This window comes from Pteropus medius, unplaced genomic scaffold (assembly GCF_902729225.1).
Source record: "Pteropus medius unplaced genomic scaffold, Ma_sr-lr_union100, whole genome shotgun sequence".
NCBI classification, from domain to species: domain Eukaryota; kingdom Metazoa; phylum Chordata; class Mammalia; order Chiroptera; family Pteropodidae; genus Pteropus; species Pteropus medius.
Genome location: NW_024347791.1, coordinates 13886932 through 13959020, shown reverse-complemented (window position 1 = coordinate 13959020; position 72089 = coordinate 13886932). Strand labels below are relative to the sequence as shown.

The 72089-nt window shown below is 34.7% G+C and overlaps 2 pseudogenes; both read left to right on the top strand.

The window, feature by feature from the left end:
• The first annotated feature begins 43340 nt into the window (after positions 1-43340).
• Positions 43341-43464, top strand: LOC120615168 (uncharacterized; annotated as a pseudogene).
• Positions 43465-52656: 9192 nt separating this feature from the next.
• Positions 52657-52775, top strand: LOC120615350 (uncharacterized; annotated as a pseudogene).
• The last annotated feature ends 19314 nt before the right edge of the window (positions 52776-72089 follow it).

Here is a 72089-nt window from a genome sequence, read left to right as displayed (position 1 = left end):
ATCCAAGGGGGAAATGTGAAAAAAAGTAGGTAGCAGGCTCATTACATTGTGTTGGAAGGAAAGATGGGTCTGACTGCCAGTAACGATCTTAAAAACAAAGTAATTGAACAAGTGAGACTGAGGAAGTGGCCTCCTCGCATTAGCTCAGACCTGTTAGACAACATGGGATGAGTTAGCTAATGATGATTATGAGGATGTCAGAAGCTATTATTAAATGCTTATTACATGTCAGGCACTACTAAGTCATGTCATCCTGAAAATAACTCTATAAGTTAGTACTCTGTTAGTGTGTGTTATTGTGTGTGTGTGTGTGTGTGTGTGTGTGTGTGTGTTTTATCATCTCTATTTAACCAATGCAGAAATTAAGATATGTAGAGCTGATTCAGGACACTTGGAGCTAGTATTTGAAATAGTAATTCTAACTTGCAAGCCCAAATTCATAAATACTTTGATATAATGCTTCTGTAGAAAGAAATTAAGAGTAACAGAAACAAGCAAATTTTTTTTAACTATATGAGCAAAGCAGGCACACCATTTTTCTAATTAAAAGTGGTATTCTTGACCTTGATCAGCCACTTCATTCTGAATAGTTTTTAGATATTTCCAAAATCCAGACTCAATTCGTCACCATTATGCACAATCTGAAAGAAATCTTGTAACTGGTAGAGAAAATTCCAAAGAAGCTCCAAATGTATTTTAAGTGCCTATAGACATGAGAGGCACTCCCCAAGATGACAGCTTTGGAGACAAATGTGCCCATTTGCTTGTTTACCTTTAGTACATTGGTCTAAAAAAATCATCATGTTCTATCGACATGACTTTTAGAGAAACTACACATACAAACACCAAGGAAAAAGTACACGATGTACTTAAGAGTAAACTTTAAATGTGAAAAAGAAAAGCTTAAAAATGTAAAAAATAAAATCTAAAAGAAAAAATATAGTTAATGCTAATAGACTAAAATCTTTGAGGTTTTGGTTTACAGAATCATTGCTTTAAAAAGTTTAAATTAAACACACACACACACACACACACGCACGCACACACGCACACGCACACCCTGTATGGAGATTGGTAACTGATAAGTTGAATTGCATTAATATCAATTAAATGTCCCATGGTAACCCTAGATAAGTTAACAGACAGGTGACAGACTAGTAAAAGGTATTTTCAATGTCAAAAACTTACAAGGATTTCATATCTACAGTATGTGAGGAATTTCTGCAAATCTGCTAGTAAAAACAACCCAATAAAAATAAACAAAGGACATAAATAGACACTTGAAAGGAGAAATCCAGGTAGTTAATAGATATATGAAGAGATTTCTAAACTCTTAACAGAAATTCAAAATGTAATGATTTACCCTTTTATGATAATCACATTAAGAAAAACTTAGGAAATTTGATACCATGAGCAATGATTTAGTCAAGGACATGAGGAACCAGGGATCCTTATCTAACCCTGTTGGAAGAATAAACCAGCACAGCCATTTGGGAAGCAATTCAGACGTGCTTCTCTCCATCGATCAGCCCTTGCTGCATTGTAATCCACTACAAAACCTCAGGGCCTACATTTTTATTCCTTATATGATGGAGTTTCTGCTGGAGCAGCTCTGCTGATCTCCACTGGGCTTTTCATGAATCTGCCACTATGAGTCAACTCACAACAGGGCTAGGGCTCTGTTTGAAGCTTCAGGTTTGTTTAGTCTGGGTTCTCATTGTGGGTAGAGCCGAAGTCTTTCCCATCCTCCTCAGATCATCAGAGCAGCTGGGGCATGTTCTTATCATGGCAATGGCAGAGACACAAGAGGGTAGTAGAAACATGAAAAACGTCTTCATGCTCAAGCTTGGAACTGACACACTGTCACTTCTGCCCATACTCTCTTGGCCAAAGCAGTTATGTAGTAGGAAGTACACTCTATTTTAAGTGAGAGGAACTGTCAAGTTACAAGAAAAGTGGTGTGGACACAGGGAAGAGCAAAGAATTGGAACTGATAATTCCTTTTACCACCATGACTTGTGATTTAGCCATCCTATTTCTTGATATATATTTCAGAGCAACTTCCCCTTATATCTATAAGGAAATAAGTAAAACAGAATTTAAAGCATTGTTTCTGATAGTAAAGGTGGGCAGTTAGGAAACCCTTACCAGTAGAGTGAATAACTAAAATATGGTATATGCCATTGGTTAAATACAATGCGGCATCCATAAATAATTAATTAGATTTAAATACAGAAGCATAGACAAATTTCAATAACTTAATGTTAATTTTTAAAAGCAATAAACAATATGAAATTCATTGTGCAACCTTAGTTATATAAATCCCATCTACATAACAGTGGATATATTTTAAAGGTACAACTATATCTGCCAAAAGACATTCATTAAATAAATAAGAGTGGGTGCCAAAGAGGAAGCAAAGAATAGGACTGAGTATAAGAATTTAAGGGAGAAGGAAAAAATAATAAAATAAAACAAAACTGGGGGCTCTGCAGTAGACAGAATTTAATCAAATCAATTCGTAGCCCAGTGATTTTTAAAAGTAAAAAAATTATAACAAAAGACTCTAAAGAAGGGATTAAAATGAGCCTAGTACATTCGGAAGACTTTGCAAAGAAACAAAATATTTAAGAGTTTTGGAGTTACAGAGGTTCTGGTTTGAGAAAGGATGTTCCAGGGAAGAACATGTCACGGTCAAGGCAGGGACAGGAGAAGGATGTGTGAAAATTGTATGGGGCTTGTGGCAGAAATTTAATGAAAGCTTGACAGGGTGTGACAATAGATGAAAGCATAAGGCAGAGTTTCTTGTAATCTGTCATTGGGGCTTTTATTTTGATTTTTCCACAGTTTTGGAGGCCTTGGGGAGCTCCTGCAGATAATTAAACAGAACCTGATAAAGACAAGCCCCCTGGAAGAGGGATTCTTGCACACTCATGTGCCATTCCACAACCCTTCAGAAGCCGCAGCTATCAGACGTTCTCTGACACTTTATTAGCCTGAGACACTGATAATAAGAGAAGTTTTCCAAGAGTATTAGGAATTATTCTCACTCTTGGAATATAAAACACAAACAAAAAATAAAAACAGAACAAAACAAAATCTTTGTTGGTGTTGCAGGGAACAATATCAGCTATTTATTCAACCACATCAGAAGAAATTATTGAGAGAAAACAGATCCTACATGGTTCCCTATTTTATTATCTCAGGGTCACCTAGTACCGCCCCTGACATTATTAACACTTTTTTTTTTAAATTAAAACCTTTCTCCATCAGAGAAATATTCTGTTTTTAAAAACTGTATACTGATTGTCTTTGTTGAAGAAACTGTAAATTGGCGGGGAAAATTATGAAGGGTAATTTGACAGTGTATATTGTTTTAGAAAGTTTATATTTTTTCACTCAATTTTCACTCAATAACTTAACCTTCAGGAATTTTCTAATTCTGATTTCTAAAGAAATAATTAAATATGCACAAAAATGTGTGCATTAAAAATATTCCTCATAATGTGATTGTAATAGCAAAAATGAAAAATTAAAAAAAATTAGGCACTTTTGTTTGATGGACTGCTATTAAGTTGTAAAAAAAATCTTTAAAAATATTTAATAACATGGGAGAAACACTCCAAATATATTGGTATGTGGAAAAGTAGGTTATAAATATGTACCAAATTGAGAAAAAAACATACTAAAATATTAACAGTGTTTATCTTTGAGTCTGAGACTACGTGCCAAATAATTTATTTCTTTCTTTTTCAAATTCTCTTGTGATCATTTGCTGCTTTTATAAAACAAAATAAATAACACGTTATTTAAAACTATAAAACTGTATTGAATAAGTAAGTTAAATATTGTTGAATCTGGTAATTTAAATAATTCATAATCATGCTTTTTATTTGTTAAAATATGTGTTTGAATTCCTCCAGAAAATCTTTAAGAATGGAAAATTAGATACGCCTTCAGCCATATTTTGGAAACTGTACAGGAATATTCAAGGTACATATGCTACCCAGATATAAAGGATTTAATTAAAAGGAAATGGCCGAATTAAAAGTGAATTGTACCTCCTCAAAGAATTAAAGAAAATTGAAAAGGCAACAAAAATATGTTTTTGCAAAGCATACTCAAGAACATTTTTCATAAGGGTATTTATTCTAGCTTACACATTAAGCCTCAGGATGCTTTCACATTCTAATTCACTCCTCACTAGGGCACTTCTCCAGAACCAGGTGTGTGTTGTGGTGTTTTTTAATAATACATAGTGAAATGAAGAAGAAGCTCACTCTGGAAGTTAAGAGGGGAATTTAAAGAAATAAATAAAAGCTACAAAGTTGATGACCATAGCCTATTAAATGCTGACCACCTCCTGTTTTCTTTTCTTATCTCTTCCCCAGTTTTTTTATTTTTTTTTTTAACAAAGTGTCCACCACAACAGGTAATATTACATTCAGCCGCATAACAACCTGCAGAATTTCTGATAGCAGGGATCAGGATATTTTTCATTTGCAGGAGCCAATCCTTTAATTCTCAAAGTAGAAAAATGAGCCACCAAGTATGACAGACCCAAAACACAGAGTGTCGACTTTTCTTGCTTACGTAATAAATGGCAGAAATCATCTGGCTTGATTTCAAGAGATAGCCCTGTGAGCTCAAAACTGCAGTTGGATCACCGAGGTGCTCGCAAAGGAATGAACATCAGTCCTGCACATTCTGTTCCTTGCATTCAGAGTGTTTCTGAGGCCAAGTGTGTGTATTCCTGGGTTCCTAAGAGTAAAAGAGAGTGAAAGAGTACATATTCCCATGATTTGCTCCATCAACATTGCACACCAGCTGCCTCTGAGATTGAAAATGCACACTCTGCCCCTTCTTAAGAAAAGAGAAGGGAGGAGGAACTTCTGTTAAATGTCTGTAACAACACAGTGTGAGCTGAGTTTATTTAAAAGCTGACATTTTCTGCCTTTTATCTGGATATCCTGCATGTTGAATGCAAATTACTTATTCTACTGGCAAACGGAAGATTTAACGTAGACATCTTGAAGATCTTTATAGGTTCACCAACTACTAAAAATCACTACCTTTTAATGAGAGCTAAATGCTTCAGATGTATCATAGGTATTAATTTCAATATCACAAATTTGAGCATGCAGAAAATGTGATTTTCTTTATTGCCATAATTGTCAGATCTTTGATCTGAGCTCTCAGCCTGACTCATTTTTAACATTTTTTTCTCTTTTCAGTACGGTTATTTTATTTTATTTTTTTTCTCTTTTGGGTCCATTCATACCTAGACAGTCAGAAACCCAACAGTTAAATCTTCCTTCCAGGTTTTCTCTGTCTCCTGTCATCCAAAAGGCTACAGGCACAAGACAGGATGAAAACTGGCACGCTTGGCACCCTTCTTTTGATCCAAACAACTGCTCTCCTTTCCTCTCCTTGGCTTGGTCTTTAGCCTCCCAGGATTTCTCCCAGTCCTGACCCAGCTCTCTGCTTCACAGCCTATCTGCAATGCTACCCGACTCAGAAAACTGAGCTGAAACAGTCAGTTGGCCCGGGAGCCGTCCCTGAACTCTTCTGAATTCATACCTTCTTTATTTCAAGCCATTTCCTATAATCCTCAAAGCCCCAAATATTTCTCCCTGATGCAGAAAGGAATTGTCTTTTCTGAATTCCCTCTCCTACGCCCTTTGTCCCCTTCTGTTGGCACATTCACCCGACACACACTGTACAGGTGGAACCCCTTTTGGCTGCTGGCGTCTGTATGATTGGGGTGATGTCCATTCTGATTAACTCTTGTCTATGTCCGTCCTCCTGGTTGTTTTGCATTTTTAATACCACCTCTGCCATCTCCCCAATAAATTATATCCATGCTTTCTCCTATGTAAACTCCTTGAGGAAATATAAATGTTTCCATTTAGTAGCCCATTCAATGCTTTGCCATAGTAGCCAATCAAAAATATTTCTTAAATGAATCCTCGGGTAAAACTAGACTAGGCCACAACATTTTCCATGGTGCAAGAATGAAAAAGGTGGGAGGTATCATTCATCATCAATTTATTTGCCAGAATTACTCTCTTTTGTCTACTCTCTAAAACCTACTCAAAGTCTCATAATTTTTAATTTGAGGAAAGAACCAGCAGTATACTTTGGCTTTAATTTGTGAAATAAAAGTAAAATTATTCAAACTTTGCTTTTCTACCACCAATGGTTAATATCACTGTCATCGTACAGAGCATATTTAAAAGACATTTGAGAAATTCATCTTCTCTCTGATTTAACGCTATGTTTTAATTTCAATTCCCTCTCAGGAGGATTAAAACTCAGTAGCTACTTTGTCACTTTTGTGCTCCTCCATTACACCGATATAAAATCAGTAACAGTAAAGTGTAAGAATACTTACAATTCACAAGGACCAGATCCTGAGACCTCCATAAAATCTTAGATTATTATGTAGCAGCATTGCACACAGAATTGGCTTTTATTTCACGATCATTATGTAAAAACAAAACAAAATAAAAACAAGTCACTCCCACCCTATTGTAGATTCTGAAAAAAAATTTTTTTAATCACTTTAGAACACTCAGTTTTTGAGAACAGAGAATAGCAAAAAGCTGTCGAGATATAGATGTTGATTAGAGGGCTTTATTCACCTCGTGGCTAAGAGATTGGTGTTTACGTCAACTTTCCAGAACATGGATTCGATTTCCTATCTTCACAAAATTTCAGGTGAATGTTTGAGGTACCCATGAAATCATTACAAACTGCTGAAATTGTGAATGTTAATTCCACAAATGCCAGAGGCCTGCTGGTCAGGCAGTCACCAACTTAACACTAATTTAGGAGTTCTCCTTGTGTAAGTGGTTATTGCTGCTACAACCGCTCCCAGCCCTACATGGCTCTCGAAACCCCCGAAGCAGCTGTCAACCCCATGTCATCCTCAGTCTCCTAGAGCCTCACGCTCAAAGGAGCTCAGAACTTAGAGTTTAAGATTTGATAAGGTTCAGAGAGCTCTTTGGCTAGAAGGGGCTAGGTTCCGGATTCAAGTTCACAGTCATGATTCTCAGAGCATAGACCACACCACAGTCCAATGCAGATTCTTGTGCCCAACACTTGAATCACTGAACTAGACTCTATAGTGCATCAGTCTGGGAATCCTTCTATGATTTTTTAAATTTAAAAAAAAAAATTGCCATGTTAGTGATCCCATGTGAATTCTAGATAGCCTACAGTCCAAGAAAAGTCAGCTCCCAACATAAATAGGTTTACTGACAATTTCAGTCAAGAAACCAAGGTTGTCTTCTCAAGTAATGCCTCAACCTAAGTAAAAGCTCATGACATCGAAAACCTGCACATAGAGCAAAATTTGATTTTTAGTAACTTCAATACAATTCACCAACAATTAAGGAAATAGTTAAATGATTTCTTTGTTTCCCCAAAATCCCAAGCAAAAAAGCCTGCTTGGCTATTGTTAAACTAGAAATATCTGAATCAGATTGACCCAGGTGACCATGCAATCACGATGAGACCGGAAAAGGGATTGCCTTGCTCGACCCTGTCATACCAAAATTATTCAGGTAACTTCTCTACAAATAGCACCTTTGTAGTGAACATTTATGCTTTATTCACTGTCAGCTGCCTTGAATGATAATTGCAATAAAAACATGTACTCACATCCAAAACCAAATAGAAGTTTTTCACTTAGAAATGATTCTATTTTAGAAAGAAATTGAAATCTTTTATTTTTCAAATAGCATATTATAAACGTCATTTAGAGCATTTCCTTATTCACTTTTATGCAACTAATAGCTTCTTCAAGTTAGGTGATTGCTAGCAATTAATTAGTAAGGTTAACAGTGTTTTTATTGATCAGCTTGGCAGCAGTAATTGACAACATTAATATAATTGCTTTATTTCTCAGAAAAACTTGGTGTAAGAACCTAATCGTACTGAGAAACAGTTGGGAGATTAAAAAAAAAAAAATAGATTATATGCTTTAGATTGGGCCAATTACCTTAACGTGCTGCCAGGGCTTTGATAACTGTATTAAAGGCTAAGGCTTCCTTCCCTTAGGCAGCTGAGAACTCACTTTTCCGTGCTTCCCCTGTACCCACGACTATGAATCTCCACAGAGGATATTACCATGTCAATTACAATCACCTTGAGCAAATAAGGAAATAGTTTATAACCAAAATTTGAAAATTCAGAAAACTGAACATCTTTTCTGACAAAATCAGAGACCAAAAGGAAAGGGAGGACAATATTCTCTGCTTTCTATCTCTCTAAATTTCCAATAAAGTTGTATATGTTCTCTCATAGATGTCATTTGAATGTGGAATTAATATTGGTGATGGCTGAAATATTATTTTCTTAAGTTATCCTTGTTCAAGTGTTACTAGGAAGAGAAGGTAAAACCTGAGTATTGGATCCATCTTGTGACTGATTCAGAGTTCTGGTAGCTTCTCCGAATTAATTCAGCAGGAACTTTGTTGTACTTGACCTATTCCTGCAAAATGACTAGTATTTTAATTCTTTATTATACCCAACCTATCTTTCGAAATGACTAAGTTCAACTTTAATAATTACCAAAGCTGTAGAAAATTTTAAAAATAGTTTTTCTTCTAAACAATTAGGAGAAATGATTAGGAAAATAAGTATATGTTTTGTTTGGATATTTGCTCAGGGCATTATAACTATTCTAAATTATGTTCAAATAAATGTTTCAAGCTACTTATAAAAAATTGCAGATCTTTTTCATTGGAATTACCACTTACTGAGAGCATTCTGGGTTTCAGATGCCTTTCAAAGTAATTTAAACATAACACTTTTAGTTCTTACAACAGTCTGACAAATCATAGCCCAATTTGACAGATGAAGAAACTAATAGAATAAGACTAGTACAAAGTCCGGCAGGTAATAAGGGGCAAACCCCAGATTTGTCTGGTTCCAAAGCCAGTGTTTTTGTTTGTTTGTTCGTTTTTTGTTTTGTTTTTTGCTATAGCAGACTTCTCTGTGGAAACTCTTAGGTTCCTTTTAAACTTCTTGTGTTCAAAGGTGTAATTTTCCCCTTTTTATGCTTTAACTGTTAGAGATTTGAGGATGCTGTTGGTGGTGCTATCCAAAAGAAAAGTAGCATGGCGGTTAAGATTTTAGATATCATGCCAACCACCCTAGCTCTGAATCTTAACTCTGACCCTTCCTAGCTGTGTGTCCTTATGCATGTAACTTAACTTCTCAGTGCCTCTATTTTCATCCCTTTAAAATGGAAGTAATAACCATTCTGCTTCACAGGGCTATTGCAAGAATTAATTCAGTGGTTCTCAAACTTCAGTGTTCATACGAATCACCTGGGAGTCTGGTAAACCTGTGAATCCCGGTTCAGAGCACTAAGATAAAGCTTGAGATTCTGTGTGCATAGGACAGTAGAGTGGATTTTTTAGATTCCACACATAAATGAGATCATGGAGTACTGGTCTTTCTGTGTCTGGCTTATTTCACCCAGCGTAATGTCCTGAAGATTCATTCATCCTGTCACATATAGCAGGATTTCCTTCTTTTTTAAGGCCGAATAATATTCCATTGATAAGTATATATACACCACATTTTTTCTAATCCATTCATCTGTGGATGGACACTTGGGTTATTTCTATATCTTGGCTATTGTGAATAATGCTTCAATAAACATGAGATGTGCAGATATCTCTTTAAGATTCTGATTTCATTTCCTTTGGGAATATACCCCAAACTAAGATTGCTGGATCATATGGTAGTGCTCTTTTTAATTTTTTTTTGAGGAACCTACACACTGTTTCCATAATGCCGAACTAATTTTCATTCCCACCAACAATCTAAAAAAGTTTCCTTTTTTCCTTATTAGTACTAGTTACCTTTTGCCTTTTTGATAATAGCCATTCTAACAGGTGTGAGGTGATAATTCATTGTAGTTTTGATTTGCATTTTCCCAATGATTAGTGATGTTGAGCACCTTTTCATACATCTGTTGGCCATTTGTATATCTTAATTTGGGAAATGTCTATCAAGTCCTTAGCTTGTTTTTTAAACAGATTGATTTCTTCATTTTGTTTTTCTTTTTGTTTTTTTTTCTTTGCTCGTGAGATGTTCGAATTGTTTATGTATTTTTGATTTTAACCCCTTATCAGATATATCATTTGCCAATATTTTATCTTATTCTATAGGCTTATCTTTCCACTCTGTTTATTGTTTCCTTTGTTGCACAAAAACTTTTTAGTTCAATGCAGTCCCACTTGTCTCTTCGTTTTTGTTTGTTCATTTGTTTTTGCCTCTGATTGTGTTGTCGTATTCAAAAAATCATTGTCAAGGCTAATGTCAAGGGGCTTTTTTCCTGTTTTTTTCCTAGTAACCTAATGGATTCTGTTCTTACATTTAAATCTTTAATCCATCTTGAATTGATTTATTTTTATATATGGTGTGAGATAAAAGTCCAATTTCATTCTTCTGCATATGGATATCCAGTTTTCCAACACCATTTATTGAAGGGATTATCTTTCTGCTATTGTGTGTTCTTGACACCCCTGTAAAATTTCAGTTGATTATAGTTGTCTGGAAATAATTCTGGCCTCTCTATTCTTTTACACTGTTCTTATGCTGGTATCACACTGTTTTGATTACTATAGCTTGGTTATATATTTTGCTTTGTTCTTTTGATCAAGATTGCATTTGGGGTCTTTTGTGGTTCCGTATGAATTTTAGATTTTTTTTTTTTTCTGTAGAGAATACCACTGAGATTTTGCATTTATCTGTAGATCCCACAGTGGTTCTTAACAAAACCTTTTTGAAGCACAGATCCCTTTGAGTATTTGATGACTTTATGGATCCTTACCTTGAGGGGAAAAAACATGTACATACTTGGAGATTCTACATATATAATTCTTATAGTTTTGCAGACTCCCCAAAGTACATTCACCCAATGACGAGGCTAAGAATCTGCTGTAAGAGTTCCCCAGGCAGTCTATAAACATCAGTTTATGTCAGTAAAATCCATTGCTCTGAGCTATTCACATAGGGAAGGTGGGAAGCAGTAAGGCACTCAAGTAGCTCCAAATGAAGATAGGGCCACATTTCACATATCAGACATAAAACCAAAAACTGCAATCAACACAAGAACTTGATTTAATGATCTGAGAGTGTAGTTCTATTAAAAGTGGTCCCATATAACCATTCTCAGGGAAAAGAAATGTAAGAGCAAATAGTCGATGCTTACCAGACTTCTCCAAAAAAAGACTCTGAGCATGTGTGCTTTTATTTACACGTGCATTCATGTTTATGGAAGTACATGCTGCCATAATGCCACTAGTACTTGCCTTTCCTCTTTGGAGATAAAAATGTAGGTATAATTGTGATGGTAGATGGTAGTAGACACAACACCTGTCTGTTATTATAGAAAAAAAAATCTGACGCAGAACTCAGAAAGCCAGGATTCAAATCCTGATTGCTATTAAACCTGTGATCTTAAGCAAGTCATGTTACTTCCCTTGGCCTAAGTTTATTAACCTGTTAAACTTGTGTGATTGCAATGTGACTTTCACACCTCAAAGACTGTTCTGACTAGAAAAACAACTGATGAAAAATATTTTGGAAAAAGTACATAGAAATTTGCACAAAAGCACTATATATTTTGATCATTTTTAAAAACACCACCAAAGCTGTTGGGAAACTTCAATTCTTACCATTGACTTATTTTACTATTATTATTCTTACAGTTACTATCAGCCATAATATTTCAGCAGGTAATTGCTTTACTTGTTTTGATCTTGAAGTTTCTCTTTTTGGAAACTAGAGTACTAGATGGACCTTCTCTTACATATATATAGAGCAGTGAACTCGTTAGAAGAAGATTCTATGTTTTTAGTCTCAAGAGTTTGCTTTATCGATGAAGTCCTAAAAGGCTTTCTGAGTAGGTTAAACTAATTTAGAAGGAGTCTGAAGATAATATTGAATGTATAATTCACTGTGATTAATACAGAATCTTTAACTATAGAAAAGTTCTTGATTGCTAACAGAGTTTCAAACTTCAAATGCAAGGTTATCACTTTTTCTTAGGGGAAAAAAAAAAAAAGGTAGCAGAGAAGTACTTTTGCTCCAAATTGCTTTTACACTAATGGACAAATAAGTTTTACATTGTTCTATTTTCATGGTTTTTTATTGGGTCTTATTGAATGTAGAAAACTCTAATCATGTTACCGTTATCTAATAAGAGACTTTTAAAAGGTAATGACTGTCACAAAGCCTGTTTCTCCAATTCAGAGTCTTCCCTGATAATTTATCTAGTTGGATTCTCTGTAATTATTTGGCATTTATATTCTCTTCTCAAAGCACTCATATTACTTTTGCATCAATTGCCAGAATTCTTCAGAGCAGAATAAGTTGGACCTTTATTTCCTTCTGCTGCCTCTCTGGTAATTGTTTGAAGAGTACTGTGAAGACATTTTTAATTCCTCTCACTTTGAGGCAAGCTTTTATAAAGACAGTCATAATGCAGAAAGCAGAGACCTGTGCTGCAAATGACATTGTTTCATAAAAATGTCAGTGATTATTAATTCATAGAAGATTTGTTAGGCAAGTGGAAAGAACTGATAAGCCTCATTTCCTTGACCATATCCATTTTTTACCCTGGAATATAAATTTTGCTAATCACTACTTAAAACTGCATTTATCTTTTACCCAGCCAGAACAGTGTTCATTTTAATTAGTTCAAGTTTGTGGGATGTTTTCCTGTTTATCAAGATGTCACTAGAATAATACTGTCCAGAGTCCTAGGCATTCCTAAGAAAGTGAGGTTCTCCATAACAAATTAAAGAGCACTTCGGGCACTTTCCTAAATATATGTAACTAAGGAGTTCAAAAATTTATAATCTCAAGGAAAATAACTTATTTTTAAACCTCTTATCCCTGAAAATTCAATAATGCTAAGAAATAATTACATTAACCTACATTACACTTTAAATTTGCTCAACTAAACCTTCAAGAACACAGAGTACTATTTTAAAACAGTACAACACTAACCCCAAAGACTATTAAACTGCAAGTAATGTTTCTTTCCAGTACTAAATTCTGACAACTTGCTTTCAAATGCTGGGAATATACTCTGAGGCCCCTCTGTGCATCCAAAGGTCAAGCAACTGACATTTCAATATCGGCAACATAACTTCAGAAAGATAAACACAGTGAGTTGCTTGTCCAATCTTGACAAGTAATATGACTCGTGCAATGTGAGCCATCCCAAGTGAAAACAACAGATGTTAGTATCTGCTTTGGGTAAGAGATCTTGGCAGGTCATAGCCAGAATCAGAATAAGCATCTTGAACTCCCTTAAAAAACAAACAAACAAATAAACAAAAACTATCAGGCCGAGAAGATCTAAATCCAGAAATTACCTCTACCTTCACAATTTATGTCGCAAACTTTGAAAATGGACAGAATTAAATGTCAGTCTTCGGAATCATTTTTCTGGTCCCCAGGTATTTTTGTGCTAATCAATTTTGCAATTGAGTTTTACGTAGATTTGAACCAAAAACAGAGAAGAATTTTTAATGAAAGCTTTAAGAGAGTTTACATTTTACTTAATAATAAAACTTGTTGGATAAAGAATGCTTTTAATATATCATTCTCTTGCTGAAAAACACATAAGACCCCAAGTCTGTGCCTATCCTATTCAAGTTGAAACTTTCCTTCAGTATTGTTTTCTACCATTCTCCCCTATTATTATGGGACTTACTTTCTTCTGAAGTTCTTGCTACCAGGATTGTGCTTCTTCTGCCCCTTGGTCTTCTCAATCCTAGCAACCATCAAAATCCTAATTCAAGTCCTACTTTGTCCATAAATTCTTCTCCTACTGCTTAGCCCACAACACTCTCTTGTGTGATTGCTTCACACTTACTGCGATTCTCATGTAAGCTCTTTTCTAATTGTCCAATGTAGTTAGGTTTGTCAAACAATTGGAATGTAAACACTGTGAGGGTAAGGACCAGGTCTTTTTGGCTTTCTTTTTCTTCAGATTCCAGGCTAGTGTGAAGAGTAAGTACACATATTCATGTAAATGCGTATGAATAAGAATATGATGGTATCTGAAGCACTGGATTAAGAGATATTTTGTGAAGCCAGGACATCCAGTTAACTTGAGGATTCAATTCATTTCCATTAATTAATAGAACAGACTCAGATTTAGGTTTAGATCATGAGAGCTACTCCGGATACTCTCTAAATGGGATTGGTGTGTGATTTTCTTATAGAATTATTGCAAACTTTCAATAATGTATGACCATAGACCCACACAAATCAGTCTTTTGGGTTCATAAAAGTTCTACTTTGGTATCAATCTCTCTTTTCTGAAAAATCAAATGTGCCAGTCTTTGTATTGCAAGACTGAGTTGAGACTGATGTGTAAAAATATCTTTTTAATTATTGGAGAATTCTTTTTGAAGAATGAGTTTTACATTGTTGAGATGTCTACATTTTATTTCGAATTGTCTTCTGGTGTACCTGTAATCCAAAGATCATAACAGGAAGAAAGAAGAATTGGATTACATTTAGTTTTATTTTCCTATTAACTCACTAAACTAAAATTTTCACATAGTAGAAAAGTGAACCAGTTTTGTTCAAATCCAGAGGTCTCTGACATTATCATCTGCTAAAGGAAGTCAACTAGATAAAATCGATCACCATGCTTACAAGAGGAGAAGAGCTGATAATTCATATGCATTGGATTGGTTAGAAATGTAAAGGAAAACTAGAAAGAAAGATCAAGGATAAAAGGAAAAAAAGAGATAAGAGCCAAGAATAACACATGACATGAACTAGAAATTAGCTCTAAGTGACGCAAATATGTAGCGCCACATGGAAGTTTGCATCTCTTCAGCTCATATAGAATAAGATCAGCTGTAAAGTTCAAATTTTCTCAGATTGTTTCAAAAATTTGATTTTTTTGGAAGTATTAATATGTGCCTGGCACTGTTCTAAATCCTAATATATCAACGAATGAAAGTCTCCATCCTCATGGTGTTTCTATTCTAGTGAATGATCAGAATCTAAATATGAGACAACATAGTAGCATGTATTAATTGAGCAATTACTAAGGGCTAGGTGCTTTGTATATCATTTCTGATTTCATCATCAAAATAAAACTAAGAGGTAGAAATACCACTGTTTCTAGTTTATAGATGTAAAATTGACATTAAGAGAAAGATAAATAACTTCTACAAGTGTCATACACTAAATAAGAAGTAGGGCTTGGATATGAACCCACATTCCTCTGGCTGCTAAGCAGGATAGCTCAAACAGGCTTTAAACATCAGAGTGCTAACTTAAGTGGCCAAGAATATATTTCACTTCATACATGTTATGTGTTATAATGAAAAGTCCAAACTTGGAAAGATCTGAGTTTTGATATATTAAATTAATTTCGTATCATGGGTTTTAATTTACATCAAGATAGAAAATGGCAGTGTATTTGTTTTCAAGTTAAAACCAGTTAAAAGTTTTAACATGAAAACAAATACACTGCCATGAAAACAAAAACTACTGCACCTTATGTAGCCTCCTGCAGTGTTGCTAATCTTCTATAAGGACATTTTGCCTGCCTACAAATTATAATTCAAAACATTTCTAGAAATCTTCAAATAAAAAATATTCTAGTGATCGAAAAAGACAGTTCAGTACTTTCTTCCCTCTGAGCTCTCTTTGTCTTCCCTCATGTTGGTTTTCACCTATCAGCTTTCAGAGGCATCTGAGCCTTAGGCCAGGATCCCATGGGCTATGGCAAGTGGAGCTCCTGACAATGCTGGGGCCCACCACCCAGCAGGAGGCTGACGGCTGTGGACACCATCATTTCAGAAGTTTCCAGAAATACATTCTGTTCTCCAGAATGCTGGGATTCCTTTACATGAACAAGTGTTTAGCTGCTTCAGAAGTGTTCATGAGAATTTTGCAAGGGGTTGGGGGAGGTCAAACCTCAAGGTCTTTTAACTCACGGCTCTTGGGACTCACTTATAGTTTCTAGAAACCCTGTAGGGAAATGAAAGATAGAGTAATCTAGACAATAAGACCTGCTGTGAACCTGCAGTGTACAGATTATTATACTACAGCATAAGCAAAACAATGTACATTGTCTCTGCCCCTGAGGAGTTTATAATCTAAATGAGGAAGGAAAAATATTTTGAAATACCCAACTCAGTCAGTAAGCCATACACCTAATTAGAGCTATGTAACCACTGGAGGAATGTGTAATAACTATGGTGTCCTCCCTCCCTGAAGGGCAATTTCTTCACAGAAGCTCATAATAATGTGATGGAAAGTATGGCTTCTGGAACAAGACCCTGACCCTGCAATTTTCTCATCATGTGATCTCAGCTGGGTCTAATAACCTCTTGCGCCGCTGTGTCCTTATATGTGAGATGGTAATAATAGTATTTCCCCCATAGCATTGTTGGGAGTATTAAATGAGTTAATATATAGAAAGTACTTACATTAAATGAATTAGTATACAGAAAGAGCTTGTGACAGCATTTGACAAGTAGTAGGAGCTATAGCGAATACTGCTTCTAGCTCATGTCACATTCTGTTTGTTCTTGACAGATCTGAAGATTGAGCAAGTCATTTCTTTATTCTAGTGGTAATAATAATAATTCTTCACTGGTACTGAACGCTTAAGGTGAAAATGGGTCATGTATCTCACTTAATTCTCACAACAATTTATGAAGTACAGACAATTGAAAACTTTATTTGAATATGAAGAAAACAAGGGTTAGAGAGTTTTAAATAAATTCTCAAAGCCTCAAATCCAGATATACTTGACTTTTCTGGAACCCATTTTCTATTATCACTTTTTGCTTCCTCTTCTCAACCAGGAAGGAATGCCAGGAGAATATTCTGGTGCTTGACATGAGACATGATCCTAAAAAAAAAAAAAAAAAAAGGTAAGTGGGTAGAGGAAAAAAATTGAGCAGCTCTCTAAATCTCATAGTTAAAAGCAACTAAAGTGCAGGTATAGCAGCAGAGTTTTGTTGCCCTTCAAGTTTCTTTAGGAATCTGAACCACTGTTGGAAGTCCACTCAGATTATGTTTCCCATTTCTAAATTTTCTTTCACTGTTGTTTCTGATGAGATGAAAGATGAATTAAAAAGGCAAAAAAAAAAACAAAAACAAAAACAAAACAGTTATTCAGGTTTTGATTGGAAAAATATAATTTGATGGAGCTATCGGCAATCTGTTGAGGCAGGTAAGAGGAGGAAAAAGGATCTGTGACCTGGAGACAGACAGTCTGGGCTGCATTAGAGCAGCAGGTGGCTCTCTACTCTTGGTGACTGTGTCCTCCATGGTCATCCCAATCTAGTTTTAAAAGATCTAGATTGAGAAAAGAACTAGTGATGTTCCATTTTAGTCAATTTTGGGGGGCAGAATGAAAAAATAATAAGTTTATTAAAATTGTTGTGTATTATGCTATGAAAACTTCTACAGGGATGCTCAGATGGGCTTCAATTTGGAAAACTCTGCTGATGCATATTAAAATTCAATAATGAATAAACCTACCGATGGGTGTCCTCCTGAGTCATAATGTAATCAAGGAGGATTGGCTGAGTCTGGCTCTTATTTCTTTTCACTATTGAATATTTGCTCTCAGCATGCACCTATGCTGAGAACACAACAAATTATTGTATATGTGGCAGAGAAAACCAAGGGAATTGTGTCATAAGGGGAACAAGACTAATTAGAGTCAAATAGAAACGTGGCTTTGAAATTATTGAGTTTTCTAGAAGAGATCAACTCTAGATATCCATGGTCCTCCAAGCAAGCCAAGACTTTTTTTCAATAAAACATAGTTCATTAAAAACTGCTACCTCCATTCTCTACCAATAGGATCAGTCCCATGCTGGTCATAAATAACTCTAAAGGTAAATCTTAGAATGTAGGTAGGATCTATTACTATCTACATTCTTGGTGCCTCAGTGCTGGCTGCTGATCACCTAAGCTATTGATTCTTTAGTTAAGGCTTCTCTTTGTGATCCTGAAAATGCTGTTGCTTGAATGATAAGAATTCAGTGTGCTTTGTATCCTGTACCTTTCTGACTTGGCAAATTGCATTGTCTTAGCTGAGTTGGTTTGAAGCCAAATTTCACTTTCCTTATGTTCTTCACCTTCCCCAAGTGAAATCATTGTGTGGTCCCAATTTCTCACCCTTTTTTTCTGTGCACATTCTTTTCAATGTGATTTTGCAGTTCCTCTCTCCAAATGGTGGAGTCTATTCCTCCCTCCTTTGACTCAACTTGACTGCTCTTTTGACCTGTTTTTGTCAATAGAATTAGAAAAAGTAAATGTGTAGAATGCGAGCTCTAAGTCTAGTCCCAAGAGGCCACAGACACTTTGGCTTTCTCTATTGCTCCCTTGCCTTCACCATGGGAACAAGAGTAGGTTAGCCTAATGGAAGATGAGAGACCACATGGAGCAGAGCTCAGTGAGCTCAGTTGTCTCATCCAAGGTACTAGGGAGGGTCTACTCAAAATCAGCAGAGCTGCACAGCTGACCTGAAACTGACATGATTAAGTGCCACTGACTAACAGAACCACCTAGCCATCTTGATAACTCTTTGGGTAGGGAGGGAAAGATAGCTGTTTTAAGCCACTAAGTTTTGAGATGGTTTGTTGTATGGCAATATCTAATGTACAAACACCACTGCTTATCCCTAGTTCTGAACTCTGATGTGGCCCCGATATGGCCCTTGTTTGAATGTGAGCTAATATCTTCTACTCCTAGCACAGTACTCAACATTCAGTAATTCTCATAACATAATTACTAAATAAATGATATCTTTAAACTTACATCAATGAACATTTAAATTGCTTTCAAATGTGCAATCAGATCTAAGTTTATAATCAGCATCCTCCTTTTTGGACCATGTCTCTTTTGTATTCTCAATTTGTTATCCTTTCTGTTTCTGTTTCATTTTCACTTAGAAATTAATAATAAATTTGAAGAATTAATACATTTTCTAAATTTCTTTGGTAGATAAATTAAAGTAGAAGAAACCACATGATCAGAAGAGCGAATAATCCAAAAGCAAATAAAACTGGAAGGTTTATGTTGATCTTATAAATTTGGTGAAGAAATTGAGTCGTAAAACAATCATTAAGGGTATTACATAATAACAAATCCTTATATTTTTATTTAAGTGTTTCAAATAGTTGCTACCTAACCTACCTTTTATACATTGTATCTTTTGATTTTCTTGAACCTCCTGCTCAAAAGCCTAGTCATTAAATGTAATGAAGTTTTTGTTGTTGTTATTATTTATGTTTTTTTGGTGACTGTGTCCTTCTACTTAGAAAAACTTAAGATAGAGCTCTACTATCTCCAATCTTCTAATACTTTCATATCTTCAGCCAAGGAACGATTTTTTTACAATTGTCAACAGTATCCATTTACAAAATAAGCATAGACATTGCTTTCTTGGGCATGGAATCTTTAGAAGAAAACACTCTACTACAAATATCAGGAATTTAGGACTGGACATACACCACAATTTATTTTTTATTTTTTATTTTTTTGCATTATTTCTCCTTTGGGACAAAATCCACCCATTTCCAATGTAAGCTTTATGCAGTAAGGCAGAGAATACCTTTGGACTATTTGCCCTTTCTCTGCATCTGAAGCACTAGACAGATATACTCTAAGGAGGTATTGAGGGTGTTGTTCTCTTGGTGTGGCTGAGGACTGACTGCTTGTTTCCCCTTTCTACAGAGATAAGTGAAATTACAATCAAAATGAGCAATTCGGATAGAGAAGAATAAAAAGAAAGTAGCCTATGTTGTTTCCTTAATTATCACATTAAGCTGCAGCCATTTAATAAGTTTTGGTGCTTGATTGCATTCCTTCTCTCTGGAGGTGTAAGAACATTTTCCGTCATGGCTTGACTGTTGATGAAAAGATGCTGTGAAAGCCTTGTTCTTGTCTCATTCTTTCTCTGCCTCATTAACTTGTTCAGTTTAATGATTACATCTTCATAAAGTTTAACATTTCAATATCAAATGTTCTGTTCTTAAATTAAGCATTAAAAATAGGGAAGGGAGGGTTAATCATCATGCAATCTGTTCTCATCTATTTCAACACTTACAATGACTTCACTTCATTAGTTTGGGGTGTTCAGGGGCACATGTGCCCCTGTGTCCTTAACAGCTATTAATATGGCGTTGCTTTTCTTTGTCCCTATATTCAACACACATTTATTGAGTGCTTTCATAGTCCAAGGCCCTGGAGAGAGGCTTTGAGTAAAAGAAAGAGAAGCTTTGCTCCCCCCTTAAAAGAGTGTGAATCTCCTTCTGCAGAAGGGACCAACTTTGAGGAAATCCTGATGAAGAAAGGTAACAAACCCTAACGTTAAGGAAAAATGACTTGAATAAAGGCCCAATAGACTAGGAGTAGACACTGGGAAGGAAACGTGTACTGGTGAGAATCACCAGGGCTTGTCTTTGATAACTCGTTATGCTCTATATTTATATATATTTACTTTTCTGTAGATATATTATATTTACAAATAAAATATCAATATAATGGAAGTACACTAGTAATGCTTCAAAAGGGGACACCTGAAGATAGTTACCAAAAATGATGAGATGCTCTTAGAAAGCTAATGGCAGTTAATTTTTAGAAAGACAATTAAATTGGTACCTCATTTCAGTATAAATTAGTCCCATGGTGAGATTAGAAGATATTCAGGTATGATTTTATTATTCTTCTCATATAATAAAAATATGGCTTGTATGTAGGTGTCATCATTGAGCTTTTTCTTATACAATACTCTAAATGTAGTCTGTTAATGTTAACTTTTTAATATCATCCAAGTTAACAGATATTGAATATTTGATTAATTAAAATATACTAGTTTGCTTTACATAGGAAAAAACACCTCCTTATACCATACAATTAATCTTTTTCATCTAAATCCAGATCTTTCAATATTCATGAAAATTTAATCTGTATAATTTCAATCTAACAAGACTTTTAAATTTTGATTTTATGTCAATTATCCACTCTTCCTATAAGGTTGTTTTATCGCCATTTATTAAATTACTTAATAAATATTTCTTGAGTGCTTACTATGTGCTAGAAAATATTTTAGGTCCTGAGGATATAGCAATAAATAAGAGACAAAGTTTCCTGCCTTATGCAACTTACATTGCAGCAGAGGGGACATAAAATAGAAAGGAAGACAAGGAAGTAGACAGTACATCAAATGGTGATATAAACTGTAAAGACATATAAAGTAGAATAGAGGGCATAGGAAATGTAGAGGCCTCTAGGTCCTGGTATAAGCATTGGGTTTGGAGAAGAATGGCAATGAAGTCAGTGGCTGTAGCAGAGAGAAACAAAGAGGAAGGAAATGAATATAAAGCTATAGAGAGAAACTGTGCCCTGTAGGGCCTTGTGGACCATGGAAAGTCTTAGACAGATATACTCTATATTTTATTATATTTTATTCTGCATAAAGCGAGAAGCCATTGGAGAGTTTAAGTCAAGTTGTGACGTGCCTACCCTACATTTTAATAGCTTTCACATTTTTTAAAGGATCGAGAATAGATTGAAGAGGTGCAAGAGTAGAAGTAATCAGATCTGCTGATTATTGCAGCAGTCCAGGCAAAAGTTAATAGTGGTTTGGAACAGGTGATAGCAGGGAAAACAGTGAGAAGTGGTCAGATTCTGAATATATTTTGAAGGTTGAATCATATAACGTGCTGACTGATCGGATATGAGGTATGAGAAGAAGAGAATTCAAAGTTGATTCTGTGGTTCAGGTCCTGAACAACCAGAAGGATGGAGTCGCTGTTTACTGAGATGGGGAAAGCTGCAGAAAGCAGACTTAAGGGTGGGAACCGGGAGTTGGTTATATTTGTTATATTTCAGAAGTCTAACAGGCATACGAGTGAAGATGTTAAGTAGACGGTTGAATAGTTGAGTCTGGAGTTTACAAGGAGAAGCTCTGGCTGGAAATAAAAATCTGAGAATCATCAGCACTTTAAATCCAAGAGACTGAATGGAAGCATGTAAGGAACTAGTGTAAATAAAAAGATGACATCACAGCACAAAGCTCAGAAGAACTCAAATTCTGACAGATCCAAGAGTTGAAGAAGAATCAGCAAAAGAGGCTAAACATGTATAGCCAGTATAGTTGGAGAATTTGAGATATGCTCTTTTGTATTTGAGCAGGGTGGCTCACTGTATACGTATTTTTAATAAAATATTTCATTAGATTTATTTAAAATATAAACAACATATAGTGAATTCATATAACCCTTTGTGCTTTATTGAATCTTTACTTTTTTAATGCACTACAACATTACAGCTAAGATAGACGCCTCCATGTACCCTTTTGCTTCCATTCCATTTTCTCTCCCCACCAGAAGTCACCACCACTCTTTTAAAGTTGATGTTTATTATTTTCATATGTGTTTTTATTTAAATATATGTAAACACTTAATTTTTATAATATATATGTGCATACATAAAATATATGTGTATGTACAAAATATATGTATAGTATTTTTCTCCAAGTTTTAAACTTCGTTGCACAACCTGTCCATTTCCTTTACACCTCTTAGCTTGTGTTTGCTTCTAGTATATTTGTAGCATATTGTTACATGTAGTTTTAGATCACATTTTAAAATGCTGTACTATATTCCACTGTAATATGCTGCAGCATATTTTTCCAAACATTTTACAAAGGACATTTAGGCTGTTTCCAACAATGATGCTGCAAATAGTCACATACTGTCTTTAAGATACCAACGTGCGTGGTTTACTCTAGCATATAAATCCCAAAGTGGAATTGCTGGTCATTTGGTATGTGCACCTTTATCTTATTGAATGTCACCAAATCTTTTCAAAGTGATCGTGCCAATTTACACTACTACCAGCAGTGAATGAGAGTCCTCTTTGTTAGACTCTTGGCAAGCCTTAAATCTGATGGGATCAAATGACCATTGTTGTTTTAATGTTCTGTTTCCTGATGACCCATAAAAGTAAATTCATCTTCTCAAAAGTTTATTGTCCTTTTGGGTTTTTGTTTGTTTGTTTTTCTGTAAATGGCCTGATCATATCTTTGCTCATTTTGTGATTTTGTTTGTTAATGCATCATCACTGGCCAGTCCCAAGCAGTGTAAATGGGTAAATTCACATTAAATTCTGGTTTTTGCTTTTCTTATAAAATGAGATCTAGCAATAATCTCCAACCTTTGCACAAGGCAACAGTTGATAGGAACTGAACTGGAGCATACACTTTCAGTTTGCCACAGTCCCAAATACTCCTTATTGCATTACAACTAGCCTGCCTCACTCATTTATTTTATCTATGTGACCCCTAGAAGCATCTGAATTGGGGAGCCTGCCTTAGAACCACCTGAACCTGTTTAGAAATACAATATTGTACTGGTTGCTCTTGAAAATATTGTTTAACGAGCTTAGACATTTGTTTAAATGATGCACATAGGAATACTATCCTTAAAAACAAACAAAAACAACTCCTTAGTTTATTTTACAGACATATCTTTGTTTTAGGTAATTCCAAAGCATGAAAATATTTCTGTAGGTGGATTTTAAAATTTACCAAAACTCACTATGGAATTTCTCTTTCAACACAACCATTCTTAATGTACTTAAAACATACATTACTATTCAGCCAACATATAGTTAACAACCTACCATTACAACCCACTTTGTGAAAACATCTACTATATGAAGGAACTTACATGTACACTTTGATCGTGACAACATTTTCAGCTGATTAAAAAAATAATACATTCATTAGTACCTGCCTTACTTAAAGGTTAACATAATGGCAACCCTGGAAAAAAAATAATAGAAAATCTAGAAATAAGAAAGAGTAAAACTGTGAGGGGTTTTGAGTGGCAATCAACAAATGAGGTATTTTGGGGCATTTCTTCACTGATGAGAATCAGGGATGCAAGCCTGATTCAAAATAAGTGAATTATTTCCCTAGGGCACTATGTCTGCTCTTCTGGTAGCTGCTACCACATGAATATTAATTCCGTTTTGGATAGCATAGCCTCAATGACTATGCTTATTTCAGGCATAGGTTATATAATGCAGAAAAACAAGAATACAATACATTATTAACTTCTCAATATTCTTTGTACAAAATAAACTTTAAAAATGAATTTGCCTAAACATTAATTGCTAATTAACTGTTATATTATTATATATTATTACAATTTTAGGGCAAAGTATGGTAAAAAAAAAAAATCAACCTCTTAAGTTTGAATTGAATACTCTTATCACTTTTTTTAAATTCCTTCAACAAATATTTATTAGGCACCTACTATGTGTCAGGAACTAAAAATAAAAGCATCAAAAATCTTTGCTTCGTCATACTTATATTGTGTTCGTCTAGCCCATGTTTTATGTAGCTCTACCCATGCATGCATATTCGGATATACCTTTGGCTACTGCTTACCCAGCACGTATCTACTCCTCTTGGAAGCTTAACATTCTGTCTTCTGTCTTATTACTTCTTCGTCATCACTCGGCCAGTCCCAAGCAGTGGCAGAATTAGAGGTCTGAGGGAAAGATGTGGAGAACATTCTCTAAAAGAGGTGCCATTACAAAAAGATACAGAAACAAACGTAATACAGGCACATTTCCTATCATACTCCAAATATTTGTTCTTTATCTTCTCTCAATAGACTTCAGAAAGACACATGCTATATTTACAATTTTCGATACATTTCTCCTCTGCTCAGCCATGGCTGTTTTAAGGCAATAGCTTGATCTTCATTTTATTATTCCAAAAATTACACTAAAATAGTAGACATAGGAGGTGACTATCCAAGGGAAAGAAAGAAGAAAGATACAGGGTAAGTGAATAAATGGCAAGCAAAGTAAGCTGTTGTAAAGATTAGGAAGACTAGCAGTTAGGATATTAAGCTGGTATTAAACTGAGAAGCAAGATGCCTGTGGTCACCAGTTCCTTAATGGAGAAGAGTTTAAAAGATAGTAAGAGTTTGAAAAAGTATTTAAGGATGTTAAAGAAGAGTTTGAAAATAGCAGCATTGTCTGCTTCCTACAACCCATTCGATTTGGTATCTGAAGAAACATTTCTTGTATAGAGTGCCTGAAATGCATGATAAAATATAAACAGCATTTTTTTTTCAAAGCATGGCTGAGCTTTTGGGAAAGTTGTGGAAATCACCAGAGACCAGAGCTGTAAGAAATCATAAATCCGGAAAGATAAATAAGCACCGGAACAAGTGTTACTATGGGGATATCTGAAAATCCCTTGTGTTTGAGAAGTGAGGTTTTGAAGGTCTAAGCATGCAGGAGACAGGAGTCAAACTTGTAAACTTTGTCGGAGACCAAAACAATAAAAAAAGGGCACTCTCAGTTAAAATCTCTGAGCAAAAAACTGGTAAAGTGGAGGGAAAAACTAAATAACATTGACCGTTTAAATAGTAATAATAATGACATCTTAATGTGCAGTTAAAAATATGGGAGAAAATATGCCTCTCAGGAAGCACGGGGCTTGTGCTATGAGGCAACAATATTTACAAAGACCTAAAAATTTAGACAGTGCCGTATTTGCACATAAATAGGTGAACGAAACTATAAAACAGCAAAAAGAGCTCAGAAACAGATTAATTTGTATGTAGTAACAATATATGCTTTGGCAGATCAGTGGGAGAAAGATGGACTGTTCAGTAAATTGGTTTTACGGATGGAAAAAATGAAGTAGGACCATGACTCACACTACGTACAAAAGTCAGTATCAGATAGACCTACATGTAGAAAGCAAAACTCCAGAATGTTTGTAATAACTTTAACTCTCAATTCACAAAAGGATTTCACTAAGATTTTTAAACAAAGCTCAGAACATAAAGGAAAAGATCGAAAAATACATCATAATTTATATCTGGAATTGATTATCATCGAAGACACGATAAGGAGAATAAAAACACAAGCCAACAACTGAAAGAACTTATTTGCAAAACTGTCAAATAGAATTCAGAAAATAGCAAAGACCTTTACAAATCATCCATAAAAAGTTAAACCAGAAGAGAAGATAAAAGGCACTTCATGGAAGAGGAAACATGAAGCAAATTAACCCATTTCCCGTTTAGAAAAAGAAAGGGCTGCTCACTGCCAGCATTAATTTATTTTTACATAAACATGATCTTTGAGGCTGAAGCAAATCTGAGTGGTTTTCAATGTAAAAATAATATATAAAAACTGTTCTTGTAGTTATTTCTAAACAGAACTTGTTTCAAATCTTAATGGAATAGAAATGTAGAGGATGATAAGTATTTAATAATTTTTTTGTGTGTGGTCAATTTCAAAGCACAGAACAACACAAAGCAGAACATCTAGGATTTGACATTTTCAGCAATCAAGGATTACTGTATTTTGCAAATGGAAACGTCACTACTGAAAACAGAATATTATAAATAGAAGGATGTCATTTGTTTCCAAAGACTATCAATATACTAGGGCAATGCGAAAATTATAATAAAAACAAGATATTTTGTGGCAAACTTTAGGGGTAATGTTAGGACTGTAATCCATGAATTACCTCAGGTTAAATGGTGCAGCCGCCAGCACCACTGGCAAGTATTCTCAGGCCAAATGGAAATGGGTTTAAAAGATGCTTAACTGTATCAGTCAGTGACCAAAGAGAAGCAAAATAAAATCACAGTGAAATGCCATTTAACCTCCAACAAACAAGAGAAACAAAAACATAGCTGCCTACAGTCAGTGATGGAGAATATGTGAGGCCATGAGAATGCCCTTGGAGTGCTGGAGGGCATGGAAATCAGTGCATCCTCTTTGAACACCGTCTTCTATTCCTTAGTCATGTTTAACAATCTTTTGACGCAGCAATAACTCTCAGGCATATACTCTATGAGTGAGAGAAGAACATAGCAAGCTTCATACCATACTTATACTCTAAAATAAAAGTAAAGCAAGCAAATGCTACATTTGATATACTTTATTTCTTAAGCTAGGTGGTGGTTACATGGGGTGTTTATTATTTTTCTATAAACTGTACCTACATGGTATATGTCCTCTTTGGGAAAAAATGAGGTAAATATTAGAAACTATTTGTGTGTTGTTCTATATTATCATGCATGAGTAAATCAATTGGTAAACTGTAATTCTTATCTCCTGGTGTCTTCATAGCATGGATATGATGATTCTTTATCTGCTATCTTCCTGCGTCAAAGACTGCCTCCTCCACTTACAGAGATAGATCTTGAAATTAGAAAGATGCCTCCAACCACACCACTTCTGCCCCACCTCATTATCCACCTGGACCTGGCTTTTTTCTATTTTAGTTTCAGGTATACAGTACATTGGTTAGATATTTATGTAGTTTATGAGGTGATCCCCTGATTACTCTATCACCCATATGGATCTACGCATAACCATTACAATACTATTGACTATATTCCCTATGCTGTTCTTTACGTCTCATGACTATTTTGTATCTACCAATTCGTACTTCATTCCTTCTTCTTTCAGGATGGATCCTTCCCCTCCCACCAGTACCACCCCTTTCCCCCACTAGGAGATCCCTCATATTCCAAGTATTTCAGTCGAAGTACATAGCTCCTGGAGAGGGAGGTTCATACACCTAGTCTTTTCTTGGGCCCTGCAGAAATATGCCACAATAAACATATAACCATTCTTGGTATAGTAAAATGAGTGAAGGTCTAGATTTTGATAGTTTTTATCAGATTAGAAAATTTTCAACATTTTTAACTTTATTTCAGTCTTGGCATTGGATTATTTATTAATTCTTATAATTATTTTTTCTTCTTGTTTTGTTATTTATCATTTTACATATCAATTCTGATAGGGTCATGATAGCCATATCAAGTAGAATTAGTCACTGCTTAATGGCAGATGGTTGCAGAGAACATGAAAAGGGCAGAAGCTATCAAAAAAATCTCCATACCTCTTGCCACCCCCTCAGAAAGCATGGGTTGCACACAAGTCAGAAGCTTTCATTTGGATATGGATGATGCACTGCATCTGCACATCTTTAATCCCCTTCACTCTTAAGATTTTCCACGGCATGACACCAACATCACTTTGGCCTGCAACGATGAGTTAGTCTTGTTGCTTTTCCAGTTTATATAAAGAGATAATACCTTCTGAACTGATCTTCTTGGACAGTGGCTTCCAGACATTTTAGCTTACAACCCTATATTTGGTTTGATGTAAAGACTCATAACTTTCCTAAAAGTATTGAATGCTACATAAATATTTAAAGAAAGTAAAAAGGAGTTTTGTGAATTTGAGTTTGACTTGTTGTGTAGTTTAAAAACATGATCGAAAAATCACTGACAAAGCCTATAGAGAAGCGCAAGAGTAGGATGCAGCCATGTCCCAATTAAGGTTTCATTGTTTTGGTGCTGAATCTTCCGAAATGAATATCACTGTGCTCGACAGTCTCTCCAGCTTGGAATTACAAAGCCTACGGCCCTATACTGACATATTCTGTTACCTGCAGGCTAGTCATTCTTTTATTTATGTTATTCATCAATATCACAGTCCTAATCTGACTCATATTTCAGTAATAAAAGAGAAACTTAGCTACGGTTCTCAAAAAACAAACAAACCGTGTTTCTGCCGTCAGCTATGTTTTCTATATTCTTCATAAAACTTGGGATTTTTCACAGTAAAAAGGAATATCAGTTGTAGCATCCTCATTAGGAAGATGCATCTGTTTATACCAGCTTTTTTCAACAAATATAGGAAGTATATTAAAAATGCAAAGTATGATCTCTGCATTTGCCTCTCATAGAAATGGCTAAATGTTATCATCCATAATGCACAAGAGTTAGTAATTTTTTTTGCATAGTTCCATTTTCTCATTACTTCCTTTTCTCAAACTTAGAAAATTTAGTTGGCAAACTGAAATTTATCTTTGAGCCATTGGCTTAATCAGCATCAGATAAACTATAGAAGAGGAAAAGGGCCTTAATAAATATTATTAATATAAAAAAACACATATATAAATCCAAATCTTCCTCTTTTCCTCAAATAACCTTTATCAAGGCTCAGAAAATTACCACATTTCTTATTCCACTTAGCTTCATGAATTGGGTTGTGTTAATTGGTTTGAATTAATTTGTTTTCTTTTTTAATTTATTGTTAATTAATTAAACAATTTATAGTTTTCTTTTAAATTATAAAATAATTTTTGCTCTATTTTAAACATTTGAAAACAAAAAACTAAAAAAAAAAATATTAACATCTCCTGAATATTCCATCTTCTAAAGACAATAAAAAGCTTTTGCACGGCACAAGAAACACTTAACGGAATGAAAAGGAAATCTACAGAATGGGAGAAAATTCTGCAAACCACATATCTGATAAGAGGTTAATATCCAAAACATATAAGCAACTCCTTTAACTCAATATCAAAAAAAAACCAAACTGAATAATTTGATTTTAAAGTGGAAGAATTGAATAGATATGTAGTCAAAAAAGATGCAAATGGCCAACTGATATATAAAAAATGCCCAACATCGCCAATCTTAAGGAAGTACAAATCAAAACCACAATGAGATATCACCTCATATCTGTTAGGATGGTTATTATAGAACATTTTTATTAAAGATAACAAGTGTCGATGAAGATGTGAGAGACAGTGTTCATTGTAGGTGGGAATGTAAATTGGCGCAGCCACTACTGAAAATAGTATGGAAGTTCCTCAAAAAACTAAAAATAGGTATACCATATGACCCAGCAATCTCATTTCTAGGTATCCAGAATAATTGAAGTCAGGATCGTAAAGAGATATTTGCTCTCTCATGTTCATTGCAGCATTATTCACAATAGCCAAGATATGAAAATAATCTAAGTTTATGTCAACAGATGAATGGATAAAGAAAATGTGGTGTATACACACTATGGAATAGTATTTAGCCTTAAAAAAGAAGGAAATCCTGCCATTTGCAAGAGCATGTTACGAATCTGGAGGACACTATGCTAAGTGAAACAAGCCAGTCACAGAATGACAAATACTGCATGATCTCGCTTACATGAGGCATCTAAAATAGGCAAGCACATAGAAGCAGAGAGTAGAATGGCAGCTGCCAGAGTCTGGGGCTGTTTAGTGGAAATGGAGAGCTGCTGTTCAATAGGCATTAAGTTCCAGTTACGCAAGACAATTAAGTCCTAGACAGCTGCTTATATTGCTTAGCAATATTGTATAGTACACTTAAAATTTTATTGAAAGTGTAGATCTCCTGTCAAATGTTTTTACCACATAAAAAAAGAGAGACAAATAGATTTTGTTTTTAATACACGCTCTCTCTGTTAGATTTTGTTTTGCTTTGTTTTAGTTCCAAAACGAAACTTGAGTTCTTTGATACTGCATTACCACTGAATTACCTTGAAATGTAAAGTTGATACATTCTGTGAGCTGGCACATTGTTCTTCCTCTTGAATTTTAAAATCTGACTTTGCTGAGGGGAATTTCATTTTCTCTCATCTGAAATTACAAACAGATCTCTTCTGTGCCCAAGTTAAGCATGAAATTAAGGTAATTAAAGATGAGTAAGGCTAAAAGTTCCCCGAGTAAAATCAAAGTAACAAGAAATTAAAGACCATCGTGACTGAAGCAGCATTACTCATAAATCTTCCGGGGGTTGTGCTTTTGTTTTTGTTTTAATTTTTTTCCCTGTATTCTTTTTCAGTGCAGGATTAGACCAAAATTTGAGACCAAGAGACTGGTCAAAAAAGATTGCAAGCAGGTGGATTATTGTAGCATTTTTTTTTTCTTCATGCCTGTAAATGTTTGCTTGTTTGTCTAGACAATGTTCATTATGTGAATGTGATGTGTGGTTCTGTGGTACTAAAATGCCCATGAATCGTGTATAGGCAGGTAGTTGCCAATTTATGAATTTCAAAAACTACTGTCATTGCCCTCCAGGGAGGCCAAAGACCACCAGGAACCCTCTTATAGTTGAACAAGTTGGATTTATTACTCCCTGCAATGGGGGAGAACAAACAACATGGGGAATTGTGGGGTGTCTCAGAGAGAGTTAGAAAGAACCTGTTATAGGATTTGGTCTCGGATTGGGCGATTGGGGAGAGAGTCTAAGGAATCAGAGTTTGCTCTAGATTGGACGCTGTTAGAAAAAGAGGGCATTTCTATGTTTGGGTGTGTCATGGGTTGCACAATAACCATGTTTCTTGTCTGTGCTTAGACAAAATATATTTGCCTTGCTCTGTTTCATTTTATCATTAAGTCAGGGTGATCTTCTCTGTGTTAAGAGATTGATTATGTACAATGGGAGAATAAAATAACCTGGCTCTGAATGTCAGACCAGTCTGTAATAACATCGAAGTCTAACTGTGAAAATGTCAGGGGATGCTTGTTGTTGTTGTTGTTGTTTTATCCTGGCCTGTCCAGGAACTCTCTACCTTACTGGGTATAGACCCCCATTGTCACTCTGTTCCTTCACCCTGCTTTGCTTGCAGTGGCTCACTTTCTACCTTTGCCTCTGCTGTGGCCACCTGACACCTGACTCCTTTCTTGCACTGTAGTCGGCCTGTGCCTGAACAGGAACAGAATCAAACCCCTTTCACTCTGCCTAGATCAACGAAGAGACGGGTAGACTGCAAGCATACTAGAGGGTCCTGGGCATACCCAGCTCTTCTTTCTTCCTCACTTCCCACAGTTCATCGATCTCCAATCATCATTTATCCTACAGACTTGCCACCATCCACTTCTACCCATCTCCATTGCCAATACCTTAGGCCAGGCTACTTTGCACTTTCACTAGCCGTATTAGCCACCTGGTCTCCCTGCTGTCACCTTTGACCTTTACAACCCCTCCTCCACACTTTCCAGAATCATCTTCCACCAATGCAGATGCGAGGCTATTACTGCCCGCCTTAACTCTGCATGGCACTTAGGACCAAGGCCAATCTCATTATAAAACTTGCCATGATGTAATCTTTACGTATCTCCCCAATATGCAGCTTTCTTTCACTTTATTCTCAGTACTCTAGTCATATGGCAGTTCTTTTTGCTACTCAAATGGGCTCTATTAACGTATTTCCTCCCACGTCTTGACCTTTACTCATGATCTCTCTACTTATCCTGTCCTTCCCCCTTCTTCCTTCCAAGCTCCAGTTCATATCTAACCTGCCCTTAAAATTTCAACCTAACTCTGCTTCATATAAAAAGCCCCAGTCTAAGAATGCTCCCTTGTTGTGTGCTACCATTGCACATTGCAGCCTCCCCTTCATAACACTTAGCTCCCTGTATTGTGATCCCCATTCAATGTCTGGGTTACCCAAAAACTTGAGTCCCATGAAGAGAAGGAGCTTATCAGAATTGTTCATAGCTATACCCCAGTGTCTGGTATATATCAGATGCTCATCAAAATATTTGTTGAATATATGAACATGTTTATCAATTAATTAAATTCGACATACAAATAAAATATATGAACACATTTATCAATTAATTAAATTCAACATACAAATAAAAATTCGACATACAAATAAAAATTAATTAAATTCGACATACAAATAAAAATGTTATAATAAGTGCTACTACAGTATATATCACTTTTAGTACTGAGAGTCTATTTTAAATTTAATAAATAGAATTGTATAGGTTATCCAGGGAAATTTATTAATGTGTCAACTATTGTTCTTTAGAAAGATGGAAATGGAATTTTGGACAAAAAACTCATAAATAACTTTCTATAATAAATCCTAATTATAATAGACGAGCTGTCTATGATTTCTCATGTATTTTTGTATTAAACTTTATTTTATGTCATGCCATTAATTTTTATGGGTTTTTGGTTTTGTTTTGTTTCCTGTCTCTTTAAATAGATCATAGGAACTTGAAGACAGAAAATATATCTTTTATTTACTTGCCTTTTCCACAAACACAAGCAGTTTCTGACATATACCAGCACTGGGGTAAATGTTGGTCTATTAGATTCTATCTCCACCCTCAATAAATAGGGCATGTTTTAAAAAGATAATCAGTTTGACATCTGCCTCCTCTTCGGTGTCATGAATTATTGAGCATTTATTATTCATTTGGTGACTCAGTGTTTATAGGACCTTTACATACTTGGTTCTATGTTAAGTATTTGTTGTACAATGAAGTAAAAAGCAGCTATCTTTCATTGAGGGGGTTGTAAGTAAATAGATAATAGTAATGTGAGATAAATGCTAATGGTATAAGTACATAAGAAGCATTTACTCTGACTAAGGGAGTATATGGGATTTTAAAGGGCGGGAAGGGAGTGTGCCCAGGTTATTGTTTTTAATAGAGGCATACAAGAGCAAGGAGTTGATAGGCATCCAGGATATAGGAAGGATAATAGTAGAGAATACATCTAGAAAGGTAGATGGATCTGTCTGGGATTGTAACCTATATTAATGAGTTATGATCTCATTCTATTGGGTGGCATGTAGATGCCCTAATGTGCAGCCCAGATGCCTCTTCAATAATAAATTATTGAATTCCCCAGCTGCTAGGAGTGCTACCAGCAGAAAGTTCTGAGTTGTACCTGGAGTTTGCCTCAACTGGAGAAAGCCATCTCATCCAAGGTCCTACCTCTTTCTCACAGTGGCCCACATTCAATGATTGATTGACATAGGTAGATAAGGCCTGGTTTCTTGACCCCAACTCAGGACCACTCAGAAGGGATATGCCAACCTCAGAACTTCTCAGCTGAGGCCCCACTGAGACAGCTTATCAGTCGTATTTCTGCCTCTGCTTAGTTCTGCTTTTTTCTTCCCTTCCAACAGTGTTGATTGATTCTAAAACCATTTCTGAATAAAACTTATGCACAGTAGCATAGTTTCCAAGACTGCTTCCTGAGGATAACAACTGGTAACAAGTGGTGGTAGGGAATCGACAAGGGGTCTTAAGCAAGAAAGTGACACAATCAAATATATATTTCTTCAACATTTGCTTTCTCACACATACAAAAACTAATTAGGCTTTAAACAAAAATGCACATCGATTAATTTATTTCATCAGGGGTTATTCCTGTAAGGCTGAAAAACTGGTATGACAGCTGCAAAAACTTGTAATGTTGATATTATTCAATAATGGATCATTTTTCTTCATTGTTGACATCGTATTCATCTTTTCTAGGATTTTTTTAAGTATCAGAATTCATTAAACTTTGTCTCAGAGCAAAGGAGCTATAAAGTAAAATCTTCATATTCAGAGCTTTATAATCATGAAATTATCTTGATTAAGAAGTAACATATATTCTTAACTTTCAGAACATCATCCTAGGTATAAAATAGGGAAATAAGAAATTTTCCACAACATTTACATTAGTTTTTAAAATTCTTTGACTTTACTATGGCAAAATTAATGCTTAAATTCTACAAAATGAGATAGTTTTGTTCTATCATTAGATGATCGAAAAGTACAGGCTTTTAATTCTGTCTTTCAAATGTTCAAATCCTAAAGACATATTAGGTAAGCCAGCTGAGAATCATATTGAATAACGGTTGTTATTGACCTTTTATATTCTGTTTTTCCTTCTATCTCTGTTGAATTTGAATATTATCAGACTACTTTTACATCATTCATTCAATATACAGTTATCGAGTATCTATTATAAGGAAAGCACAGAGTAGTCAAGAATAAAACTCTTCCAAACATACTAACGAAAGACCCAGCCCCTGGCTTTTCCTTCTCGTGTATTATTGGAAGTGTCTCACTTAGGTTCTCACAAATCCAAACACCTTGGGGTCAACTGCTATGTTGGGGGTTCTGCTTCTTCTTTATGCTGCTCTGTCTCCCTAAGGCTAAGAATCACCACTTTTACTTCTATGGGAGTTTTCCACACCCTGCAGGTACAACGGTCTCTGCAGGCGGCACTGGGGTTCCCTAAGGCCTCGAAGAGTGAAAATACTCTCATGCCAGTCTTGCCAGATTTTCCTCAGCCTTGTTGTTGAGGCATCGGAGCCCTGCAGTTGTCAAAACTCTACATTTAGTTCAAAAAGAGGAAAGATTATTCCTCTGTTCTATGTTACACTCTATTATAGGGGGTTCCATTTTACACCCTCATATCATTAAGGATATGAACTGGGACATGAACACCATGCTGAATGCAGACTCGCTCTTCCCTTCCATGCCTAAGTCTGTGTCAGTCTTTTCATATCTCATTCCTTCTTCTCTTGGAATGATTTCTCTCCCAGGAAGTCCTCTTGGTTCCGTATATGCATAGACTCATTTAATTCATTCAATATTTCTGAACCCAGTGGTGGTCATATTTTAGACTGAGGATACTACAAAACAATAAATAAGTATGCAACGTCTACCTTTAGAGATTCTATACTTTCTCTAATTACTAACGCACTTCAAGATGAGTTGAAGCCATCAAATATTAGTAAATAGCAAAGAGAAAAGAAAAAAAAATTTGCTTTTTCCAAATAGTTCACTCTTTTTTCTCTCTCAAAGGATCATAAATTTTGGATTTTTATTAATATATTTTAAAAGAATAACTGATTCAATACTGTTCCAGATTTTGAGAATTGTCTTATTATCTCACATGAACAAGACTTAAACATTTCTGTGGATGAGGGAGATTTATTTAAAAGGTTACTGAGAAGTTTATTTAATACTTTAGAGTCTTTCCTGACAAAAGATGATGGTAAAACATTAAAAGGGCTATCATCTTAAAAATAGAGAGAGGATTTGTGACACTGAAAGGCAGGCAAAACCTTTAGAAATTGTATTGTAGGAAAAATTATAATATCTCAACAGAAAAAAAATCCCTATTCATCATTCAACAAATCATCATTTAATATGAAGGACAGCAGAATGCACTTATTAAAGGTTGAATAAATTTCATTTTAGAATAATTTAGTTTTCCTAACATCATTTGGGTGACTCAAGTGAAACATAAAAAAAGAACCAAACAGAATATTTCAAATATAAATTTTACAGACAAATTATATTGCCAGGTACAACACATATTTTTATTCCTAAGACAAATTTTGAGCATTCTAAAATAATAATGTTGTTGCAGAAATCATAAAGCTCCAATATATCTGAATGATTTAATTCCAATAACACTTTCCTTCCTTTGTAATCAGGTTGAATTTCTACCTCCAGCACATTCATTGTTCATAAAACCATGCTACTTCATTCAGAATTGTTTCTTCATAGACTGATGGTTTATTGCAGAGAATTACACAAGATATTAGGATTTTTTAGAATTTTAAAAAGCAATCAAAATTCTATTTGAATGGACAGCAAACAATTGCTATCTAGATTTCCAATTCCATACATTTGAGACCACTCAATTTTCAAAGACATAAGAAGAAGTCTACAACCTCCCTTTATTACCACTTTCAGCAACTAACAACTCATATTGCAGAAAATTGACGTAAATGCTTGTTGTGATACATCACTTACACTATGCTTAAAAAAAAAAAAAGCAAAGTATGATCTTACCACCCTATCTTTTCTTGAAGGACTAAGAGTTAAAGGCCTAGGAGAGAGAAGTCAAAGATTTGGTGACATTTAACAAAATTCGAGATCTTTACAGAACATCAGTGGAACACTAAGAGATTTTATTTGACTTAAATTTGAAAGTGGCCTTAAAAGAGATTAGAATGCTTAAGATAGAATGATCCTTTTCTTAAAACTTGGAATTGTACAACTCTATTTGGAGCAATTGGACTAATATCGTTATGAGTCGATTGGTTTCTTACAACGGTAGAAACCAAATCCTTGCTACTCACTGATCTCTACGTAAGTCTTTGTCACACCGTACCACTTATATGGTCAGAAGACAGTTCATTTCTACAGTTGGCATATGCAGAAACAGTTATAAATTCTAGACCAAAGTGACAAAATATTTAAATTACACAACCAAGGGTCTGAGCTTATGTAGGTTATTGGGTCTGAGCTTATTTAGGTTATTGGCCAAGCTCAGTTCTTTGCTGTTATAAGATTGAGGTCCTCATGTCCTTGCTGACTGTCAGCTGGGAGTCAGTGTTTGATTCCACAGGCTGTCCTCATTTCTTCTCAAACTTTCCACCCGGCTCTCTCCATTAATAGTGAGCTGAGTCTCTCTCTTACTTTGAATCTCTCACTCCTGCTGCATCTCTCTGATCTTCAGCCAGAAAGAGTTATCCGCTTGTAAGAACTCATGTGATAAAATTGGATTTATCCAGATAATCCAAGATAAACTCCCTATTTAAGGTCCATAACCTTAATTACATCTGCAGACTCTCTTTTGCTGTGTAAGTAACATATCTACATGTTCTGGGAATAAGAATGTGGACATTTTTGAAGGGCTATTATCCTGCCAATGCACAAGATTAAATAAATTAATTCATGGAAAGTGTTTACAACAATGTGTAGTACAATTATTTTATATATTGTAATAATTGTGAAACTTCGTATGTATAGTACACCATGACATCATCTACATCAAACAAACTCATCATTAGCATTTATTAGTATGATTGACTGTGGCTGTATTATTAGCTTACAACATCAAAAAAAATTTTCTGCAGTCGGTTTTTTGTAGTGTCAAATTAAAGTAATACTTTCAAATATATTTTAAAGCTAAAGTCAAATCAGGATATATCTTTCAATTGCAAATGTTTACTTTAGGAGAGAAATATTGAATTTATAACTAGGAAAGAATATTCAGCAGATTTGGGGCTATTGCTATCACTTTGACATTAGGAAGTTAACAGCAACAAGGCAAGCTTATCAATGCATTAAAAAAAATAATAACCTGTCACTTTAGGATGCCAACTTGATCAAAAACGCAAACGCAGACATATTTTAAGTCTACAGCAGTTCTTGGTTACATGAGAGTCATCCAAATGATCTCAAAGAGGATGATATTAATATTTTCAAATCATTTTAAAATTACAACGTAAAATTTAAAATATCTTATAGGGAGTTAGAAGATCCCTGATAATACATAGAATCCAGTTGGAGAAATATTTAGGCCTAAACCAAGTTTTTTTGTGGAAATATAACATAGTACAGTTGCTTATGTGAATCCTTTTCCCTAGATTAAGCCCTTTGGAGAATGGAACTGTGCTTCTTTTTACATTTGGGAATTCTTCATTCTACATAGCAACTTGCTGTATAAAGTTGTTTAAGTAAAGTTTAACATGTTGCTTAATAAACATAGCAAAGTAAAAGAAAAATTAGCTAGGCTTCAATATCCATAAATATGCAAGGATTTTCATTTGGCTTACATACAAAATATGATTAGTTCTTCAATTTTACAAAGTAAAGATCAAAATTAAATAAACAAGAAAAATTTCTAAGGTACTTTTTCCCTTCCAATATCATCAAAAGATTAAAATGTATATCTAGAGTGTTATATATTTTCCAAATGTTTTTTAAGCATTTAATTTTTTTTTTTTTTTATTGCTGAAAGAGCCTGTTATTACTTTGATGTGGCAGATGAAGAGTCCAAAAAGCTATTTGGCATGCTAAAAGCTAGTGGCAAAGCAAGTAGACAAAACAAAACAAAATATATACAACACAAAAAGCTCTCGTGATCAATATGGTCTTCACAGACTTTTAGACTAAGATCTCTTAAATCCTTTAAAAAACAAGATAGGTGATAAATAAATACATACCTTGTTAAATACAATGGCAAATTGATTTGTACAAAGAATAATGTATAGGGCTGAGAGGAACTAGGATTGGTTCTGAGTCTGAAAACTATACAAAATGTGAACGTTTAAACAGAAAAACAAAGCTTCTATAAAGAGGAGTTCAGAGAGAAAAGGAAATGCTAAAAAAGAGCAATAAACGAAAACAAAACCCCCCACAACATGCCCCTGGAGCCATTTATAATTCCTTGGTTTAACTCAGTATTTAAATTAATTGTCTCTTAGCTCTCTGGACTGTAACTTATCACCTGGTCACACACACGTTTTAGGTAGAACACAGGCTAGACCAGAGCAAAGTAGTGATCAATGGGAATTAGTTCCATGATGCACTATTGATTACATATCAAACAATGACAATTTAGAGTTTATCACATTGTTGAAGTGTTTGATTTCTTCCACAGATGCAACTTTTAGTTAAGAGCGTAACATGGCTGGAGGGTAATTAAGAAGCTGGTGCCTAGCCGAATACAAATAAATAAATTAGAGCATCCAATCACGTTACACCACTCTGCCACAACTGGTCTTTTTAACAGAAACTTTAGCTCATAAATAGCGGTTCTATTTAACGACTTGGGGTGTTTTGAGGAAAAAGCAAGTTTAGGGAAGAGAGGAGAGAAAATACAAAGTATAATTCGCACATGCTAAGTTTAAGGTATTAGACATCCATGTATAGGGATTAAATAGACAGCTATTCAAATCAAACTTAACAAAAAGGTCTGGGCTGGAGATATGAATTTGGAAGTTAAGCATATAAATGATTTCTAAAGTCTATTGGTAAAGAATGAAATCATCCTGGGAATAAGTACAGAAAATAAAAGACAATTGAGGACTGAGCCCCGTTGTTTTCTAGCATTAGGTGTAGGAAGAGGAAAAGAAAATAAAAAGGAGACTGATAAGAAGCAGAAAACAAGTAAGAAGAAAAACGAGTGATGCTCTGTAAGAGTGGTATGGAGGTGTTCCAGGAGGGAGGGAGGGATCAATAATGCCAAATGACAGTGAGGGGCCAGGCTAAATGAGGACGGAGAATTGATCACAGTGTCGGGTAACACAGAAGTCACTGAGACTTGAAAAGAGCAGTGTAGTGATGGGGACTGGAGTAGGATAAGAGAGTATTAGATAAGGAAATGGACATCATCACCTTTTAAAGATGTTTTGCCACAAAGAGGAGCAGAGAAATATGACAGCAACTGAAGAAGCTCTACTCTCAAGGGGCAGAATCATTAATTTTTTTGATTAGAGATTTTACTGCATTTGTATATGCTGCATTAGGAAGGAAAAGTTGACAATGCAGAAGGGAAGAATAGTCATTTTAAGAGCAATTTTAGAGCAGATAAAAATGGTAATCGTGGAGGGATTAGTCTTAAATAAAAGCCAGAAAGTTCATTGTCCATTATAGGAGGGCATTAATAACTAGGACAAGAAGACCTGAAGTCTTGATCACTAGAGTGGGTGACTATAGGAGGATGGAGGTTAAGATCATCAAAAATGTGATGATGAAAGGATCCTGTGGGAAGTAAGCTAATGGAAGGATCATCTTATCACAATCTACTCTCCACAGGCAGTAATTATTAGGAGTTCCCAAGATGTGTTTTACTCATACCATTGAATGAGAACTGAGTGCCTATTACCTCTGATCACAGCAGGAGGCTGAATTCCTACTGTGAAACTCCCAGGACAGCCAATATGGGGAGGAAAGCAGGAGTTCCTAAGAGGTAGACAGTTAGTTCAAGTCTTTTAAGGATCTCTTGTCTCAGTCAATACTAGATTACAGGAACAGAGGCTAATACATGACCTTGACTCATTGTTAGTATTGCCGACAAGTCTCATAATGCAACTGATTACAGATGTCAAAAAGGAGAACATAAACGTTAGCTACTGAAGTTAGAAATAATATAATTTCTGAATATTGGAATAGGTAATGGATATTGGGATAATTTTCAATATAATTCTCCAAATTGAAATTAAAAATCATATAAAATTAAAATCACAGCTAAAAAGGTCAGAATTAACCTTTTTTTCTTTTTGAAACAATAATTTTGGGCCGTTATAGTGCAAGGAGACACCAGAATTAGGTATACATTTGATTAATCTCAATTTATATGACATTTTGCCTAAAGGGAAACATATGTACAGGTTGAATGTGTATCTTTTTCTTTTCCTTTCAATGGAATGGTTCAGCTAGCTTGAGAAAGAAAATTTGGAAGTCTACACAGCTTCTATAATTTATGTCATGACATTTAACTGTTAGCTATTATTTCTAAACTATTAACTTTTATGAAAGCTATATCAGCAATGATGTTGATGGTTAATAATATTGGTTTCAAAAATATCGGTGGTTGAAGGACACAATCCTCATGGCAGTTTCTTAAATTTTGAATCATTCTTTTCTTTTTTTAAGGAAATAGTTGGGGCAATAGTTTGGCATCATCACATTCTCTTTAACTTAGGAGAATTTTTTTCTTTTTTCAGTTCTCAAGGATTGATGCTGCCCCTCAGAGCATTGTGAGATTTTCAAACTTCAAGTTAAAATGGTCTCTGCAATTTCCTACAGTGCCAAGAACTTGGTGACTTACACAGTGCCTGGCACACAGTTGGTACTCAAGAACCAGCTGCCGAAAAGGTTAAAGTGGCTGTAGCAGGTGCTTTATACCAATTGAGAGCTGGAAGTTAGCTGTACTAATATTAGGAAAGAAAGGCCAAAGGCAAAGTCAACACAAAATATTTCTCATTACATTAATTTTTTAAGCTCTGCAGTTCCTTTTACTGCTTCTGCTTATAATGCTGTGAACAGTCTTAATTCCTAAGCCAAGCCAGTTATTAATCCTTTTTTATAAAATGTTATTGTATCAAAAGCAAAAATTTCTCTAAATCTTGTTAAGTAGAGTTGTTTTACCTAACTATCTAATAATATAAACTCAAAGATTTTTAAGGAGATTAAACAGGGATAATTTTAAGGATATTTGGGTATTTTATGAAGCATAAAAAGGAGTTGTTATACTCTAATATTTTAAATCATTTTTCAAATATTAGTCCATTAAGACATATTATTTCTCTGATCGGATTTTTCCTTGAGGCCAAAAAAAAAAAAAAGATATATTTGTTTATGTAAAAGATCAATAGAAAAATGATTCTCAGAAGGAAAATTATTAAATTGTTTTACTCAGAGGTAGGTAGAGCTCTGCTCAATAAGAATGAAGAAGTTTTTCTTTTTATTATTAACTCCAGACTAATGATTCTTATTTTTGAACGTGTCTCTATGTCCAAGTTTAAGTTCAAGTGTTCACATTCCTGTTGGCAACTGTCTCTCAAAGCACAAAGTGAGGCTGGGTTTCTGTGCACCTTCACAGAAAGGGTATTTACTCAGGAGAACTAATTCCTCTGTTCATGATTATAAAACAAACCCATACTTCCAGAAGGAGTCAAGTCCTGGGGCAGGGCAGAGACAACAAGACCATCCCTCATGCTTTCAGTGCAGCACAGCAGCAATTTTAAGGCATTGCCAAGTAGCATTCAGAAGACAGCCAGAATTAACTCCTCCTCAAAAAAACTCAGGGGCTGAGTTAGTGGTCTCTGTTTAATGAGAGTGTTATTTTTGTTCCTTTTATCAACCTTTAATGGTAACTCAAAAATGTGAAGAAATATCACCTAGAACTCAGACAGCAACTTTATATTTTCAAAAGTATTTTTATACGTATTATCCCAATATGATCCTTGGAACATAGCTGTAAGAGATATTTTGTAAATAGGATCACTGGTATAAAGAACAATGAAATGACTGTTTTAAGATCATGTGGAAATTGAGTGTCTGTGTGCCATTCAGATTTCATAATTCTAAACATCAGTCTCTGTATATACTTTAGTGCTGCCCTTTTGTAAGGAAAGAATTTAGAATTCTCGTCTCTGCCCTCATGACAGAGACATTTGGAAAACACAGGCTCACTAATTACCTACATCCTAAAGCAAAATTTGAGTTAATTGTCACCATTTATTTTCATGGAGAAATTTAGTCAAGTAATTATGAAAATTATTTCAAAGAACAAAATCTGTTGGCAATGATGGACTCTAATGAGCAAATATTAAGCTGCTACATTAGTTCTCCAAAATTAGTGCCCTTTCTATTTCTTCCTTAAATGTAACAATTTCTACGAAAAGAATTAGATGTTATTAGTCCTTGACATCAAAAGCCGTGGGGAACTAATTATATAAAGTTGAATGAATATCTTAACTTTATTGCATAGCAGGCCATGGCCAGGCTTCCTCATGAAAAGCCCCCATGTATACATAAGTGGAAAATACCTGTACCCTATAGACACAGAGAAATAACTGTATAATTGTGGCTGAAGATGCCCAGCTGTCCACAGAACCCATTTCCTCTCCCTTTTGTACTACTCACTAAGGCTGTATGTAGCCGCGTGACTTAATTCTAGCCAATACAATCTAGATATAGAAGTGAAGAGGGCCAGCCTCAGGCTTAGCCCATAAAAACTCCTCCAAGCCCTTTCCCCAGTTGCGAGCTTGATGAAATAAACACAGTGGCCTTGGAAGTCATGTGCTAAAGATGACAAAGTCACAAAATGGAACAAACCCAGAACCCTGAAACACCACATGGACAAGAGTTATCTATCAATTAGAAACATCAATTTTAGGTCTATGGCCATGCCACCCTGAACAAGCTCGATCCCATCTGATCTTGGAAGCTAAGCTAAGCAGGGTTGAGCTTGGTTAGTACTTGGATGGGAGACCACCTAGGAAGACCAGGTGCCGTAGGCATAAAAAAAGTAAAAAAATAAGAATTGTAAGCTGACAAGGTCCTTGCAATCTGTGAGGTCAACCAAGAGTTGCCTCACCTAAATATACATATATATATACACGTATATATATACACGTATATATATACACATATATATATATACATATATATGTATGTGTATATATATATATATATATATATATATATATATATATATATATGAAACACCAATTTTAGGAGTTGTGTAAGAAGTAAACTTCTATCATGTTTGAGCTATTATACGTATTGGAGCTTGTTTGTAACAACAGGTAGCATTAATTTAACTGATGTGTGTAACACAGAAAAGAGGACTTTGCATTAGAATGATTCGGCAAGATTTCAGGACTTGGAATGTGGACAGTTTGTGTTCCATGTTTTGCTGAATTAGAGAATTATTATCTTACATAGAACCATAATCGCATGGTTATTAATGTGGCTCTTTAAAGAGGAGTGAAGCTTAGAGCCCAGTGTAATTCTCCGTTCTGGTCCCGGTCGGCTAAGAATATTCCTCCGCCTGAGCAGAACGTCGACCATCACCTCCACCCTGGGTACATCCTCACTACTGTTGTGATTAAAACTTTAAAATTCTTTTAAAGATTCATGTTTGCTCTCCTTCATTCTTCTGCAGCATACCATCTGTAGGGGGAGAGTGGAGCATTTCTTTCCCTTTCTTGTAATTAAAACCAGTTACTAGTATTTAGACTTAGAGGAAAGGTTCTGTTGCTATTATTATGTGGTAATACAATATCTGTTATCTAACAATCCAAAGGTATAAAATTAACATAACATGAGTGAAAATGTCTACACTTAGAAAAAAATAAAATTTTTCCTCTGTTAATGGTTATAACTTAACTATTACCTATTAGAAACTATTGAACATCAGCCAATTAATAATTTTAAATTCTAGGCAAATCCTAATTCCATCCAGGACACTGATGTCTGTCTTTAGGAAAAAATAATATATTTTCTTACTGAATTATAATTCAGTGTGAGAATGTGTTACCTCAGGCAACTATATGAAATACTATTAAAAATGCAATTTATTCTACTACATAAAAAAATAACTAAAAGTGCTCCAAATCACAGAAGTGATGTAAGCAATGAACTGAAACATATTTCAAATCCATTAAATTTTAAAGTATGTGCATTCTACTTCTATATACAAACTAGCACTTGGGAAAGTCAATGTTGTTTATTAAAATCTAAATTTCATTATAAGAAGAAAATGTTTTGGAAAATGTTAATAATTGTTGAAACTGGGTGAGAAGTGCATGGAGATTCATTATACATTGTCTCAAATTTTCCATGTGTTTGAAAATTTACTTATAAAATTTTTGTTGTGATAATTGTGAGAACTCTGTTATTTGAATAAAAATATACTTGAACTGGTCTGATTTATTTAATTACTGGTGGGAAATCAGAGTGGCTCTTTTTCTGGAAGTCAGTTTCCAAAAGGAAATAAGACCAGCAAAGAGGGTAAAAAATATGAAATGGAAATAGTTGTTAATCAAAGGGGCAGTTTATTTCCAGGAAGTGCAGTAGACAAGGTATCATCCCAATATCAGGTTCAGGTGTAGCACAAGAACCAGAAAAACTTGACATTAACACATTAAGTGTGTACCTTCATCAAGGTGAAATACCCCAAAGGTACAAATTGATCCCCATGCCAACTTGAATTTAAATGCCCTTTGTATTTCAACCACTTTGCAATGTATAACCACTTATTTAACCATGTATAACCAGATTCTGACTTTCGTGATAACTGCGCCTTGTTTCTTGGTAATGTTACCACATATAGATGCATCCGTAAATGATATATTGCTTAGTTTTGTCTAATTATGAACTTTATGTAAATTAAATCATATTATATATAATTTGTTGACTTGTATCTTTTATTTAAAAAGGCTTTTGAGAGGTTTATCCATGGTGATGTGATTAACTTCAGTTTATTTCTGTGGCAATTCTTTGTTATGAATATACAATGAATTTATTATTTTTGATCAACAATTTACTTTTGATGAACTTTTAGGTTGTGTTAATTTTCTAGTTATTACAGTTCTTATTAATTTTACATGAGTGTGAGTTAATCTAGTATAAATCAAAGAGTGGAATTGCTAGGTTGGTTCAAGTTTTTTAGATAATATAATAAAACTGGCTTCCAAAATTTTTGTGCCACTATACATCAGCAATGTAGAAAGTTCCCATGGCTTTACATCCTTACTAATACTTTCATTTTTGCCTTACAGGCATATTTTTACTTTAAAATGAAGCAATGCCTATAAAGATAAGCACCAGGAAAAGAGAAAAATGATACTATCTGAACCCGAGTTTATTACTAGCCTCAAGAATTTCACATATTTTTCAGATTCTTGCCAATAATAATTTAAAAAATAAAAACAAAGGGTATCTTTAGGGAGTTGCAAGATAATTATTTCTAAAGTTAAGTAAAAAAAATAACTGCTTAGAAAAATAAGATTAAGGGAGGCAGACATTTTAAATAAATAAAAATTAATTTTGACATTTAGGATTATTACTTGTATTGAATATCTTCCATTTGCCCATTTAGACTGACTTCTGCCCTTCCCCATCCTGCTTTCCATTCTGAGAGTCTGAACTACATGAATAAGAAATCAATGGGACCCATCGCCTTCTAGCTTCTGGTTGGATTCAGCCAGTGGAAAGCTCCAACTGAAAACAGGAAAGAGAAAGCTCTCTCTTGTGGGACAACAGTGACTTAGGCTGTGTCCTAGAAGTTTCAGCTGCTTTCAAAATATCATCTCCACAAGATGTTCTTATTTTTGGTTCCAGTAAGCTCTTCCTCCCCTCCTCCCTCCAAATCTAAGGATGATGTAACAGCTTTGTTATTACAAGCTCCACGAGACTCTTCTATCTTTTGTGCTTCTCTCATACCTTCACCAACCTTTATAAATAATTTCATTAAACCTTGCTTAAATTATCTTAATTTAAATATGACATCTGTTTTCTGCTGGGACGCTAACTGATACACTACTATAGTATCAAACTTTAGTATGTACTAAGTCAGCTGGTAGACTTGTTGAAACACAGATTGCTGGATACCACCTCTGGAGCTTCTGATTCAATAGATCTGGATTAGGACCTGTGAATTTACTTCTCTAACAATTTCCCAGATGAGGCTCAGAGACCAAACTTTCAGAACCACTGTAATACTCTATGTTTCAAGTTCAACTGGGCTATAAGAAGTATCAGGTTGCTAATACAGACTCAAGTTCCTTTGAGGAAGGAATGTTGCTTGATGGCGTAATATGCCACAAGCCCTAGAACCCTGAGATTAAAAAGGAGATTATAAAACATCTTAAGTGTTAACAGAACACTCTCTGTGTGTCTCTGATCTGTCTCTCCCTATGTTCTGTGTCTGTCTGTCTGTCTGTCTTTCTCTATCTCTCTTCCCTCCTTCTCTATCTCTCTCTGATTTCAGTGGATAAAAGGAAAAAGGCTATTTCTTTAATTTAGCTTTTTTCCTATGCTGAAACAAATAAAATTTACTTTAGTTAGAAAATTTTTGTATATATGTTTTTCCTTAGCAGCCTAAAAAGTAACATGTTAAAATACATAGCTTGGAAAATATTGTTAATTTTCTTCTCCAAATGGCAAGTGGAATAGGGAGTGTGTAGAGAAAAATGCCCAGGTGAAAAATATATTGTATAAATAGAGCCCTTTGGTCTATTGGAGAACGATAGGAGGAAGCCAATATTTACTGAGCACCTACTATCTGCCAGTCTTTTATAAGAATTGATTCCTTTCATCCTCCCCCCACCCAAAATCTGTGTGGTAGATATTATATCTGGAGTTTAAACTGAGGAAGCAGATCATATGAAGTGAAATAGCCTGTCCGAGACCACACCACTTGTAAATACTATTGAAACCCAGGTATGTCCATCTCCAATGACTATGATTTCCCCATTAACCTGCACTAATCCCAAAATAGAACATTGAGATTGTTATGCATGCTGTATGGCCTTTAGGACTGAAGGGCTTTGCCCTCAATAGCCAAGAATATTGCCAGCTGACATCTCTCAGCCCTCAGTAGTCTCCAGGAATTGCCTTCAGCCAGAGAACTGTTTTATCCACATCACACTCTTATCGCTGAGGGGATCATTGAGGTAGTGTGAAGTCCTGGATCCCTTGCAGGCTTTTTTGTGATTAAACCACAGTCCAACTGCTCCCTCTGTCCAGTCTTGTTTTCTTCTCTTCCCTTCCATAATGGCAATGTTCCCTAATAAATGGTCAACACACTAATCTCCATCTCAGTGACTATTTCCCAGAGAACTTAACCTATTACAAAGATAGACCCTTTTGCTGTTTTAGATTGATGAGAGAATAAGAAATGGCTCATAGAATCATGAATTTCCTTATATTGTTAGATGGTTTATAATTTGTGTGCTCAGACTCCATTAAAAATGTTAACAGTAATTTAGCTGAAAAGGTCAATAGCTGCTGTACCCAGTCTTGAGTAAACAGATAGATTTCTAACAGAACAAACAAAAACAGAAAAATCGAGAACCAAGCTGAATCTTTAAGAATATGTGGACATGCATTTTCTTGTCCTCTTTCTTTCTCTTCCTTTTTCTGATATATTCTCTCTCTCTCTCTCTCAATCTCTCTCTCTCTCTCTCCCTCCCTCCCTCCCTCTCTTTCTCTCTCTCCCCCACTTGTTTTTCTGATCCTTTCCCTCTTTCCTGTAAGCGTAAGTCTTGCGTTTTAAGATTTGTTTTTCTCTATGTTTCTTCCTTTCCAGCTTTTAAAAAAAGTCTCAGGATTTACAATTATTTTGATTAAAGTTATCTTTATGCCCCTGTTTATTAAATTCTGAAAATAATCATTCTCTTTGCATTGTGATGGCAGCAATATTATTAGCTTTCTGTCCCCTGAGATTCCTAATCTCTTTCCCCCAGGCATCTTAACGAAACTTACAAATCCCATGAAGAAGTTTTGCCAAGTGTTTATTAGTTGTTCATTTACAGAACATTGATTTTAAGCTGGGTGAGGTAGATGGTCCTCTAACGTGATTGAAACAAGTAGTTGTTTAGTTGATCAAAAAGCCAGCTTAAAATGAGTAGGCATACAAGTAATGCATACATCTTAAACATTTTAACTTAAAAATACGAATATATGTTCATTTTCAATCTTCTCACATGGAGCTAAGCATTCATTAAGCTTTCATTAAGCATGGATCAGATGATCAGAGTTCCATATCAGCTTTCTTGACCAAACCAGTAATGTATCATCCTCAAGTTTTAATTTTACATTTTTTAATATGAAGCAAAAAAACTTAAAAACACTCATGAAGCAAACTTAATGAGGAAACATCTCCTTCATATACCCATCTTTCACAATGTTCTTATCCACATCTAATATGCCACATCTAATATGGCAAGAACTACATAAATAATTCACTTTTTTGGTATTTCCACAGTGTGCAACTTTGGTTTCACAGAAACCAGAACTCTTCAAACTTATGTTTCATTGGTTTCTTTATATTTAATGAAGTCACTAATAATTAGATACTTAAACTAATTATTGTATTTAATAATTTTGGTATAACTCACATTTGTCACTATCAGGTTTGGGAGCAATCACAGCTTACTCTTAGTAAGTGTATAACTCAGTTGGAACCAGCAGAAGGATGTGGGCTGGCCAGAAAGTAGTCGAGTGGCCACAAGCACCTCATATGCCATGGACATCAATTATTATGATTTACAGAAGGAATGGAGAGTGGTGATTAAGCTGGCAAAGTGGTTAATTCAGAGTCGGTTAAGAAATCTTCTATTGTATTTCCAAACCCAACTGGTTAATTGAATTATTCTCAGGTTATTTGTATTCTCTAAAAATTAATTCATTCACTTTCCTAAAATGTGTGTAATATTCAGAATTTTTATCCAATGCTCCTTCCCCAACATTCCTGCCAGGGATACCCGTTGTTCCTAAAATATTTTTAAAAACTTCTGTTCCAGTGGTCATTACCATATTGTATATTTTTACAGAATGTATACTTAGAGAATTAGACAAGGTATGTATGTGTGTTTGTGTGTGAGTAAAGAAGCTATGTTAGATCGGTGGGGCCAAATGCAAGAGACCTTTCAGTTATAATACCCTTTTTAAAAATCTGAGTCCTTTCAAGAAATGTCACTGTTTCCTGGTGGTTGATTGAGTTTTGACATTCTTCTCACTCTTTACTTTTCAAGGATTAGGGATGAACTCACAAACTCAAAAAATTTGGGATTATTTTATCACTAAATAAAATTTTACATACCATGGTCAAGTATCATCATTTTAGGAGAAGAAACTATTGTATAGTTTAAATTAGTATGATTTACAGAAACAATAGTAAAAAAAAAAAAACTCCCTCCCCACAATACAATCTACAAAAACAAACAAACAAACAACAAAAAAAAAACAACTCTAGATAACATGCATGTATTATCTGAAATTATGCATTGCTAAAAAGATAACTAAATTTGAGAAAAGTACAGAAGCTCTGGAGAGTTCCTCTGTGTCTGTTGGCTACCTTAGTGATTTCACCTCCTACCATAGCAGAGAGCATTTTAGTGAGCCCAAAGGGAAGAACCAAAAGGCCTCTCATTGACCTTGGTTAGCATTTTTTTCCCCTAAAGATTAAAGAATGACCTTACATTTGGTAGATAGATTTCATGTCATAATAAATTATCTGAAATTCATTTAAAGAAATGATTGATATTAACTTTTTCTTATTTTTTTAAACAGTTTAAAGTCATCTAAAAATTCTAGCAGGGCATTTTGAGTCCCTAACCAGAACTCTGTCACTCCATCCCATGGAACAGGACCCAGTACTGTGAGACACACACATTTTCTCCTTTTAATACTCACTCTAGTTGAGAGAGATAGAGAGAGAGAGAGAGAGAGAATTAAAAGTATTAATTTGTTTTAAATGCCTAGACAAAGGAAAGAGATCTATTAGAAAGTAGCCAATACAATAGTCTTTCAATACCTGTAGTATTTACATGATAACCAAATCCCAAATCATATGATGACCAAATTTATCAATCCCTAAATCAGGATATATATTGTGATAGATATGAGTATATTTTTGCTAATATGAAGATAATAAGCTGACTGTATGAAACTGAAAATGTGCCTGAACAAACAGATTCATAGAAGATAAAACTATATAATCAATAATTAGGACAATGAATTTGTTTGCAAATTTCACATTGATTTTCAAAAATTTTCAAGATCAGTTTTCAATAAACCTACATCTTGGTACATAACTTCAGTTCTCTCTGTACTTGCTAAGAGTCAAGCTCAGATAATAAAAAAAGCTCCAGAATGACCAACCTGATTCCAGATGTATTGATTTGAAAGTAGCCCTTTTCATCTTGAGCAAGCCTCTCAAATGCTCTGCTGCAATTCCTTCCATTTGTGAAATAAACAATCATAATTCTACTTTGTACACAATCATTCTTACTCTCCACAGAAAGACTGCTTCTTAACTTCTCTTCGGATGATGGTAAGCACTAAAATCCTGATTTGACGGAATACTAATAAAAATGCCTCGGTAGTTTACCTTTGTGTAATAAAAATTGGTTTAAAGTAAAAAATAATAACAATTTTATAAAGTTAAAATAATAACAAAATCTACAAAAAGCTATTTGAAATTCACTATAGCTATAGATAAATAAAGTATTATTATTGCATAGAAACCATTTGTTAAGGTGAGGATAAAAAGTCTGTTAAAGCCATCTCAATTGGATAAAGAAAATGTGTTACATAAATACTATGGACTATTACTCAGCCATAAAAAAGAATAAACTCTTACCCTTTGCAACATGGATGGAACTAAAGGGTATTATGCTATGTGAAATAAGTCAGTCAGAGAAAGACAAATACCATATGATTTCACTAAGATGTGGAATATAATAAATAAATAAATAAATAAATAAATAAATAAATAAATAAATAAATAGATGAACAAATAAAACAGAAACAGACTCATAAAACAGAGAACACACTGATGTTTACCAGATGGGTGGGAGCTTGGAGGGCTGGGTGAAAAAGGTGAAGGGATTCAGAAGTACACATTGGTAGGCACAGGGACGTAAAGTACATCATAAGGAACATAGTCAATGACATTGTAATAATGATGTACAGTGTCAGGTGGGTACTAGAATAACAAGGAGATAACTATATAATGTCTATCCATTATGCTGTACACCTAAAACTAATTTAATATTTGATGTAATTGTAAAAAAGGGGGGGGTGCATCTCAGGGCATGGCACAGCCAGGAACTTGACTACATAAATAAATCACCCATCTCCATTTATTTTTCTCCCTTTTTCTCCTAATAAAACAGATCTGACTTTTCTGGCATTTTTCCATTGCTTTTTTGCTAATTGTAATATTCCAAACCCTTTTACTAACATATTGCATGTCCTTCTCCTGAAATGCTTTTCAAAGCCATCTTCATTGATCCCATTAAGTCTTCTTCTACTTGACAGAATTGTGCCTGCCTAGACTCTGACACTGATCATTCCATATTGATAAATATGAGGACAAGAAGAGCTTCCATGGATTTTTTTAAAAATTTGTGTGGCTCTCTTTTCACTGCTTTCACATTGATAATAGTTATTTTGATGTTTTTAAGATTGCTTAGTTCTATTTTAAAATTCAAAACCAGCACAATTTTACATAAGCATAATAGAGCATCTAGATCTGTAAGCATATTTGTTTTTGAACAGGGTAAAGAGCTTGATAACTATGCAGACAGTTTTTTTCTCAAATCGTAAGCAAGAAATTATTACAATAATTTATAAGAACCTTAACTAAGGTAGTGACCACTGGAAGAAAAGAAGGATAAGACAGGATTAAAAGTTCTATGGAAAATGGAATCAACAATACTGATTGTGATAGTATTTATTGAGGGGAAAAAAGTCAAATATTTTCTAGGTAAATAGTTCAATAAATAGTGGTAGTGTCAACCTCAGTACATGTGCCCACCCTAAGCATCCAAGCTAGCAAACCATAGGCTTTCCTGGGTATGTAATTCTCTCTGGAATCTCTGTGCATTTGCAGAAACTGGGCCCTTTGCATTAAATGTCTCTTTTCTCCCTCATCTGCCTAGAAAGCTCCTTCAAATTCATATCAAAATTTTCATCTCGTCTACGGCCTTGCCACCCTGAACAAGCCCAATCCAGTCTGATCTCGGAAGCTAAGCAGGGTTGGGCCTGGTTAGTACTTGGATGGGAGACCACCTAGGAAGACCAGGTGCCATAGGTGTAAAAATTAAAAAAATAAGGAATTGTAAGCTGACAAGGTCCTTGCAATCTGTGAGGTCAACCAAGGATTGCCTCACCTAAAAAAAAGAAAAGTTTTCATCTCTTCTGGGAAAGTTTCTTTGAGTCATCAGACAGCTAAAGGCTTCCTTCTTATGCTGCTTCATCTACTTCTCATACTTCTATTATAATACCAACATTTAATATTATAATTATTTACAAGTCCATCTCCTAGTCCTCAAGGACAGGGCAGTGTTTTATTCATCTGAATGTCCCCAGGGCAGCAAACAATCCCTGGAATGTGACATAGATTCCACAGCTATTTATGGAAAATGTGAATGGGATGATAATGAGTTAAGTTTGGTTTCTTATAGCAGTAGAGATATTAATGACACCATTGAAAATATGGCTCAAGAACACAGAAATAGCACACAGATATAGATGCAGATTGATTTGGATCACTGAGAAGAAAAGGAATGAACACAGGTAAGAAAGCAGGGAAAGAGAGCACAAGCAGTCCCCACACCAGGTGAAAACCAGGGAAAAGTAGTTGCATAGAAACTAAGAGAGAAAGATAATTCAGAAGCAGTTAGTGGTGTCAAGCAAAGCTGCTTCCTTCTCTATAAAATATGGAATAAAACACCTAATACACAGGATTATGTTGAAGACTAAATAGAATATGTGACAATTCTTAAAACAATGCCAAGGACAAAATGGTGGCTGAATAATTATTTCAAAATCAAATACAATGAAAACTGAGATGAGAAAATTCAATCTGGCCATCAGGAAGTAGATGGAGATGACCTTTGTGTGAATGGCTCCATTAGAAGGGAAGAAACAGAAGCTAAATTGAAGTAAACAGTGAAAGCGGAGTGAAAAAATAGAAAGCAAAAAGACATTTTCCTTTCACGAACTGTATTGTTGAAAGAGAGAGGAGATTGAGGTCAGTGGCCTCAGAAGAAGGCAGGCTTGTGTGGGAAATGTTTCGTTATAGGACACGAGAATTTTGAGCGTGTACGTAGCCGAGGAGATGGAGCCAATAGAGAGGAAGACACATAATCTAGCGAGTCCAGAAAAGAGCGGTCGAGATAACTTTACATTTAATGAAAAATTACGGGAAGTTATGAGTTCTCTTTCGGGATAGGAGATTAGGTTTCCTGGTGACAGTGCAGGTGGTGTGGGGGTTTAAGAGAAGTCGTAAGTGTGTGAAGTGACCATCCTGAGAATGGGAAAGAAAGATACTGAGGGGTAAGTAAAAAAAATTATTCATCTGCCTTAGTGTCCATCAGTCCGTCCCTACCTGTTGCTTTGGTCTTGCCCGTCTGACCACAAGTATTGCCTACCACTCACAGGGTTAGCCCCTCATCACTGAGAGTCCCTCTGTTTTGCTGGGAATGGGAGGTGAGTCCAGAGATAATCTCCTGTTGACCATGACCTTTACCTCTAGGGCCAAAATCACAACAGGGCAGAGCCCTGGACACTGAGAGCTAATCCATTCTGCTCACTGACAATCAAGCCAACCCGAATCTAACGTTACCTGGATTCAAAACGTGAAATAATTTCTTAACAGTTATTTTCATTTAAATGGCATAATCTGACCATAGTGTTTTGAATATGAAGCTCTCAGACTCTCAAAGATGGCACAGGGAATCTAACTCAAGGCTTCACAAAATCATTTTGAACCTTAATTACAGGAAAGTAATTTGTATGTGCTTTGCTGCCTCCAAGTTGTTTTCAGCAAAAGCTCTGCCATAGGAGTCAAGGTCCTCAGTTCTTCTGTCCTGTTTCCATCACAGTTTCCTATGGTCTCACTACCACCTCTTCCAACCAACTATAATCAGGAAACACTTACTAAAGAGGCTTCATCTAATCCTTTGATTTTTTGCCCCTAGTTTTTGTAGATTCCCAATATCAATAGTATTCAACTGATCAGTTGTTCAAGAAATTCTTCAGAACAGATGAAATAAGATAGCATAAGAAGATGTGACCTGCAAAGAGTAACTTCTCCATTTAGATATTCAAAGTGTTCAAGACTCTTTCTCAGGTGCATGCAGACTTTGGTTCACTGCCACAAGCCGAGAAACTCAGCCTGTTACCTCTCTTTTAGCAGAGGCCAGCAACAACTCAACTCTTTGGGTTTCTGGGCCCACTCACATAGCTGAATATAGAAATGGTCACATTTGTCTTAACTCTTCCCACCTTTATCCCTTCTACCCACCTTCCTTATTCTTTTTGCTCCCACTATAGAGAGCATCCTGATATTCTTACATTTGAGTGTGGAACTGCTTAAGATTAAGGAAAGAAACAGGAGGTGATCGATATAACAAATGGTTACATTAAATATTTTAAGGTATCTCACAAAGTTCCTCTTGTAAGTATGTCTGATTTCCTGGTGAGGTGGTAACTGGAAGCCTGTGGGTTCCAGCTTTCTGCTTTGACTCTCCCAAGGCTCCATGGATGCTGAATGTCGCCCAGCTGGTGGGCAGCACAGGGGCCTTGATCTCGGGTCTGTCAGCCTCCAAAGCCCGTGCCCACAACAGTTATGCTACTCTGGTTCAAGCAGATCTTGAAAATTTGCCACGCTGTATTACTTTTATTTACCTGACAGGTATTACCTCTATTTACTTGAAAAGTGTTACTCCTGAGATTATCATAAGCTTCACGTCTTTTTCTAGTATTACTTGTAAACGTGATTGATAGGAATCCAATCAGATGCTGGCAGAGTTCCTTTCTAGTGGTTCTGGGCAGGATCCTGCTTTTCGAGCTTCAAGAGGCTGACTCCCTTCCTTGGCTCATGGCCACTTCCTCCAGCTCTAAAGCCAGTAGGCCGGAGTTTTACATCGCTCTCTGACTCTGACTGTTCTGCCTCCCTCCTTCAAGAACCTTATGATTACATTAGACCTACCTAGATAATCCAGGGTAACCTACCGGTTTTAAAGCCAGTTTATTAGTAATCTTAATTCCATGTGCAACCTTATTTCCCCTTTGCCATCGGAGCTAAAATATTTACAGGTTCTGGGAAGTAAGACAGAAATATTTTTGGAGGCCACCATTCTGCCTACCACACTTTTTAAGGAATTATATATGAAGAATAAGGCCCACCATCCCAGGAAGGCCTGAGACAAAATCAGGTGGTATACAAAGGAACATTCTAGAAGCAGAAGCTTGAAGCCAGAATATCTGTCCTCTGTTTTCCCCTCCCCTCTGCTCTTCTTTGCTCCTCTCCTCTCCTCTCCCATATATGAGACTCTAAGACAATATTCTCACAGCAGTCAAAAATCCAGAGAGAATAAAGTGATCCTTCAGTTAGAGGTGTGCAGAGCTGCAAATTGCCTACCTGAAACCAGGGTAGATAATTTGGAGGGTTCATCTTATTCACCTACAAACAAGAGTAGGTGTTTGTTCCCCAGATTTGTGTGAGGATCCACTGAGATAACACACTCACCACTTCGCCTAATCACATTCTTTACTGCATCGTGAGTGCAAGGATGTTACTAATCTCAGCTCTAAGAAAGGGGAAAAAGATGTTTTGTTTCTCCACAGTTTTTCAGAATTTTAGTTTTGAAAAGGAGACAGCAGGGTTTAAATTACTGGTTCATAAACAATGAATTATAAAAGTTGTTCATCAGTGACATTGATGCAGAGTTTATTAATAAGGACATCTTTATTGTGTTCAAGTAGTTGCAAAAAAAATAAGTTTTTCGATACATTTAAATTCCCTAGCAAAGGAAACTTGCATAATCTTTAGAAAAGGCTGCATTTGGTAAAAATAGGTATTTGTCATAATTCTTACTGGCAAGCATCTAAAGTTAAATCATGCAGAGTTAGTAATGATATTAAAACCCATAATATTCTTCAATTATTATAATAATATTTTACCTTTAGCACTTCAATTTACATTAGTTCACTTTTAATGCATGCATGGTTCCTGTCTTAATCTCATTTCCAGTTGGCCCATAAATTGATTTATTTATGCTACTTAGCCCTTGGGATTAATCACTGTTCCAACTGTTTTGAATTTACCTAAATAAATAGGACTTTCTTGATACAATTAGTCTAGATATAAAATAATATAAGATTTAACATGAAAAATGCATGTTTTCTTAGGAAATGTCAGACTTTTCATAGTGTAGTCTAACCAATTTTAGCCGCCTGTCCAGCCAATCTAGCATTTATAGTATATGCAAAGTAGCAAACTATGCTACAACTCTTAATCAGATAAAAGTTCTACACAATATCTGTGCTCCCAGATTTAGGATTTTGGAAGACAACATAAGAATTTGCTATTGCTATTGTTAAACACATTTGCTAGAATAGAATCCTCTAACAGGAACTTCCTACACAGTGAGCCTAAGCCATAGTCGGTCCTGCTACACCAACTTTCCACTGACTGTAGCCGCCACCTCTAGTGTGTAACTAATGGAGGGTACTCCTCTTGGTGAGTCACAAGTGATCTGAGCTAGATCTAGGTCCTTACAACCAATCTGCACCATGTGCAGCTTTTGTTTCCTAACCCAATAATGGACAGTGTGATGATGCAAATCTCCTCTCCATTCTGAATATTTAACATGTATTCACCAAATAGGTACATGGAATTTTTGGCACATGCATTTTTTCTGGGGAATCAGCACCGTGGGCTGTAGGCGAGAAATGGAGTTGGGATGGGGATGTAGGGTCAAGGCTGCCTGCTTCCTGTTAGATCAGAATTCTTTGAGCTGTACCAGTGAGAAACATGTTTCAAATCCATTTTGTCAGAAATTATTCACTTTATACTTAGGATCAAAGCTGAAAATGGATTCTCTCCACTGCATGGAAAATGGCTGCAATGCTATTTGATATTTCCATCAAGAGACTGCCTTAGAACGCTTCTGTCTAGTAGCTTGATACCCAGTCTTAGACAGTTTAAGGCTAGAAAATGGTATGCATCACAATTTAAATCATTTAAGTAACCACTAAAAATAATTTTTTGCAAACAATCAACATGAATATTAAGTTTATTAGCAAATTTTACCTCTTATTTTAATTATCTTAATTATCTTACAATTCTGAATAGCCTGTTATTCAAAAAACATTTAGACTACTTAATAATGTCGATAATTTTCTCTCTTGCACTGTTGCAGTAATTGAATTCTTACAAATATTATGTGTCTAGGTTATGAACTATTTACATGTGTGTGTGCTCATGCATGTGTGTATGCACACATGGACACACACATGCATGAGCACACACACATGTAAATAGTTCCTTGTGATACCATTTCCCACAGCCATAACTTCCTCACATGGAGAAAAATACCCAATTTTACATGAAAGTAAAATGTGCAGGTAATTATTTTGAGACCTTATTAGTCCCTGGCATAATTTTTTCAAACAATCTAAAAGACTGCACCTAAAATACATTTATCTCCAGACAGTTCAGGTTGAATCATTAACAATTTTTTTCCCTTTCTCTCCTATTTAAACTTACTTGATAATGGAATGTCATATTGCTGTCTTGTTTTTAAAAAAATTTTTAATAACAACACAGGAAGGTGAGAATCGTGTTGTGGAAAATTTCAGAAAAATATCTGAGGTCACTAAGCTGATACATCTTTTCCCAGGTTATAATTTTAAAACTTGTAACAAACAGGGAAAGTAGGCCTGAGAGACACAAATGAGTCAGCAGCATCACCCAGTAACCCCAGACAGAACCAAGAACAAGTCTCAGGCCCGCGGTGTCCAGTCCTGCCCCCCTCAAAGGTGCTGCCCTCTGCCCTTTTGTTTCTGATAAAGTGTAAGAAGCTTCCCGTCTAAACCACATGTGGTTATATTTCCCTGATCTCTATAGTAACAATGAAAAAGAAAGGAAAGCAAGTCGACTATTATAAGTTAATTAGGAGGTTAGAAATTCTTCTGTGCTGATTAATCATTTCTGCTTTTGAACCTTCCTGTCTTTAATTTAAGAAATCCTGTTTGCGTCACACTGTAAGTAAGATTCCAGACAGTGATGTCTTCCCTAATGAAACACATAAATTAAATGAAACACAAAATATTCGTGTGAAAGTTTACTACTTATCAGTATAAATTTGGAGTGGTGATATTTGGTCAAATTTCCCACTAGGCAATTTGGGAAGAACACTTGTTCTGACCCAAATGTTATTGCACACAGAATCCTTTTACAATTAACATTAAAAGAACTGTCTACGTTTGCCGAATAAAATATTATTTGAAGTTGATGGAATTTCATCTGGAGACTGGTTATTTTGTTACATGGAGACTTTTTTGGTAATAACTTTATTGAGATATAATTCACATTTCACCCGTTTAAAGAGTACGATTCAATGGTTTTAGTATATTCAGAGTTGTGTAACCATCACCACAATCAATTTTAGAATTTTTTTGCCCCCTCAAAAAAAATTTCTGTACCCTTTATCTATTACTCCCACAATCACCTAACAACACCCTCGCCCCCAGCCCTCGCCAATCATTAATCTACTTTTTTTTTCCTCTATAAATTTGCCTATTCTGGACATTTTAGATAAATGGAATAATACTTAGTCTTTTGTAACTGTCTTTTTTATTAGCATACTGTTTTAAAGGTTTATCCATGTCGTAGCATATGCTGGTACTTTATCCATTTTTATGGCCAAATAATATTCGTATGGATATTCCACATTTTATTTATCCATTCATCAGTTGATGGAAATTTGGGTTGTTTTCACCTTTGGGTTATCATAAATAATGAATACTATGAACACTCTTGTGCAAGTTTTTGTATAGACATGTTTTTATTTCTCTTGGATATACAACCAGAAATGGAATTGCTGAATCAAGTGATAAATCTTGCTTAACTTTTTGAGGAATCACCAGAAAGTTTTTCGAAGTGGCTACAGCATTTTACATTACATAGAGATTTAATTTATCAGAATTTGACCCTGTCATTAGTTGCTACTTCAGAGTTCTGAATTGATACTTAATCTAACATATCTTAAGGCTACTTGTCTGGTCACTTCAATTATCAAAACTCCAATGGAAATATAAGAAGGTGAGGAAGATCTCTGTGGGCTTAACCAACGAATATCAATGGTCTACCCATTAAATTTCCTATATATCCCTAGAAAAATCCGTAAACTCTCCTTTATAGTCAATTTATTTGACTGTTTTGACTGGTTATAATAGCTTATTTTCCTGATTTCCTTAACACTTGAAGATTAAAAGGAGAAAATTAGAAAACTGGTGAGAGTTTCTCGAGACTAGATTATTAATAGCAGCAAGAAAAAACAGCTGAATTCCTCTTTGTAAGAAAGGAAACTGAACACAAAGTCATAAAAGGAGACCCAAGGCTGCTAAACACTGGGAACTGTTTTGTTTCAGAGGAGAAGTCCCCAGGGGCCTGCAATTACTCTGACATGTCACTGTATTGTATCATGGTGCAATTATTGATACTTAGATTTTCAGTCTTCTGTAATCAAAAAAATACAATTACACCATTAAGAAAAGTATGGAAGTTTTCGATAATATTTTGAAGTGTTACATTCAAAATGATACAATTTTTGTAAGTTCGGCTGTTAAAATCATAGACTACGGAGGCTAAATAGGACTTTAATGATCATCCCTTACTTAATGAGATTCCATAGAGAAGTGTAATACGGGAATTATAGAGAACTGGTTGTAGGTTTGTAGATTTGTGAACTTGAGCACAGAATAGTAGCCTTGGGTCTTATTTTCATTATACGTGAAATGCTGGATCTAAAATAGGTAACATACAAAGCTTCTTTTAGATTTTTTTATTCTCTTCCACCTCTTCCTCACAAGGAAGGCACTAGAGAGGGTTAGGCATATTCTAATTTCCCAAAAGAAGATAAAAGAACAAAGTACTTTGAGAAATTTGAGAATCTTTTAAATTTATAGACCCTTTATTTAGAAATAAGTTTTTCAGGAAACATTAAATATCGACTAAGCGTCAAGCTTTATGATACGGTCTTGAGGTAGAAGGATGAATGAATAAAACCTAGTTCTTTCTCTCAAGGATATGCAAACTTTTATCAAGTAGCTATCCTTATGAATGACAGAAGTTATACAGAGGTAATAATGTTAATAGTAGGCCTCATTTATTGATCATTTACCATATACCAGGAATTGTGCTACATGCTTTACACACTGTCATAATTTAATTCTCATAACTCTGTGAGGTAGACACTATTATTCTCAGGCACAGAGAGGTCAGGTCAAAGAGGTGGTGGTCTCATTCTGATTCCAAAAGGAACACAATAGGCAGAGAACAATTATATTGGGGGGGCGGGGCTAAGCTTTCAATACATTTAGTCTTTTTAGTCCCTAAACAATTCCAGCATGACTACACTGAAAACATAGACAAAGGCGTAGTCTACTATTGTGTAAAACATCAGCTGTAAGTAATAAAAAATATTTTAGCAGTTTTAAGCAGAGAATTTAATACAGGAAATTAGAAAAGAATTTAATATAGGAATAAAGTATTTATAAAATTATTACCAGAGCTGTAGAAGCAGACTCTGGACTGGGCCCCCAGGAATGACTCCCAGAACCGCATTGTAGAATTGGCCTGGCAGGAGAATTCCATCTCCTGGGAGGGAATCCAGGAGCCATCTACTGACTCCACAATGATCCTTGCCTTAGCTGGAACCTGGGATCAGTCCATCACGGCCACTGATGGCCCCAGAGTCATGTAAATCCTGCTAAATCTTCACCCACAAAATGAGTATCTCACACTCATTTTTGGCCTTGCTTCTTGGTTAACTCAGTTCTGAATGCAAGTGTCATTTGAGAGCTTTGATTGGCAGAATCTAAATCACGTCTGGAATCCTTACTTCAAACACATCTGGGATTTATATTTTCTTTTTGGCGTCCTCTTACTATAAGGAGACTGAAACAGATGTTTAAAAGAGCCAATCCAGCAAATCCACTATAACCAAGAAAAAATTCCTGGGCAAACTTCACAGCCCTCATCAGTATTTCATTCCAATATTTTAAAAGTCCTTGTGGTTTTTTTCCACCATTCCCGATGGATCTTCCCACATTTCAAAATGCATTGCTTTTTAAACATGTGGTCTCCTTATAACTCTAATTTTATTTTCTTTTGTTTTTTCTTATATAGAAATGAATAAGCAGGAAACATTTAAATCAAAGTATCTATTTGGTGGTTCCTCCTCTGAATTTAACTTGAAAGTTACAGTATTTTTTTTGAAATGGTAAGCAACTTTATTTTGTTTTCTAATTTTCACAAGCTGTTATTTTGTCCATAGAATTGTTATTTATATTTGAATCTAGCAAGCTGTCTGCATTTTTATGATGTTCTAGGTTTGGGGAGAAAGAGATGGGAATGAGTTTCTTAGGCTCCTTTCTGTGCAAAAGGATATTCACAGTGCTGACATTTGCTTTCCAAATCCATCCTCAGAAACTCCACCGCAATGCCAGGGCCTCGTTGGGGTTACGAATTCCATCAACAGTGCTCCCCACCTTAGAAATTACTTAATATCATTAAGATCCTCCACTACTCAACCCATATTCTTTTTTACTTATTTTTAAAATTAAAAAAATCAATTATAGTTGACATTCAATATTATATTAGGTTCAGGTGTATAGCATAGTGGTTAGACATTTATATAACTTATGAAGTGATCCCCCAATAAGTCTACTTCTCATCCTTTACAATTTCAATTCCTTGACCTAAACCACAAGCATACATCTCTGGTAAGTAGAAAAATATATAAACATACAAAAGATGGATGCACTGCCTAGAGAAGCCCTTCGTTATGGAAATACTGAATTGAGATCTCAACAGTAAGCGTGAAGGAAGACTAGGGTCCCCAAAATCAAATTAAATAATGATGAACTACTGCAGTTCATTTTGGACTTCTAAATTTTTAAAGGGGCATCTTCAAAAACTATAAAAAGCAAGAGACGTTCTGTAGAAAATGTTAAGGATAAAAGGCTTATGCATAGTCCCTAAAATTTGGGAAGAATATCATATCAATAAAAGGCAAAAATCCTGAAAGGTGTAGGCAATACACACACTTTTTAACAATGTCCTACCTACTTCTTATTTTTTTAAGCTATTAATTTTTTTCTCGATTTTTTAAAACTTGTGTCATTTAAGGCATGCCCCTTAAACCTTATCTCTGCCATTATGTAGGAAAATAATGAAGCAGCAAATATACTATTTTTCCATAGCCAATTTCTTGTTTTCCAGCTTTACAGAGCAATTTTAAGTATTTGTACTTGCAGCCAGAGTCACTATTCACTTCTGATCTTTTCTAAATGCCAGCTACCAAAAAAGAAAATAATCAAAAGGACTCACGTTCCATTTTCATCAGCCTTAAAAAACATCACTATCTTAAGTCTCAAGCTCTGGGTGATGCTAAGAAAATTTGGTGCCCTAGGAAACAAACCATAATTACATGCTAACCAAGTGTTCATATGATTGAACATATCATTAGGTACTTATGAATGCAAATATGAATCATTAGGTATTCATAAATGGAACTAAACTACGTAAATAAAAGTTTGCACATATGTATATGTGAATGTGTGTGTGTGTGTGTGTATGTGTATGTGTGTGTGTGTGTATTTTTTATTTGGCCAATCTTATCCAGTAACAAAAGAGATTTAGAATATCTTATGCCAGCAAAGAAACGTTATTGAATTTTCCAAAATATCTAAAATAACCTTTAGTAATCTCAAAGGCTCCTCTCATCATTACACACATTTGGGTTTTTGAGAAACAAAGTAATACACTGGATTACCTCAGTCATAATTTCCCTACACATGATTCCAGTTTTTTAACAGCTAGTTTTCAGAGTCTTTCATAAACTGTATTCCTTGAAAAACTTAGAAAATGTGTTCTATCATCATCTTAAACCTCTTCCAAGTTATGCCTTCTAGATAAGTTCAAGTAAAGTGTTTCCGATGTTAATTTAATTGTATCAGTTATTTTTTATTTATAATTCTCCTAGAATTTAATCCTTTTTTAGGACAATTTAATGATTCTTTTCTTTCACATAAGCATGGTTTTAGCAGCAAACAACATACATTGTATACTAAACAACATCATTTATTTTTAAGGAACATTTACATAATGGTCACCATATGGATATTGAAAACACAATGGGTAATACAAGCTTATTATGTTGCTTAAAATACGTTATGAGCACAACTAAAGGAAATATTAAGCCAATTTGTCACAGTTGTTTATTTTAAAGTAAAGAGGAAAAAAGCCTTTGTTTTATAATAAACAGAGGCTCATATCATCATTGGAATTTAAATTACTTTGCTATTCCTTTTTTAGAGAGCCTAGATTTTTTGTTGTAACTTCATTAATTAGATATTTTTCCAAAGAGAGATTTTTATTTATAACTCCACTGAATGACTGCTAAGATGTTCACAATTGCAGGTGTCAACATAATACAATGATTTCCCTATAACACATCGCTTACTCCAGAACTGAGCAGATTATTTCTCACAAGGGCTACATATACATATGTATTGCCTTCTTGAACCTCTAAGACATTCTGGACTTATCTATTCAACACATGTGTTTTCTGAGCATCTACTATGAACCAGACATTCTTTGAGGTGCTAAATCTGTAATTGAAAAGACTGAAAATCTTTGCTTTCATGGAGATACAAGTCTAATGAGAAATATAAACAATCCACAAAATAAACAAGTAGACTATATTGTATTTTAGGAAGCGACAAGTGCTTAGTAAAAAAAATGAAGACAGGGATTATGAAATATCAGTCATGGTAGCAATTATGAAATGAATGTTTGTGTCCCCTCAGAATTCATATGTTAAAATCCTAACCCCAAATGTGATGGCATTTAGAGGTGGGTCCTTTGGCAAGTAACTAAGTTTAGATGAGGCTGTGAAGAGTTTGCTTCATTATGAGATTAGTGCCCTCATATGAAGAGGAAGAGGTAGGAGCTCTCTCCATGTGCACACATTATAGAAAGGCCACGTGAACAATAAGCAGAAAGGCAGCTTTCTACAAGCCAGTAAGAGAGGCCTCACCAGACATCAACCCTATTGGCACCTTGATCTTGAACTTCCAGTCTCCAGAACACATTCCTATTTTTAAGTCGCCCTGTCTATGCTGTTTTGTTATGGCAGCCCGAGCACACAAGACAATGCCCAAGAATTATTTCAGAGAATTATTTCAAATGGCCCCAAAACGTAGTATTTTGACTATAAGTCCTTAGTTGGGTATAGTCTAAGGACAAAATGCACTACAAAGTAATCTTAAACTATATTCAATTAGTCGTGATAATATTTTTGTTATTTTGAAGCTATTCTATTATAGGGCCAAACAAATAAGTAATTATGTTAATATCATTAGGGATCATGATTTCCAGTGAAAATAAAATACAAGTCTAAAATCAAGAAGTTAAGTAAAGTTTATAAGCTTAATTTAAGTTGAAAATATCAATATTTTCTTTATCTTTTAAAAAATGCCCAGTTCCTAGCTGTGTCCTCAGAAAAGCTCTAGCAACAATGATAATTCAGAAGGATTGAGTATCCTCGGTGGCCAGATTCAGATCTTCAAATACTATTTCCCACCCATTCTTCCCCCCACACACAAAAAAATAATACCAAAACTTCTTGGGAAAATGAGTGAATCTAGGTCAACTGTTACAAATGTATAAAGTGAACTTAGGACCTTTAGCTGTGCCAAAAAGCAAGAAACTTCTCAAACAAAATGACTAGAGTTATGTCTAAAGGATAGTAGAGTCAGTTTGAAGGGGTTTCTACTAGGCCTACAGAGATAATTCGTGCATCAAAAGAAAAATGGTTACAATAGATTGAACATATTAAGAATATGAAAATCCACAAGTTCATGATATAAGCATGACACACATTCAATGTTCACTATTAGAGGTTTCGTGGAAACCAACTCATTATTCTAAAAAAATAACAAATAAAAGGAAAGCACCAAGCCAGTCTTTTCTGTACAAAATATATTTAGAGTAATCAATTAGTTGATAAGGGAAAGTTCTTTAAATAATTTCTGCTAATAAATGCAAATAGAATGACATAATTAGAAAATTATGTTTTGCAGTCCCTAATGAAATAATGTATCTTTGCGACTGTCAACATGGATATAAAACAATTAGTGAGAAGTTGTTGGGGAACTTTATAATGGATGCATCATGCTGACATCATCTAGACAGACCCATCCAGATCTTAATATCCATTAAACAGAACAATCCAGTATTTTGCAATAGAAAATAATAGCATTCCTTACGCAATGTTTTTGTCAAAAAATTTTAATCAAGCCTAGATATCTGCCATTTTACAGTAAATACAAGGAAGAACAAGTTAATGGCATATTGGAAAGCAATCAGCTGAATTTAGGGTGTGGGAAATTCTACAGTATATAAATGACTGAGTTTCTTCAATAAATAAATGTCATTTAAAAAGAGAGAGAGGAGGAACTGTTACAGATTTTAAAAAAGGAGAAACTGAAAGACATAATGAACCAAATGTAATATATGAAACTTAAAACCTTAATTCAAACAAACCAATTCTAAATAGATGTTTTTAAGAAATTCAAGGAAATTTAAAATGAGCTGAATGTTAGTTATTATTAATAGTTCATTCTAGTTATGTTTTATTACAAAGTATCTGTTAAATATACATACTAAAGCATTTGTAGAGTATATTATATTGTTTTGAGCTTACTTTAATATACTCGGTCTCCAAGCCCAAATAAAAGTGCAAGGTCTTCTAAATAAAAGTATAGGGGAAGACAGATGAAACAAAATTAGCAAAATATTAGGTAATTGTTGAATTTGGGTGATTTTGTTTACAGTTAATTATACCATTCTTTTTTCTACCCTTTTATATTTAAAATTTTTCCTTAAAGAAACCTACTTTTTTTAAAGAAAGAAGAAATACAGTAACAGTGAATATCATTGTTCACAAATTTTTGTGCTCATGTGTATTTATCCACAGAATAATTGTTTAGAAGTGTAATTATACATCTCAAATTTTGACATATGTTTCTAATTTATGTTCTGGAAAAAAGTGTCAATTTATACACTCCCTCCAACAATACATAAGAAAGTCAGTTTCCATTCTCTTGCCAGTCGAGTTTGCTCAGCCCTTTTAAATTTGCTAGTCAGAAAGCTGGTAATATCTCATTATTGCATTTGCTAGTGTTCATTAGACTACTAATAAGGCTGAAATGTTTATATAATTCACTGACATTTATATTTCTTCTTTGGTAAATTGCCTGTTTATACTTTTGCCCATATTTTTTTCAGGATCACCTATACTCTTTTCGATTTTAAGAACACTTTGTATACTACAAATACTCTTTTTTTCTACCACATTGATTACAGATATTTCATATTCATCAGCCTTGTTTATGATTATTTTTAGAAAAGTTATTAATTTTTATGTATTCAACATTTTAAATCTTTAATTATATATCTTTCTGGCTTTTATTTCAGGCTAGTATAGGTCTTCATTCAAAGTTACGAAAGTATCTATTCTTCTCCTGATTCTTTTATAATTTTATTTTAATATTTCATCATTGTTCAATCTGGAATTTATCTTTGAAGGGATCTTGTTCTAGCTTTATTTTTATTTCAAATGGCTGGTTAATTATCCCAAAATTGTTTATTCAAAAATCCATCATTTTTCTACAAATTTTAATGCCACTTTTATCACATGCTTACTTCCCATATATACCTGGTTCTATTTCTTGATGCTTACCTACTTCATTTATCTATTAATTTATGCATCGAATTGACACAGTTTTAATTATTCCAGCTTTATAACATGTTTTAAAATGTAGTAGATAAGAGTCACTTTTCAGCTTATAATTTCAATTTCTAATTATTTTCACATATTTTGTTCTTATTAATATTGAAATTAACTTGTCATGGTTCAAAGACAAAACGAAGTTTCATTGAGATTGGTATTATTATTGCATTAAAATCATAGACTGATATAGAAAAATTGATAATTTTATAATAATGTCTCTTTATTCAATAATAAAGACAAAAAATAAGTCCCTTTTTAGTCAAATCTTCTTTTTATATTCTCAGTAGAGTTTTAAAGTCTCTTTATAATCGTCCATCATATTGCTTGCTATATGTATTTTCAATTATCTAGCACAAATTTTTGAAAAAACTATTCCTTTAATGAATTGTCTTTGCATCTTTGTAAAAAAAATCAGTTGATTAAATACATCTAGTTCTATTTCTAAATGCTCCATCCTGTTCTACTGATCTGTTATTTTTATTTCGTTATCATACTATCTTGATTACTACATGCTTAAAAGTCTTGAAACTAGGTAATTTTACTCCTTTATGTTGTTATTTTTCGAAGACGCTTTGACTAGGTCTTTTGCATTTTCATATAAATTTTAGACTAGTCAATTTCTATTTTCAAAAATAGAAGTTCACTGGGATTTTGACTGGAATTGCATTTAATGTATAGAAAATTTAGGGATAATGACAACTTAACACTACTGAGTCTTCTGACCCAGGGTATAATGTTTCATTTATTTAGGTTTTCTTTAATCTTCTCAGGAATGTTTCATAGATTTCAGTGTTTAGGTTTTGCATATCTTTTGTCATATTTACCCCCAAGTCTTTAATATTTTCATTGCTATTGAAAATAATATTGATATTTAATTTCAATTTATGATTGTTTATTGTTATACAGTAATACAATTGATTTTGACTATTGCTCTTGTATTTTACTATCTTGCCAAACTTACTTGTTTTTCCTAATAGTTTTGTTTTACTTCTATACCAAATTTTCTATGTACGTGATCACATAATTGATGAATAAATGCTGTTTTACTTCTTCCTTTCTACTTTAGATGTATTTTATTCCTTTCATTTGTCTTGTTGAACAAGCTAGAAGTTCTGGCATAAATGTTATAAATGTTGGATAGAAGTGGTGAGACAGACATCCTTTTGCTGTTTCTGATCTTAGAGTAGAACTAGTCAGTCTTTCACCATTAAGTATGTAGTTAGCTATGGTTTTTTATGTATATTCTTTGTCAAGTTTAAGTAGTTCTGTTCCTTTCTTAGTTTGCTGAAAAATTTTGACAGAAATAGATATTGGATTTTGCCAAGTGCTTTTTCTGTATCTATTGAGATAATTAATGTGTTTTCTTTTATTTTTGATAGGGAGTTTGTAATATTTGTTGGTCTTTTGTCTATTTTTTCTTTAGTTGAATTTTAATTTATTATATACCTAAAAAATTATTTATCATTTTCATGTTTTCATATTTATCATAAAATACTACCATTTGTTTTTACTTCCATTTTATTATTTTTAAATGATTTCTTTTTTCTTTAATATTGTTTGATATTCTTTTGATCTCCACACAAACGTCTCGCTTTCTAAGCAGATTACTAATTTCTTGGCTCAATTCTCGGTCAGAATCTAACCTTCAAAGAACCCGTGCTGTTGGTGGACAAGAGGGCCATATTACCTTTTAGCAGCTTCAGCAATTGTCCTCAAATCCCTCCAAAGGCTGAAAATGAACAGAATATAATTAATTTTAAGATTTAAAAATCAGCATTTTAGTTAAAAATAAGTTAAACAAATAAAGAAGTCTTTGAAAAAGTCTTCATTTAACAAAGTAGAAGTATTCCATCTTCTCTCTCAGTTATACCATGGCTTAGAAAATATATTTACAGTACAAGTCATTCCTTAGACAGTATATCCAGATAAACGGATGTCAGAAAGGGCACTGAGGAGGTAAATAGATATCAGAGTTGGCTCTCTTTTTGCTTTGGGAAACTTTATTTCCCATTGGAAGAGCAACAATTTGAACTAAACGGTATCATTCCACGATTTACCTCTAAGTGCTTGAGTTGAGTGGTGACACTCCTGAGTTTAGCCACTTTGAATAATAGGTTGGAAAAAAATCATAAAGAGGTGTCGAGAGCTCATAAATAGACTCAATTTTTCTCTTTCTTAGATGGATGAACTGAAAAACAAATCAGACTAATCTGAGACTTCGCTTGGGAGCTATGTTAGTTCTAAGTTAAAACTACCACTGAATAATATCTTACCTAAAAATAGTCTTGCAGTCAATTCTTTGGGGTACATCTCATTTAAAGGTGCTGCCTCCGTAATTTTTGTGCTAGGTTGTCACTGTGATTGAATTGTGAACATGTCCTTTCTGACCTCCAGAGATTTTGAGAATTGTCTAAAAGATTTTTTTAAGGTCAAGATTATATTGAGAGACATTAATCTACATAGGTAAATCCCATGGGAAAAAAAGGACAAAGTAATGAGTTGTCAAGATGTCAAAGAAGAGCAAGATTACAAAAAGAAATGTTAAATGTAGTAAATGCAAAAAAAAAAAAATAATAATGAGAATCATCTTCAAAAAGAATAGCTTGCACTCTGGGAAAAATAAAATAAGTAGACTGGAGAACTTCCCCAAACAAGGAATTATTATAAACACTCTAAGCCATAAATGGAAAGATACTTAAATCCTTGACTGATACTTAAAAATTCTTAATTCAGGAATGCAAAGTTATATTTTTTTCTGAGAAATTTCCCCAAGGAATTGAAATTTCTCAATAAGAACATCTGTACATCTATTCTTAAAGCTTTGAGTTCAGAAGTTAATAGCTAGTCAACATATTCTGTATCTTGTAGGCAAGGAAAGTATTAGGGCTTTAATACTATTTTTTTTTTCTAACATTAGTACAATGTTCATCTGGTGTCTGGAATTCCCTTAAAAAGTCATTGGAAATCCCCTCTATGTTTTTTGTACTCTGAAAAAGTCAGAAAATTAAAATGAGTTTACCAAAGTGATATAATTGTCAATATTGCTCATCTCAAAGCTGTTACCAAATCCATATTCTTTCCAGTATATCTGTAGGAATCAGGGCTTTCGTGAATTGGATTCCACTGGGTGGGGCATATATAAGGAAGGGGCTGTGGTGAACAGGGTGGGAAAAAGAAATGCTCAGACATGATCTGTTGTTGTAAAGGACTTCATGCCAAAAAAGATTTTAATATGGGAAAAGTCAGTAGACTTGAGATTGAGTTTAGCTCTGCTGTTTCTGTGCAATGGAAACAGGAAACTTACTAGACTTTTCCAAGTCTCAGTTTCTCCTTTTGTAAAATGAGTTTAATGTTACTTATTTTGCTGGGTTATTATAAAGATTAGGAAAAATTATACAGTCGAAAATGCTTTATAAGCTGCAAAGCAGCTACTGTTGTTGTTGCTATTGTTGTTGCCATTGTGTTACTGTTTGTATGTAATTTATCAATAGTTTTCTATTTTATATACTATTTAGAGCAAACGGACCTGTGCATAAACATCCACAGTTGGAACATCTGTGGAACATCAAAATACACACACTTGATCTCCACATAAATGTTGAAGGTGATATCAAACGTTACTATTTTGAAAAGCCATGCAGGCAACTCCTTTGTGCCTGCCCCTTGTTAAGAACCAACAGGTTTATACTCTCCCCACGAGCCTCAGACTTCCTAGACCCTAATGTTTTATTACTTCCATGAACGAGAGAACCACAAGGAAGCATCTTTTCTTCTTCAGTCCCAGAATTCAATAAATAGCTATTTGATTCCATAAAGTTTCAGTGAACTGCTGAAATATGGAATTTAGTACCACAGTGAAGATTTGTAGTTTGGGGTATAAACAGTTCAACAGCTTAAAGAATGCCAGTACTTTGTTCTCCTTCCAATACCTAACTCAATATCCATTTCGAGTCTATATAATCTACCTATCACAAAACCCAATCCCAGAGTTTGTGGCTTGTTTGTTTGACTGACAGTGGTTTATTCCTAAAGATTAATCATCCTTTTTTCTCTGTTTTTATTAGAAGTATGGAGGCTTCTGAGTACAGAGCTCTATTTGCTGCTCACCACATCTCTCAGTGGAAGACAAAGGTGTTGAAAACTGTCCTCTAAACACATATACATGCACACCCACAGGCACACACAGAATCATCATCGCTTTTGAAATACATGTAAGTCAGGCATTGCCATTGAGGAATTCCTGTCCAGTGGAATCAACAGATAACAAATATAAATGCCACCAATTATAATTTTGTGTACATGCAACAAAAGGAAGAGAAACAGTTTTGTGTTAGTTTAAATCAACATCAGGGCTTGAATAGTGTACCAACCATAAGGAAAACCTCACCCCCGACTAAAGCTGCGGTGATTAATATTGTGGTGTCTGCTGAGCATTCTAACTCCTCCGATGCTTATCTCTGTTTATTATACATCGTTTATTATCCTTTGCTGAATGAAACCTTCCCAGCTGGTAAGATTCTTTCCCAACAACTGTA